The sequence below is a fragment of the Ammospiza caudacuta genome, chromosome 10 (assembly GCF_027887145.1).
Source record: "Ammospiza caudacuta isolate bAmmCau1 chromosome 10, bAmmCau1.pri, whole genome shotgun sequence".
In the NCBI taxonomy this organism is placed as follows: Eukaryota; Metazoa; Chordata; class Aves; order Passeriformes; family Passerellidae; genus Ammospiza; species Ammospiza caudacuta.
The window spans coordinates 8,015,869-8,077,785 of NC_080602.1; the positions used below are offsets into that span (position 1 = coordinate 8,015,869).

Sequence of the window (61,917 nt, forward strand, 5' to 3'; positions counted from 1 at the left end):
ACAACATTAATTGCTGATTTCCACCTCTCCCTCACTGTCAACAAGCCACAAAACTTGCTACACTACATTCAATCTTTAGGGCTTAAACAGAAACTACTGGCTTGGCCCTTTGCCTTCCTGAATTAAGTCAACCTTGAACTCTGCAAGATGACTAAATTTATATTGTAGTCAGCAACATTTGTGTTTCTCTACGTCCTCACTTTGTGGCCTGCACACAGCACTTTGACATAAGCTGCTGACTGCTCTTCTTCTTTCTAGTCACTCAAGCCCAATCATGTGTAGAAGTCAAAATAAGAACAGAATGAACTCCATGTGCCAACCAGCTGGAAATCTGCGTCTTGCATCAGGATTGCTTGGCTATTTTACTACTAGCAGGATTACTGCTAACATTCTGAGAAATTAACTTAATCACAACAGCAATAAAACTCTCATCCTAATTTTTCTGTAGTAATTATGCTACCTTTTACTCCAGTTTCTTGCTGCTATCATGATGCCTGTCACAGACAGAAACCTGAACTTGCCTGTTTTGATCCATCTGAAGGGAGTAGACCCAATTCCATACCAACAGCTCTTTATCTCCACCTCCTTGGCCACACAGAGATACATACATACTCTCACTTTTTATGGCTTTGGGATTATTTGTCACATTGAAATTTCTATGCAGGAAGAAAAGAAATAATCACATTACAGTTAAATCATGCTGCCCTTTGTGTTTTACATCATGTGGTTACAATAAAGATGCACACAGATAGACAGTTTACAACTGCTGCTGTAATTATTGTCATCTCACAGCCTTTTAAGTGTTTAGCTGACCAGCTACACTGCATGGTGGCACAATCACAGGAGATTTACCAATACAATGATTTTTCTACAAACCAAACTCTTCATTCACCAAGTGTTAAAACACACTTCAGAATTAGAGGCAAACATGATGTTCTACTCCCTACACCCACTTGCCAGAATACCCTTATGGCAGACAATATATTTTGGTAAGTTTATTTAGTGCATGTGATTTTCTGGCAAGGTATGGTAAATTTAGTCAACCACACCTGGAACTAATACCTTTGATTTTCCAGTTTTCTATGCCATACAGCCATGTACACATGAGCTGGAATGCTCTGTTACCATTTTTAATGAATCTGCATCTTTGCACCAATGTGAAGTGAAATCCCACAGGGCTGGGATGGTGGATGTACAGGAGCTAATTTATTTAAGCCTCTACAAACAAGAAGAGAATTATAGTTGGGTCTGTCTGGATTTATACACATTTAATGTGGAAGTTTTCAAAACTGTTGTTTTTCTTGTAAAAAACAGCTTGTTCTGGCCAACAGTCTTCAAGAGGTCTTTGCCAAGTTATGAACAATGCTTCATCAAAACACAGTATTGTGCAAAGCATGTAAACATTTGCCATAAAGGTTATGCTGTTATTTTTTCCAGCCACTGATTACTCTTGTTTTCATTGAGATGTTGCACGAGGAACATCTAATTCAACTAATGTGATTCTTTTGGTTTTGAAATTACATACATACTTTTCAGAGGCATCACCAAAGTTTAATCTCCAGCATGCTGAAAATAATGCACCACAGTTCCCAGAGTGGAGATTTATATGCAGTTAAATTACATATTCATGGTGAACCCAACAGCAAACAGACATACTGCTGAGAAAGGAAGTCTCAATCAAGTCAAAAACCAAAACAATCTACTTGTTCCAAACAAATACAGAGATAAACTAACCTTCCTACTTGAGGGTAACATGGTATTTTGATTACTAAACTTTAGTCACATGGGTATGAACATGCAATGGTAACAGAAAAAGAGGTGAAAAATCTTTAAAAGAGAAGGAAAACAAAAAATAACAGAATAGAGAGGAGGTGTTATGACTGGCAAAAAGCATTCAGTTTTTCTAGAAGAAAAGAAATATTTTTCAACAGACAGACAATACTAAAGTTAATAGGAACCATGGAAGAAAACTTTGAATGGGAGGTCAACAGGAACGGTGTTGAGACAATTTAGTGAGGAAAAAAAAGATGTGTATATCACATATTTAAATATCATATATTTAAATAAATGAGCTGCATGAGCTATTTGGAGTCTGTTAAATTGATAGGAAATGGCTGACATTGAACTAAAATATAGCAGAGAATTTAATTCCATATAGTATTAAGGAATGTACACAATATTCTTTGTTCTTCAGCTTTTTGGCATCTATAAGCAGCAGCCTGTATTGCAGTAATATCAAGCTCAGAAGTCTCTCTGCCGAACAGAGCTCAGCTCTCATTATGGCCTGGGATCCTGTGGCAGCAGGATTAGAAGTGGTGGTGTGACCCTGCTGTTGTAAGTGAGGCTGTGGAGGTCGGGCTGAAAAAGCCAGCATTTACCAGACTGTTCTTTAGTTTCAGATTGTGCAGTTTTGGATAAGCTAAGCACTGGCTTTGCAGACCGCCTCAGGTCCAGCTGGAAGTCCAGAAAGTTTTGTACTTGATTTAGCAGCCTCCAACTCAGCATCTAAAATAAAAAGTCCAAAAGGACTGGAAAGTTTTGATATACTTGAGATTAAAGGCTTGCCAAAGGCCACACGGGAGATCTGGCATCTTACTGGCTTTACTCAGAAAAACAAACATGGCACATAAGAACTTCACTGGGGCTTTATTATCTCAGTGGCACATTTCCTAGATTCAAGTAACGTAACAGGCAAGATACGTCTATGAACAAACTTATATGCTTTTAAAAATGTTCCTTAAGAAGGAAATAATTTTGACCGTTCTGAAAACAACCCCTGAGACACTGTAAGGTGTTGCTGAATGCAAGAGTTGTTGAAAATTTAATTTGTGCAGGTTTGGACCAAAACAGCCTGTTAGTCTTCCAGTATTAAAGTAATTTATAATGAAAATTGAATATCTAGAATTGGAATGGTTTTCACCCAGTGCAGGACGGTTGGCTGCACTTTCCTGAACTGCACCAAAGCATTAGTGATGGAGCCTGCGGTGAGGATGGGCACAATAACCTCCAGCAGCTACCCCCTGGCACTGGAACACACCCCCATGGAAGCAGCTGGGCAGAACAACTTACACAGAAACCTCTGGCTGTGTTAATGCACTGCTGGGCTAAATAGGCAATGGCTAGGAAGGAATCACTGTTTGCAATACAGGCAACCCCACATCAACATAATTCATACTTGTGCCCCAAAATCCTAAAGAAAAGTTAAATGTCCCTTGGAGCTCTCGTAAACACTTGGAAGACTTTTTTGCCATGAATTCTTATTTCCAGCTCCCAAAGATGAGATATGTCATCCTATGCATGTCATCTATGCATAGCAGAGGTTAAGCCACTAGAGAGCTATCTAGTTGCTAAATTTAAAATAGAATTTAATTGCTTTAAATGCAACTTTTTGTTTCCAGTCTTGTTTCTCCAAAGTCTGAATTAATCTTATTAAATACTTCTCCAGCCTTGTTTGGGACTTGGGACAAAGTGAATCAAGGAGAAACAGAAGGTAACACAAGTTCAAGCAGTTTAGGTAACACAAGTTCATGGGAATCCCCGGGGGATCTGTAGTACAAAATACATTTAAGAGATCCAAGGCTTGAACATTATTTACTTTTCACAGCATAGGGACACTGCACAGACTGATACTCCTGAGGGAAAAGAATTCCCATAACAAGTCCAAACCACTGCATGTCCTATTAGGAAAACATTTCAGAGTTGTGGGTAAACCCTGAATCATAGGCATTAAACTACATATTTTGCTTAGGCATTAATCCAGGCAGAGAGATCAGACAGACACATTATGACACCCTTACTAAGTATTTCTTCATCAGCTCATATTACAACTGCTGACTAACAAATGCATAGTACCTAATCAGGGTTTCTGCATGTCCTGTGCCATGAAACCCTTGGAGGAGTATGTAGATTAACCAATGTAATTTTTTTGTAATACACCATTTCTTTCCCACAAGCTCCATATCCCACAGGCGTTAAATAGTACAGTAACAGAGTTAAAATAGATGCAGGAAAGAACATAAGATTTAAAAATAGATGAGGAATCCAGGAGGCAAAGATACAGGAAGAGGTCTTTGATACAGGCTGCAACAAGCATATGAGGACTTTGAAAAAAAACCACAAAACTTTTTGCCTCATTTAAGTCAGTGTGGGTTTGCCAGTGCTGTTTACTGAGGCAGCACTTCATGCAGAGAGAGAAAACTTGGATTTGATCATGAAGTGAATGAAAAACCACTAGTGTAGTAGGAGACAGTGACAGACACAAACATTTCACTGTTTATGTGGAGTGCAGAGTCTGGTGGCCCTTGAAAGACAGAGATTGGCTTCAAGTCTGCCTTTATGCAAGCAAGTCTGATAGCTTTTACATGAAAGTATTAGAACAAGATATGCTTTTGTTCTGCAGGGACATAACACGCTACCTCATCCAGTCACCCCCCAGCTTTGTGTTTTAAGGAAAAGCAAGGCTGGAAGAAGCCTCACTGAGTTTGAAACTATGAAAGTTATTAATTCACAAATCTTTACCTTTAATGCAACGGTGCAGCAGACTGTTCGGAGTACTAAGTACAGCGCATGCTTAAACAGCAAGACTAAACTACACAGCTGAGTTTGTATACATTTTACAGTGACATTCTTGAGGTTCTTTAACCTACAACATACAAGTCACTGAACTTAAGAATCCAACAGTGTAACCAGTACATATTATCACAGCAGTTCCTCAAACACCTATTAGCATGTGTTGACAGTTCTGAAAGGAAAGTTGTTGAGCAATTATGCCAGGAAATAAGCATTGCCTAACCCTAAAGAGTAACCACAAGAACAGAAAAACAAGTGTTACTGCATCTAGTGTCTGCCTCCCACAGCACTGATCCCTGACTAATGAAATAAAAATACTGAAAGTCACCTCAGGATATAACTGATATTGAAATAACTTTCTTATATCTGTATAGTCTGCAGTTCAAAAGTCTGGTAACCACTTCCACCTCATTACTCTCCACTCCTCCAAAAACTCTGGCTACTAGCAAATACATTGTCTAAAAATACACTGTCTCTCAAAAGTTTTCTACTAGGTGTATTTACAAGTACTATGGGTATGATCTTAGAGTCAAGCAGAAATAACTGCTTATTCTAACGTTTGTATTCACAAGCCTGGTAGACACAAACATGTGGCCCTGTTGTATCTCATTGCAGGGTTCCATACTGTTGTCTCCTTATCACAAAAGTTCCAAACCTTCTTGGTGTTTCTCGTGGGGCAGCTCCTCAGAGCCCTGACTCTTTCCCCTTCACAAAGGAGCCAGCTGACTCCAGTTCCCCTCTCAAGCAGCCACCCCACTCTTTTATAGCATCATCTTCTCATTGGTTCAGCTGTGGCCTGTTAAAGGCAGGCCTGTTGCTAAGCTTTGATAATTGGCCCAGCTGCAACTCCTTAGGGGTAAGATTACTTTCTACACTATCTTTATTTTCTTATATTCTATCCCTCTACATGGCCCAAAATGGACAGCAGCTAGAATCTATTTAGAAAATTCTGACTAAGATCATGGAATTTTGAAACCTTCTCTCAGAGGAAACCATCAAGTCTCAAACTAGTTAGCATCCTTTACCATTAAGATGTTATGCTGGAGGATAAATGGCTTGACTTGAGGGGAATGGAGAGGGCCAGAAATCAACAAAATCTCTTTGCCCTAGTTCTTTTTCAGGGGTTGAGATGAGCTTGTCTTATCACTTTGATATGCTGAATAATCTTGAGAATTATCCTCCTTGGAAAGAGAACACTTAGGTGCGAGGCATCTGGAAAGGAACACATGTGCCATATGTAGATGAAGGATCAGTGAACCACACGTGGTGATATGTACTGGGGCAAATGGGGCAAATGTGCAACATGGCCTCAGAACATTTCTGCTTGATACTCCCAATTAGAAATAAACAGCAAATGTAACAAGGGAGACTCCCAGAAATTCCTTTCTACCTGAGTGTTATGCAAGCTCTTCAGAGGTTAAGATCTGCTTACCTTCAAACCATAGAGTGGGATGGTAAACCTGAGATTCAGCAGCACATCTAGTTCTTGGCAGTAGAAAGAGAAGACATGGCATGGGTTGAACAAGTCTTCTTTCACTTGTGCTTCTATATTTCAGATTGCAGAGAAGGATCACATTCCAAATCCTAGAACAATTTTAATCCCAAGCACCTTCTGACCAAACAAAAGTCTCTGGACATGCAATTGCCCCCAGGCTTTCAAGGGTCAGATTCACTAAATCCACCACTGTATTATAGTGTCTGGAATGGAAGACACACAGAACATAGTGCCCCTCTACTCCCAAAAACAGCACCAGTTCAGCCTTTACTACGAGGGAACAATTTCTCATTGCCCACAGCTCATCCACAGATGAGATGTGAGCACCATGCATGCAACCAACTTGCACACTTCCACCACTCAGTGCACAAAAATTATCCAATTGGTGAGGGTGATCCTCTGTAATTACACCAGCCTGTGGGAGAAAAAGAAATGTGAAATAACCCTGTGATGTACATTCAAATTTCAGCCAAGAGTAAAACTGAAGTAAATGGCAGGAATTACATGTTTGCTATGAGGCATGAAGCCAGAGCTAGAAGAATTGCCTCTATTCACTGTCTCAGCTTTAGAAACCAGGAGTAGATAAACAATTAGACAATGGGTTTGGTGCACAGTTTCACTGCACCGAGTCAGAAGTGGTGGGGATGTATATATTAGTACTTTTGGAGAACCCACACTTGCATGAGGATGAACTGTAGCACCATTAGTGCTGATCCATGAGAAACAAAGAAACCTGACTGAGATTGAAATGCACTCCTTTCCCAAGTCATGGATACCACTTACTTCAAACTACCTGGAATGCCTGCTACAGTTCTCCAACGCCAGCATTAGACTAAACTGCACGGAGTAGTAAACACAGGGAAAACACAATCCACAGCCCTTTGATGGGCTTTGGGGCAGGGGTGGCCAAAGAAGATTTCTGTACTTTAAGGCCTTGGCAAGTACAGTCTTCATCCAGGCTCGACTACAATTGTGACTGCCTACTTTATTCACCAATTTCAGTAGACACTGGCCTTCCTCCAGGTACTGATGGGGATTTTAAGGCAATACCCCTCATATGCCTCCAGCAGCCATCCTGGGCCTCTGCAACCGGGCCACTTGCTACCCTTCCTGTCACAGCACTGCCAGCTGAGGACTCCTGTTTTATCAAAATGCCGAGACTTTGGCCAAAGTTTTTGGCTCCTCCTTAAACAAGCCTTCAGCTTCAGGTATCACACTCTCAGTAGCACATGCTATAAAAGATAACAGTATAAAAGTAACCACCTTAGCTTGTTTGGCGCAATCTGTGACTAGCACTTCTCAAACCCCCTCTTATCTTCCCGCTGTTGAACACCTGCAGCAGAAGCCACAGCATCTCTGGAGTGAGTCCTGCCTGTACCTGGGAGGAATAGGAGATTTCCCCTTAGTAACATAACATTTAATTTCTGGAGTATACTGTGCTTCACTAATAATATCCAGGCAATGCAACAGTTGCTTGTCTAATTTGTAGTGCTCTCTCCAGCATAGTTACTCTGTTTTTAACAGCCTCCTTCTCTATCAGGGGGCAGCTTCGAGTTCTGAATGAGGCTTATGAGTGCTGCGCATGGCAGGTGCTGCCTAATTGTGTGTGTTTGTGCCACAGCTGCCAGTGCTGCTCTGTCCAGCTGAGCACACCAGGGCTCATCTGAGCCATGACTGTGGTCAACAACAGCCCAGAACAAGGGACTGCTTGTTCCACAGTGGTGACAGCAAAACGCCACGGGGTAGGGCTGACTGTTTAACAGTTTTTCATGATTTTGCATAGCATAAGTGCTGAACAAAGCACAGTGGGTGAGGGACATGATGTCATGCATTTTCCAAGAAACCTTGATATTAAAAAATTCATAATAAACGCCTTCAGTGAGTAGGATGCTTTTTGGGGAACCAACTGGGCCTTTCTGATAACAGTGTATTTATTCCATAGTGCAGAATTGCCCTACTGTATCTCAGAATAAGAGAAATAACATCATGATATAATCTCATTCAGTGAGTTTGGACATGTTTGTGTCCTTCTCCCATAACTGTCTCATTTTTCAGGTGTACTATGAAGGCTGAGGCTTGCAATAGAAATCTTGTACAGACAAAATAAGGATGGAGGCTTAATTACTTCTTGAAGTAATTAGTATAATGCCATGACAGCACTTGTTTGTAAATTATAAACATTCATTTAACAAGTAAGGTAAATTTTATTTTCATTCTTTGTGTTTCAATATTGTAACTTGCAATACCTTTCAGAAATAACCCCATACAGACAGTTCAGATTGGAATATGATGATACTTAACAACATATGGAAATGCTTTACTGATTATATAGTGCAAGTATTAAATAATACACTTGATGCCATTGTTTGGGTGAAAAGTGTAATGTGTACATTACAGTGCTGTGAGCCAGAGCACTCACCGTCCAGCTGGAGCTCACAGAACACACAGAAGTGAAGAAGATGCCTGTGTATTTCAAAGTAGCTGCACAAAGAGAGTCTTTACTCTACAGTTCATCTCTAAACAACAGATTTTCTTTGGGCTAGGGGATTGCCCAGGTGAGAAACCTGCAAATGAGGAAGCAACACAATGAGGCAGTTAACAGCAGCTGACCCTTAGTGAAAGGGCAGGTGAGTTGTGGTTTCCTTTGGACAGGAAGGAGTGCACCAGGTGCTCACCTTGATTGGGATTCTGCTTTCCAAGTCTTCTGCCTGCCACCAGGGAGGCCTTTTTACCTCTCAGGTCTGGCTTTTTTCCTTGAAGCTGTGCTCCAGCCAGCGCCCCTGTTTTGGAAAGAGCTGTATTCAGTAAGGGCTGCCTAATTCTGTCCTTAAGGTCCACCAAAATATTTTTCTGAAGCAGGACCTTAGAGTCCTCACCCAGGCAGGGCGTAGAGCTGGTGCTGCTGCACTGCATGGGTGCAGCTCAAATAGAGAGCATCCAGAGAAAAGAAATATTTAATAAGAAAAACTAAGGCAAATAAATTCAAACAAGGAGGAAACAAAGGGGGAGGGGGAGGAGAAGGCTTAGCATGTAAAGGACAATAGCAGCAGCAGAGTCACTTTGAGATACTGAGTCCAAACAGTATTCTACATTTGGAAACCCTCTCTGAATTTCTCAACACTGTCTTCAGGAGATACATCATATATGTTATGGACTATGCACCATCTTTTGTCAAGACTACTGGAAGGACTTTATGTAAGTAGTGAATGACATAATTAAAAACACAAAAAGCATTCTTAATCTAAGTGAACCATGGGGCAAGGATACAGGGTTCCAAGGGGGCCCTTCCCAACCCTGGAGCTCATTGCTTGTAACCCAAAGAATTAGCTGTGCTGTACAAAGTGTCCATTGTATTCTGCACACACACTGTTCCTGCACATTTCTAGGGATGTAATACACTGCAGGAAGTAAATGGCACAATTACAGACAAAGCCTATGGACAATGTCTCAGAGAAGATTTGAGCAATAAAACATCACACTCTTAATTAGTATGTTCCATGTAGTAAATAAAGATGCTCTGATAACCAAGAGAGGGAAGGCTGTGAAAGCTTGACTGTAAATTTTGCTTAAGCAAAGACTGCACTTACCTTGTGGGAATATTTCCTTGTGTGAATGGTTTATGCAGTATTAAGAATAGGAAAGTCCTGCAGTTTTGTATTCAGGAGGGAAACTGCTAGAAGAATCTCATCTCTCTCATTTCCTGCTAGAATAGGCTCATCTTTCTTTAATACTCCAATTTCTTTTTAACACCCCTCTTGCCCTTCTGCCATAACTCAATTTAATTTAGATCTGATTAAGTATTTGCAGAAGTGCATCTTTCCAGCAAGCTGGTGGAAACCAGCTGTGGCTGTGGTTCAGAGACAGAAGAGGAACAATTAGCACAGCGGAGTTTCAGCATTCTGTTGCATCTGTTATATAGATTATCCACAAGTAACCCATCAACTAAGACTACCTGTTTAATTCTCTGATAACAGAGATTTCAGGCTCTTCAGAAAAGTTCTTCAAGGGGTCTTGTCTTCCAGGAAGCCTGGGACTTCTGGTGTTGTGAGCAGTGCAGTGCTGGTAGTAGTTGTCGTCTGGGGGAAAGTCCCATCTGCTACAGATCTTGCCACTAAAAAAAGCAGGAGACTCAGGTGTGTCCCCATTCAGCAGGTGCTAAGTGAGGCTGAGAGACAGACAGTAGAGAAGGCAGTGGAAAACATTTGTCTCCTAAAGACTTGGGTGTGGAACATAGGAAGAAGAGGTTTAGTTTTCCAAGGAGACAAGTGAAGAAGGTTGGTTGTGTAAGTGCTGGAGTGGAATAAGGCTTGCTCCTTTCAGAGCAGGGCTTTTGGCTAAGAGAAAAGGGAGAGCATCTGGTGCTTGGCTTACCTGCAGCGAGAGGAGGAGATGAGTCAAGGGCTTGGAAAGGTGGAACAAATGTCTTTGATTTTTATCAGCCTTCTGCCCATTACTTCATTTAGCTGGTAGCCATCAGTGAGGGGAAAAGGATAATTTCTCAGGGCAGCAGAAGAGGAATCATTTGTTGTTCTGGTTGCCATGACAATCCCCAGAAGTATTTTAGGAAACCAACATTAAAATGCTGAAATTAATAAAGAAGTGAGTGGTGTGGGACAAAACTTGCTATCTTGCTGCATTTCTGTATTATGTGGATTATTGGGTAGTCTTGTGCTGGTTTTGAATATGTTTGCTAGAAACTGACAGCCTTTTGAGTCCTTGCTTCTGTAGTAAGACATATGTGAAGAGTCTTTGAGTCTGTGGTCCTCCATTCATTGACCTTTAGGAAGGCTGGGAGCACAAGGGCTACATAATTTGGCCTTTCTTTCTTTTTTGTATATAGGGTAAAAATTTAAAAACAAAGTAATTATTTACCTTCCCTTTTGACATAATATCTTGGGATTTCCACTGAGATTAAACCCTCAAGTTGTCAGCTATTTTCAGAAATAGCTTATATTCTAGATTAACAGAGGGTTACAGGGAATGATTCTAATTTTTTCACATTCTTTGTAGGATTCATAGACAAAAGAGAAACAAAAACAAGAACTGTGATTTCTGATCAACTTTGTACCTATGGGTTGTGATGCATTTTGTTCCTTGTGCTGCAAGTGAGAGCAGGCAATTCTTAGCAGGTTCTGACAAGTGGCACATCTAGTCAGGAGAGGAGGATAAGACATTATGAGAGGGGCTGCCAGTCAGTACAGCAGCTTTGTGCAATGCATTTCAGGCCACTATTTCATGAGGAGTTGTGCTCTTGTCATCTGTGACAAGGAGCTCCTGCTTCACCAGGAGCAGATGTGACTGGCAGTCAGATGAGTGCAGACAAGCCAGCAGGAGTGCGCTTCAGCAAGGGAAGGAGTAAAAAAGTAAATGAAGACCTGAGAGTACCTGTAACAGAGCAGAGCTCAGAGCTAAGGAGCAGAAAATGGCACTCAAAGTGAAGGATTTGGGAGATTATTGTTTGAGTATTGCAGTATGTAATGGATATATGATCTGTCCTTTTTCCTCCTGTCCCCAGAGCAGGTAGCAGTAAATAGCAAGTACCTAATGAGGGATACAAGACAAGCTAAATAGGTATCACATTCTCAGTTTCAAGTCTATAATTGAATCAGATTTTCAGATGCATGGCTCTGACTGTGTAACACTGAATTAATTGTATAATTAATTATAATATATATATATTAATATATATTATAATTAATTATATTAATTAATTATATATAATTAATATTAATTAATTATATATTATAATTAATTGTATAATTAATTATAATATATAATTAATTTGTATTCTTCTCCCCCATTTCTTATTACCACTCTGTTCTGGTTTAAAAGCAAAACCAGTGAGAGACTCTAGTCTCCTATGGCAGTTATATTCAGAAAATGGAACTACTGCATGAATTGGAAAACTAACCAATAAGACAAAAGGCAAATTTTCAGTCACCTGTCTGCAAACCACCTGCATAGCTAGAATTCCCCAGGACAACGTGTGAACAGTGCTGAACAGCAAACTATGTTTGTGATAAAACCACAGGCAGCTCAAGAATAAGCAAATAGTTCTGCAGGCAGACAAATTTAAGAAAAACTATTTCCTAGGCTAATCAGCATGGGATAACCTATACCCCAAAGGCTGCAGCTTCCCATCACAGATAGGGACCTATCCTCTAGCCACTTACCTCTTTTCAAAGGACATCTACAACATTACTTGTTTTTATGACTTTAACTCACACAACAAGATGAAAATGTGTTAAGTAGAAAACAGACATGGAATTGAGTGAGCCTGGCTTCCATAACAAAAAACCTACAGTAACCAACTAACTAAGTGAAAGTAGGATCATGCAAAGGAGACTCCAGAAATTTGGCTCTGGATTTTTATGTTTTTACTTTAGCAAAAATGATGTGGTGACTGCACTGGTTCCTCTGCAGTCTAATGAGATCCAGATTTTCTATAATTCCAATATATTTGCTTTAATAGCTGATGCTAAGTCTGATGTGTTACAATCCAGGTACCTTTGATTTCAGTCATATAAAATGCAGGATTGTATTCTAAGGACTCTGAAGATTTACAAAAACTACAGTAACAATCTCACCAGTCATTTAAGCAATGAGAGGAACCAGTTTTAGAGCTCACCTTTACTGTACATAGCCATCTGCACCAAGAAGCTATTTGGTAAATCTGACTTTGCAGAAAGATGGCCCATTCTCTTCCTCAAATGTGGGATGATCAGATTGAATGACAAATGCTGGAGATTTAGGGTAACTCCTAGGGAAAACCATTACCATGAAAAACCACTCCTGATCCTGAAAAAGCCTATTTAAGTGAGATAGCTCTCTGAGCTAGTGAGATAATTACTGATATGGTAAGCCTTTCATGAAGTACATTAGATGATTTCAGATGTCTACAGCATGTGGGTCAGTGTACGAGTCATAGAACCACCTAGGCTGGAAAAGACCTTTAAGATCATCCAGTCCAGTCTTTAATCCAGCACTGTCAAGCCCACCATTTAATAATTTCCCTAAGTGTCACATCAGCACATCTTTTAAATTCCTCTAGAGGTGGTGACTTAACTCCCTGGGCAGCCTCTTCCAATGTCTAATAACCCTTTCAGTGAGGAAATTTTTCCTAATATCCAGTCTGAACGTCCCCTACTGTGACTTGAGGCCATTTTCTCTTGTCATTTGGGAGGCTGACACCTGGCTACACTCTCCTTTCAGGGAGTTGTAGAGGGCAGTAAGGTCACCCCAAACCTCTTTCTCCCCACGTGGAAAACTAAACACCCCCAGCTGCTCCTCATCAGACTTGTGCTCCAGACCCTTCCCCAGCTCTGTTGCCATTCTCTGGACTCACTCCAGTACCTCAAGGTTCTTCCTGTAGCAAGGGGCCCAAAAACTGGATACAATATTGGAGGTGCAGCAGGGCAGCCTCACCAGTGCTGAGTGAAGGGCACTGCACATTGAACTCAGGTAATGCTTTCTGGGAAAGACATATTTCTAGAGCTCAAAGGGAATTACATAGCTCAATGGAGCACATAGGCCTGCTTCAGAACAAGTTTTCAGGTAGTAAACTAAACTACTCTTAGCTCAAAAAGAGGAAACCACACCCAGAATTTACAAAATTGATGTCAAAGGTCTCCAAAACCACACTAAAGGAGCCCAGTTTTCAATATGTCTTTGAGCCCAGTACTCTCAGAAATGGAGAGCATTGATATGGCTTTGCAGGGACATACTGGATGATGGGGACACTTGTGGGCCAGCTCCCAGAGCAGCAGCTGGTACAGCTCCTGCTTCTGTGCCAAATGACATGCATAGCTGTCCCTGTTTGCCTGGCTTTCCTGGAAATAACTAAGCTTCTGCACAGCACTTAGTCATGTGTGTGATCATTTCTGTACTTCACTTTGCAAATTGAGCCTTTTTTGTAGTTTGATGACATTTTTCTGCAACTGTCCTCTGCTATAGAGATATGATCTGTCTTCTACATCAGGAAGTGACTCAGGAGAGGAGAACAGTCATGTTAAATGATGTCACTGTCACCTAGTGTTCCTGAAAAAAACCCCAAAAGAACTCACTAAAGTCGGTCTGCATATGACAAATGTCATATCTAAATTGAGTGTCTACCACTTAGTCCATTTATTGGTATAAACTATGCTGGTAAAAAGTATTTGCTTTTAGGGTGTCAGAAAAACTTGTGCCTGGGCATTTCTGAAAATGCAAGGATCAGATTCTCAAAACCCAAAGGTATCCCAGCTCTCATTCTACAAGAAAATTGCTTGGTTGGACTTAAGAGTGCCTTTTTCTAGTTTAGATTACCTTCCCACATGCATTAAGTTTGGGCATCTATGAATTATTATGGGGTAACTCATTCTATCTCCATCAAAGTATCTGGATTTTATGCATCTGTAGGGTCTCCTTAAAAGAAAAAGGTTAAGCAGAGGTTCTTTTATGTATAATTTGTAGCTACTTTGCTAAGCTCTCATCAGCCTCATCACATAATCAACTGCTCTTGAATCTCCATTACACTCTCACATTTATGTCCAGATTCAGATTATAAATAACATTTTGCCATGGAATACAGCCATTTTCTTACTCACATAGGCTCCACTGGGATGCACAGCCACCCAGAAATACACAGAATTTCATCACCTCATAATGCTGTCTGAAAGACTTTCTTTTGTTCTTTGCAGTGGCTCAACTGAGAGGCAGAAGAAAAACTGACAGAACTCTCAATTCCAAATTCAGTTTGCAGTCTCACACAAACATACCAACTACCCAACAGCAAGCATTATTAATCAACTGTACCCAAGCATCCTTTTTGTGATGATTCTGCAAATATAAATTCTGATTTTTGAGCATTGACTACCCCAGTAGGCTTAACATATTACTCATCTGACATTATAATATCTGCCTCAGAAGGCATATTGCAAAAATATCCAGCATTTTTTGCAATATTTTGCAGTGGTGTTTTCACCTGTGAGTCACTGCTGACTTGCAAGCATGAACATGAATGAATGTTATGCAACTTTTACTGAATAAGCTACTGGATCAATTCACTCATCTGAGCACTTCCTGATGACATGCTGGTGTTTTCTGTGCTTTTGAATGAAAAGAAGCTTAGCAGAAGTGACAACACATAATATTCACACATTGCAAAAAGCACAGAGAAGTGAAGAAACAGAAATAATAAATGGGCAAATAATAAAAGACCAAAGCCAACACTGAAACGAATTAAACCGAGCTCAAAGTAATGATTCTGTGGATTAAACTAAGTGGAAGTGACTATGCTCAATCACAGTCACTTCCACTGGATTTAATCCACAGATTAACTGTGGCTTCTAACTTTATCATTTCTGCTTCATAGCTGGCAAAACCTGACAGAAGTCTGGTTACAGAATGAAAACAGAAGTAGTAATTATTTTATGTTTTACCTTCCCATATTTGCTGTACCTTAACTTGAATATTCTTTTCTTTGGTAAGCTTTATTCAACTTGATGTTGCATTTAAAGTAAGTTCTTGTCTTTTTCTGACCATATTCCTCACCACATAACAGACACACAACTTCATGTCATACTTTGAAGTTCTGTGATTTTCTTATGCCAGGAAATTTGCAATTCCCAATATTCTTAAGATTTTACATCAACAGTTAGGTCTTTTACTGGTGCAGTTGCTGATTTATCATTAGATATCTCAGAACCACTGGCCACCAAACATAACTCCTTCACCTGGAAGTTTTTTCACAGTGTGTTACAGACCACTTACCTACAGCTTGGCTCCCAATGAATTGCTCTTCTGTAAGGCAGGATGAACAGCAACCTTATGGAAATTAAAGATAGAAAGGTAAAAAAAGATAAAAAAGGAAATCAACAGCAAAAATCCTGAATGTTTAGCTGTGGGTCACCCCTTCAGAGGTCTCACCACAGCAGGTCTGTATCTGGAAGTGAACCACGAATCTTGTGCCCCAGCTGCAGAGGTCAGGCACACCATGGAGCAGGCCTGTTTGGTGTATTTAGGGATGTTGATCACCGTCAGATTTGATGATGACCAGCTCATTGTTGTTGCAAGAAACAGCACTAGCACCTTGAAGTCCTCTTCTCCTGCTTCCTGGCTGAAAGAAACTAAAGAAATAAACTTTTACAGTCTCATACATGACATTTTTTTGATCATAGCTGTCTCAGAGGTTGTCTGTAAGAAAGAATGCCATGAGCACAGCAATTGCAGGTGTCTACTGTGATCTGCTGAGATCAGTGCAATGTCTGACAGCTGAAGCAGAAACTGAATTTCAGCTACCAAAATTTCAGTTTGCTACTCACAAAGGAGTGCTTGACTTCTGCCTCTGGGCTTTCCAGTATGGAAGGGGTAATGCCCAGAAGCCACAGAACCTTATGAGCATGTAAGGCACCCCACAGTACCCAATGCTGCCACTTAGAAACTCACATGCATTATCTGCACACACAGTGACTTTGATGATTCTGTGGATAATGTCATTGTGTTCTCTCAAAAAATCCATTAAAATTGATTCCGTTTGCATACAATGTCATTGCTGCTCACTTCTAAACTATCATTTCATGCTTCGTGACAGAAAAGGACTAAGCACTGAACAACAAATGCACTTCCTTTTGTTTCTCAGGTTTCAGCATTTTCAACAAAGATAAAACATTACCCAGTGAACACCAATTTCCTCAGACCAGTGGAAGGAAGGGAGCCCAGTTGGGACTCTCCATTTCCCTGTCCCTTGCATTGCCATACTGGTCACTTCAGTCTCCTACTGCAGAAATGAACAGCTAAAAAAAATAAACCTTTCAATCACTGCTCAATGCAAGATTGTATTTACATTTATATTAAACTCACTTTTCCACAGTACACACAATAGCACAAACTACTGTGAACACAATCATAAACAAACCAGAGAACATCATCTCTTTTATGTTCTGAAAGTATAAAAATACATCTTAAATGTGGTATTTTTTTTCTTTCAGAGTTTACTTTCCTAATTATACTATTATCACTGCCATGCCAATACCTTCTCCCATTTTGTGTGCAATCATTACTTATAACATCACAATGGGCAATATTTTGGCATTTTGGATTACTGTCACAGCCAGTCCAGGGAGCTCAGTGACAGAGCACACTGCTTTCACTAGAGCTTACAGTGCTTTCTCAGCCCTCCAAAGCTTCTTGCTGAGTTTCTGAAATGCCAAAGTTGCTGACTTACAGGTAAACATGGCTTCCTGACTTTTTTAATATTTAAGCCTTACCTCCACCTTCTGCAAAAGTACTGCTAAATGTAAGCCACTAGAGCACTTTTATTATTTTACCAAGTCTTTAACAACTGGAGACTTATTAATGTTGATACACTGTGTGATGTAACACAGTGATGTGTCCAAATTCAAATGAGCTAAAGGGATTCTGAAGATGAGGCTAAACATCTGATACTCATTCTTTTACTGAGACAGCAGGATTCCTGGTAAAAACAACTCTGTGCAAGCATTCAGGGGAGAGTGTGGCTCACTTGTGGCAAGAACCTGTTCATTGCCTCCTTCTCTTCCTATCTTCTGCCCTTCTGAATTATTATTAACCTGATACCAACAAAACAGAGTGTTAGGCAAGCTTATCTTTGAGAAAGCTGCAGGCCATAGGCTTTATAATTCCATCCCCTTTTATTCCCTTTTCTTTCCAGAGCCCCCCTAAAACCATGAAACCAGTAAGGAAAGCATCAGTTACAGACTGATAGATTCTGTCAAAGTATAGGATTGTGGCTACAAGTCCTGCAAGAACAAAGGCAGAGATACCTGGTATTTTCCGTTTCCTTTTTTCCTTGTTTCTTCTGCTTCATTGGAAAAAGAACTGTTTACATACACAAAATAAAATGAAACTACGTCTTTTCATCTTACAGATGCTTTGTAGGAACTGAAACAGGGAGAGCAGCTATGTGGCCTTCGCCTTTCCCTGTTCTCAAACAGAGCTTCCTGAGATGATATAAAATAATGTTACTTCCCTGAAGTCCACAGAACTCAGGTAGCTTACACTTCTTGCATCTCATTCACTGAATCTAAAACAGAAGTGTATGAAAAGAGAAAAAATTACTGAGCAAACTCATGCAGGCAAAGTGCTGATAAAATATCTACTACTATAAATAAATAAAGTAAATATAAATATAAATAAACTGCATGTTTAGATCTTACCATGTTCTTCAAAATAGTAAACTAATTTCTCTCAGATAAAATTCCTCATATTTCCCACTCATAAAATTCTTCCTTCAGACGGCCCAATTTTGCATGTTGCAGTCTTTCACTATTATTTGGTTTACAGTAAACTTTTAATTGCAATAACAGTTTTTGCACCAGTTATAAAAAATGTTGCTAGAGCTCAATTATTTCTTTATTTTGGCCATGCCATCAGTCTGGCATTTGTAGAAGGACTTTGTTCTATTCTGTTTAAAGTTCCTGTTAACAGAGTCCGTAAAAGTATTTTCATTTCACAAAGCACTTTAGAGTTCCTTATTCCTGTAAATTAAAACAATAAGCTATTTTGGGAAGGGCAAAACAGGGTGGATTCCATGTAAAATTATTCTGCTGCTATGCACTTGTAGCTAAACAAAACTCTAACTGATGTAATAAGAAAGCAATAAATATTAAAAACCTCTGCCAAAAAACAGGTTGTATTTCTTGAGTGGGTAGAAAAATAGTGCCATAACAGAGGGAAAAATTCTCACCCTAGTCTGTGTTAAGAACACATCAATAATATACTGAAGTAAGAAAATAAAATAAGAAGGTAGGATCTATTTTTATTACTTTTTTTGTAATCTCAGTTTCAAAATTCACCTTCTTTGGTAAGAACAAGTCAGGTGTAAGATGTTCAACACAAGTGAATTCAAGATTTACTGTGTACTTACAGAATACACTTTTCCAGTCAATCAGAAAAAATAACATGCAAAAATTATCCATGAACTAATATATATCATTATAAGAAGGAGTTGATCAATGGCCACAGTATTCTGTCTAGTGATTTTCCACAAATTGTTTTTGTTCTAGGGATCTCATGTAACAACCGAGGTTCCCTGCAAAGCAGACAGACCCCCCTACCCCTGCTACTTACAGGGAGGTTATTTACTACTGTTGGTTCCCACAGCTGCATTTGAGATTTGCAGTCCTGCACTGAAGCCAAAGCTGGTCCCACTGGGCAGCTGGAAATATGTCTAGGTGACAAATACGCTTACTGCACACCCTCCTCTTACACATGCAGCGATAGTGACTGTCACACTAACCGCGTGCAAGACATTACTTTTTTTTTTTTTTTTTTACTTCTAGTGCGCTATAAGAAAGTCAGAAGTGCACTTTTGTTCATAGCTATGATTTAAGAGAGAGCAATATACGAACCCTATCTACTGAATACCATTAACTTTTCTTTTGTATTTCAAAGCTTTTCTATTAAAAGCAACCTTCGTAACACTACTCTTTCCCAAATGAAGAAGGCAGCTCACAGGGCTCACCCAACCAAAGAACGAGTAAGTTCTCACCCAAGCAAACCTCCTCCCCTAAGTCCCCGCCCCGAACGCCGCTGTGCCGCGTTCCCAGCCCGGTACTAACTCCAGCACACACCAGCAGAACAACGGGAGAGGCCACGGACCGTGGGGAACTTGGTACAGCCGCTGGTTTTACTTCAAAGGCACTCACTCCTACACAACAGCAGCTGCTATCAGGACAAGGCCTGAACTCAGCAGATCACCTGAAAAAGACGGCCCACCCCTCTCCCGGCCACCAGCTGTACCAGCCACGGCCCGCTCACAGCCGCCTCTGCCGTCGGGCCTGGCCGTGCACACGACGCTGCGCCGCTCTCCGCTGCCCAGAGCGGGCAGGCACGGGCCGAGCCGGGTTCTGCCCGCCCACGCCACGAACACGAGCCACGAACAGCAGCGGACTGTCTCGCGCAGCGCCCCCGGCCCCACGGACACACCGCCGCCCGCACGGCGCGAGCACCTGGACGAGGGCAGCCTCGCACCTCACAAGGGCCTTCCCCATTGGCCGGCCCGCCCCGAGTAGGCCGGGGCAACCAATCACAGCTCTCGTTTCTGCCGGCGGGCAAGCGGTGAGGGCCGCGCTGAGGGCGTGAACCCCTGAGGGCTGCGAGTTCCCTGCCGCCTGTGGCAGCACTTGTGTCCGGCCGGGGACCGGCCACACCGGCCCTTCCGACCCCGGGAAAGCTACTGCTGCACAGCGGGAAAGATCTCGACCCGAACAGCGCGCGACGGGGTGAGAGAGCGTCGAGGAGAGGCGGTAGGAGAGGGGCCCAGCGGCGCTGAGGAGGTTGTGTGGGTTGAGGGCACAGAGAATAGCAGGGAGCCTCTAGAACCCCCCATCAGAGTCTGCTGGTGCTTGGCAACCAGAATAGTTCAGATCTCCCTTTTACTATCCATTTTCTGATCGATGTCCTTGATCCCAGAGTTAAGACTGAGAACTTGTGCTTAAGTATTGCCCTTTCCTCATTTCCCTGAAAATGGCCCCTGTTTCTTCTCACGCTGAAAGAGCTGCAGGGTTTCTTCTCAGAGTCTACTACTAAAGAACCTCCAGGTAGGTCTGCTTAAGCAATTCTTCTCTCTCAAGAAGGAGGCTGAGCTTAAGCACAAGTAATATTTCTTTTAATGATGTTTTCCACAGAATTCCTTTTTCATCTAACAGGTAAGTCCCAAACTCAGCCTTTTTATTTGGAAATGTATTAACATTTCCTGTAGATCTGCTCAGAACAAATGGTATAGTACGATATGGTTGCATCAAAATGTTCTGTCTCAATTCAGCATTAAACCACATCCTCCTGCACTGGGTGTACCTTATTTCTCTCTTTGCTACAGAGACTGCACCACAGGCTGCCGTGTTCTGAGCAGACATGGGGGCACTGTGGCTGGTTATGCCATGAACCTGGCCCTGAGGGGCAGTGCTGCATGGGGACATAAATTCCATTTTTTCACAAAGCACACTGGTAACATAAGCAGTCTTTACTCCTGAATGTGGTATTCTCACATGTATGAAACCAACTTTTTGCTCAACCTAGCAGCAAAACTGTTTGGGTTTCTGGAACAGATGTTCACTTCCACTCACACTGCCTCAAACTCCACAAAACTTTTCCTCCAGAGAGAAGGACTTCCAAAGCAGCCCTCCTCTGATCATCTCTTGTCTCAGAGAAAAAAAAAAGTCTTTGCTAAAGACATGAATTTTATAGGAATTACTCTGGAGAAACATGGTCCAGCAAAAGGCAATAGGTGTCACAAGTGCTTTCAGATCTCCATTCAGATGCATTTCTTCTTCTCGGTAAATTACACATACAACTCCTTGATTCAGGCATTAATCTCTATAAAACTGGTCAAGCTGTATTTTTTACATGCAGAGCATAATTATGAAACCCAAGTTATTTGCGTTTGTACTTTTAAATAATTCCGAGGCTGCGGAGTGCTAGAGTTGTGACAGGAAGGTGATTCCAAGTGTGTTCCCTGGCAGTTGGTTAAACCTGTCACAACCCATTAAAATCCACACGCGAGCTCCATCTGTGGAGCTGCGGACCAAACCGTGCAGCCTCGCTTCTTCCTGTCACTTGTGCCAGTTCCAACTTCACCACGTTTTCATCTTGTAAAGTTCAGCGCCTGTTAAATTGTCCCTCGCGGCGCCGCTCTAACACGGCTGTTCCCGAATCGCTCGCGTCGGTCAGAGCGCGCGCGGGAGGCGGCCCAAGGCGCGGGAGCTTCCCGGCCGCGCCCGGCGCCGGCGGAGGGGTCCGCGCGCGCCGCCCTGCGCGCTGCGGCCGCGCCGGGGGCGGAGGGTGCCGGCCGCGCGCGCCGCCCAGCCAATCGCGCGCCTGCTCCCGCCGCCGGGCGCTGCCCCCCGCGCGCGCCGCCCACCTGCTGGCGCGGGCTGCGGCCCCGCGCTGACGTCACGCCCAGATGTTCCCCAGGCCACGCCCCGCGGGGTCCGGGCGGCTCCGGGCTGCGATAACGGGGAGCGCCGGGTCCGCTGTCACAGCGCGATGGGAGGGCTGCGAGACCGCATCGCCAGCTCGTTGCCTTCTTGAAAAACGGCACTGATCCATGCTCCGAGCAACAAGCTGCCAGTGCCAGGATCTATCTGCTGTTCTTTTTCTCTTCCATTGGACCGCCAACGCTTTTTCGATTTTGTGACAAGCTGGGTGTGATCGTCACGAACATAGTGTGGGTTTGATGGCTGCGATATCAGCCTTTACTCCTACAAACCGATCCTAAGAAATAAGGGAGGGAAAAGTCTGCTTGTGTAATATTTTTTAAAAGGGGAAGAGCGCTGTTGTGTTGGGTTTGTTTTTTCTTTTTTTGTCTTCATCTGTTTGGATTTCTTTTTAAACTTATGAAAAATGGCAACAGCAGCATATGTGGATCATTTTGCAGCAGAGTGCCTTGTTTCTATGTCAAGTCGTGCTGTTATCCATAGTCCTAAAGGGGAGCCTGATCCCCAACCTGATGCAGCAATATTTCCTTCATCCAATGGAGAAGATAGACGGGAAGTCAGAGAAACTGGGAAAGACAATGGATCATCATTACTTGTGGTAGCTAGCATTTTAGCAGATCTGAACCAGCATGTCCCAAACTCACCTGCTCTAAGGACGGAAAAAACAGAGACGCTTGATGTAACAGAACAAATACACATTTCTATTGCTCCTAAGGAGTTTGGGGAAGAAAGTCTGCCTTCAGCTGGTAAGAGCGGAGGAGAAAGAGCAGCCACACCTACTAGCCTGGCTGCAGTAACTGAACCAAGCCCCAGACAAAAGAACAAACGCATAAGAAGCTGGACTGACCCTGGATCACCCCAGAAAAAGCACAAATGCCACTATGTGGGGTGTGAAAAAGTTTATGGCAAATCTTCCCATCTTAAAGCTCATCTAAGGACCCATACAGGTTAGTTATAATCCAGCCAGAGATTTATTTGTTACAGCTTGGTAATTAAAATGAAAAACAAAACCAAACAAACTTTTATTTGGCCACTGTTATGGTTTCACCTCTCGGAACTCAAGCTCGGGAAAACCAAACAGCAACAACAAAAAAAACCCCTCTGGGAATAAACCCTTACTGGGCATAGATTCAAAGCTAATGTTGCCCTTTTTTGTTAATGTCTTAGGGAACGGCATGCGGGTCACCTGTGTGGATTGTACCAAGCTGTAATTTTTAGCTGCTGGCCTTCTTGTTCTGTGTGTCTTCTACTTCCCTTTCCAGTACTTCTTACCTCCCCATTTTCCCTACTCCCTGGTCCAGTCCCTCTCTTTATACCAGCTTATCACTTCCCATGCAAGTATCAGTACTCTCGATATGTTTAAATTAAATGTTCTAGAGGCACCTACATGGCTGTGTATCTGTTTCTTTTTTCAGCAGACACTTTGTGAAAGCTAGAGTAAGCAGAAGGTAGATGAGAGGCTGAACACGAGTCGCAAGGAGACACCATGAGTGAGGAGAGAGGGGGATATGGGCAGTGTCTAAAACACTTTTGGCAGCTGGGTAGAACCAAATTCGAAAGAAAAAAACATTTGAATGCAGCCAGTAACTTGTACTCATCAGTGTTCAGTGCTTACTTCTTGCTGAAGGCTGAACACTTTTTTTGTTGCTACTGTAATTTATGAGACACACCCACAGAAAAAGTGGAAGTCTTGCAAGCCTTGAGAAAGTTGCACTGAAAGTATTCGGAGGGCCATCTTGAAATAGGCCCCATGACTTGCCACACCTCGTGCCTCTGCCTGGTGCTGGGAAACAGAATGGCTTCCAGTCAGAAAGGGGACACCAAAAATTAAGAAGCCCAGTCTCTGCTGAAGGCACCAATCATAGCACATGTGTGGAGGCACCGCACCGACTAGAGCAGACTTGTGCAAGATGTTCCACTGAGTAATTTCAGATGCTAAATTAGTTTGCTAAGATGTATGGTCAGTTCTCTTTAAAAAGAGCAGTAACAACGAGATCCTCAGAATTAAACATGACATAACTCCTGAGCAGTTTTAGCTCTGAGGTGTCAGCCTCAGCCTCACCCGTGCTGGCCTTACTTTCTGTGTGCCTTCAGCTTTTCCTGTCCTGAGATAAAGTAAGAGCCAGTCTAATTTGATGGTATGCTTTGCTCTCTGTGGGAGAGAATAAAGCCCCATCAAATGTGAGCATATGGATGGACAATTCCCTGTGGCACACAGCCAAAGGAACAGTGTGTTCCTGGCACCCCAGGCAGCCTGTCCTGCTTTGCACTGTGTAACTGCTTTTTGCCGCCTTGGGAGTTACACAGAAAAGGTGTTTCCACTTGGCTTGCAGGGAATTGTCTCCATTAATTTTCAGTTCTTTTGCTTTCTTATTGCTGGCATTTGCCATTGTCCTGAAAGGGGAAGATAAATTTAGCAACGTTTCTGGGTTTCCAAACCAACCAGAGACCAAGAAGGGGAACTCCAGCCCCTGATAAAGAGAAGAGGGCTGGGCATGCCCGCCTTGCCGGGAGAGGAGGGAGGGCAGGGCCGGCAGGGAGTGTCGCTCCAGGCTGCCGGCAGAGTGGAGTCATTCGGGGACGCTGGCTCGCCTCCAAGCTCTCTCTTTTTTTTTCTCTTTTCCCTTTTTTTTTTAACTCTTCATTTCCTGTATTTTTTTCACGACTGTAGGGCTCAATTTGTTATTGCTGTACTAATGGCACTAAGAGAGCACACGTGTGTCTGAGAGCTAAAGGAAAAGCAGGGAAGGGACTGTTTTTGCCCAGGGAGTGGCAGGACCCTCAGGGACTACAGCTTCTTTGTTTTCTTTCGTCTCCAGTGTCTGTGTGGGAAGCTTTAAGCAAAGCTGCCAAGTTTTCCTCCTCACTGGCAACAGGTCTGTCTCTGTTTGGATTGGGTTTTAAACAGGCTTAAATGCCTCTTACTCTCCTTGCAGAATATTTTCTAAGATGTTTGCATTTTTCTTTCTGTCTTTAAAAGAAATTGTTACAGCCTTGAAAAAAGTTTGTAAGACAATAAGAGTTAAGCTAACAGAGAAAGTGATCGCTTCCAGCATTGGTAAATGATTGTTCTTACAAACACGTTGGTGTTTTACTGCTTTAGAACGAGGGCTTTGGGTCTTCTCTGCTTTCTAGTCATCCTGAACTAGTCAAGTAACACATCAGTCTGCCCAGTTGTCAGATAGACAGGGTGATGGCTATCCACCTCACAGAGCAGTGGTGAAAGTGCCCCAGCTACACATGGAAGCTGCTTTAAACACCGATCCAACTAAGTCCCAGCCATGTTTGCTAAGAGTGGTCAAAACTTCTGCTATGGAGCAGAACTTCTTCCATGTGCTGTAAGACTAGGTGAGCTGGTATTTAGGGGTGACCTGAAGGCTGAGGACAGCACTGCAGGCTAGAAGATAACAGATGATCATGCAAGAGATACTTGAAAAAAACAGTTTATGATCTGCTTTAGAAACTTGCTTGTCCTTGTCCGATACTTTGCTGAAAAAGTAAAGGTTTTGGTCTTCATGGTGTGAGGAAGGATAGACCAGATACTTGAGCTTATGTCAAAGAGATAAAGAGCCTTCCAAGTACTATTGTATCAAATCCAGCCCACATTGGACTGAGAGCTGGTACAATTTTCCAGCTGTTTGGTGCTCTGTGTGAAATCCTTCTGATAATTATAGCCAGATATCAGAGCTTATATACATGAAGTAAAAACCATAGTGCAGAGGATGCTAATTCTCCTATTTAAAGCAGAAGAACCAAGATGGAAATGCCAAGAGCATCTGCTTTTTGTTCTTTACTCAGTGTACAGTGTTTTTTAGTACTCCTATTAGGACGAAATGTGCTGGAGCAATCCACAGTTTCTTGTGAGCTTTTTTGTACATTACTGGTTAACCTGTCTCAGCCTTATGAATACTTCAGCTTTATTACACTGGAAACCCTTGAACCAGGCAAAAAAAAAAATCACCAAAATCTTCTCTGTTCTCTCCACCAGCTTTCAAAGTTCCCATCCCCCTATGTTTCTTTTCATGTTTATGTTTTCTACTCTAGTCTCTCACTGAATGTCCTGGAGTTCAATATGATCATCAGCCACAAAGCCCTTGAAGTTTTAATGTTTACCAGAAGGTTATATTTAGTGTCAGTGGGTAGTTTTCAAGTTCAGATACTTTTCTTGTGGATCTCAGAAGCTCTGTTGTGGTCCATAGAGACAGCACCCCCATTTAACCTAAGCTATACTGACTCCACTGATAAAAAAAAGATTTTATTGATGCATGGATTTTAAAAATCCTCTCCACTGAGAAAATTCCTAAACACAAAGGACTTACAAAAAATCAGATAAATAATTCACATGACAGAATTCCCCTTCATGTGAGCAGGTTTTCAGTGCAAAGGTTTTCAGCACATTTTCTGGAGTTACTGGAAACCAGTTAGTCTCTTGGTGCACCAGTGGTAGAAGGGAGACAGTACAGAGCCTAACAGAAGTCTACAGGCTACAATCTTACAGAGTCTTGTCCAGGACCACTGTGTTCTGAGAGACTGTAGAGAGTCCCGGCTTATTGCACTGTATTACACATTTATACATAGAGAAAAAACAATGGCATTTTGAGCAGGAATCACAAGAATCCTGTGCATTGCAGCTCCCCACCAAATTGTTGGGACCTCTCAAGATTTTAGCCATCCTCCATTAGCACACCATCGCCATCAGGAATGCAGAGAAAGCATGAAATAAACCTTAATTTAACTCCTTTAAACTGTCCTTCTAAACTTAACTAGTTCTAAGCACTAAGCAGCACATCATAACACAGAAACAGCCTTTCAGTCAGTCATCAGAATTAAATGAGCCTGCACAAATTAGCAGAAGTTAAGGAGAACTGGGCACCAGTCTCAGCCTGGAGTCTTAGTAATTGGTATTTGAAAACAATCTGAGAATAAAGCAATCAGACCTTGCTGTGTCAAGTATGACAAGAGCATAACAGTTGGGCTGGACAAACAGGAGGAGTATATGGTCTGTGTTCAGGCTGGTAAAGAGGCCTTTATGTAAAGTACAAATTACCCATTTTAAATAGAGGTTTGGATTTCACTTTCAGTTCTAGTAAGTCTGATTTGGTCACACTATGTTAATTCAAAACAGTAAAGCACAGCTTCCCTTAAGTTGTGAATAAAGATGCCATCCCTGTGTGTGGAAACTAATTAACCAATGGAAGAAACAAGTTTTTCTATCATAAAAATAAACTTTATCTTCTGTTTTAGCACCTGCCAATTACCAGAACCATAGCTAGTTAAATAAAAACCCATGGACTAGACCTGGCTGAGGTTTCTTTTAGCTTGTCTCTAGGCACACAGTGACTCTTGAAGGCATATATGTGTAGGTGTGTAGCAGGTTGGCAGTGTTGGTGAAGACCCAAGGCTTTGAAGGAAAAGATTACAAGAGAAGAAACTCAACCTAGGGCCTTCTGTGCTACTCAAGAGCAGTGCAAAGGAGGACTGCAGACAGCTCTTGTCTACAGCAGGATGAAATGAGTGGTGCTGGTGCTTGAATCCTTCCTCCTGAGCTGCCAGTTTGGCTGCTCTGCATACCGGGACTTACGGAGGGCTGCACTCCCTCTGGACAGGATGCCAGAGGAAATTGAAAAGGCCTTTCCCCAGCACAGATTTCCCAAAGGCAAAAAGACAGACTAAACGAATTTGTCCTTCTGCTTGTTGGGCCTCCTGGGTTTGATTTCTTGCGTTAAAAGTTAGAAACAACTTGTCGGCTCTGAATGCTTCCTTCAGTCTCATTAGCATACACCCAGATTATCCAAAAGCTGCAAGGTACCTCTAGGCTGCTGTGTCCCTTAAGTGCCTTCCACTCCTTACTTCGCTGAGTGCATCAAAACATTTTCTATACGTTTTTTGTTGTTTGTTTTTTTCTGAGATGGGCCCAAATGGTGACTTCTGGGCAGATTCAAATATCAGCCTCACAAAACATTTGTCTTTCCAGCCTAAGGCGACAGCCTTCTTTTTCAGTGTTAAGAACTTCAGCAGCCTGCTACTTTATTCCTGAAAACTGATAATCTTAACTCATTTAATAAACCTGTATTTTTAAAAACAATACAGATTTTCAATGCATTGTTTGTGTTTCCTCTGAAAGTACTCTGCAACTGCTTTCTTACTCCCTCTAAGAAAATTTCAACATATAAAAAAAAGTCAGTAGAAAACATAGAACAACTTCCCTCAAAGTCCTGAGTCTTCCCCCTGCAATGCAATTCTCAAGACTAAAATTCTTATTTTAAAGTATTGATTTTAAACCTGGATCAAACAATCTGTGTTCATTGAAGAGAGCAAAAAAATATATATGCTATAAGTTTCTTAATACAAGTCTTTGAAATAAACACAGGGCATAAACTTCTTAAAGAGTAAACAAATTTTAAAACATGTTTCAAAAGGACCTGAAGTCAGAAAGAAAAGTAGAACAATTCCTACTCACTCCTTTTATGTGGCCGCTTCAAGACTAAACAGTAAGATTCAGTTAATTCAGCTGCAAAAGAGTTAGGGCTAAATTAGTTGCATGGAGAACCCAGCTGGATGACATCTGTATTTACCACACACTTGATTAATATTAGCTGTTAGGGGGAACTACCTGTCCTGATGGTTATACAGGTTCCTCTGTGAAAGGCTTCCCTTTATTTCCTTTTCCCCCTCTTTCTCCTCAGTCTTTGTGGAGATATTAATCATGCAGAAGACATAGAAATAAAGTTTCTGGTAACAACAGAATTTAGACATTGTAGGTAAAAAACATTTAAAGTAAAACTGTACTTATTGTTACAGCTATGTGTCTAATGAAAAATCAGAAACATCACAGAGTTCTCTTTTCATAAACCATTTTTGTTTTAGCATGGAAGTGGGACATAGGGCCAGCATAATGAAACCTATTACTATTGGAAGTAGTGAAGAGGGATGACCCTCCAGTTGCTTCCCTCAACCTAGGCACTGGTAGTAGCACTTTCTTTCTCAGTGACAAGACCTAGGTCTTACAAACAGTCGAGAATAAACTGGCAGGCAAGGTTTTTAATGAATGGACAGTTGCAATTGATTGCTGTGTTTGTATTAGAAATTAATCACAGCTCTGTGGACAAGAGTGTTCAAAATGATCTGCAGAAGACTTTCCTGCAGTAGCATTTCTCTGCAAGACACTGGAAAGTTTATCTGACAGAAGTTTTGCATAAACAAACCTTTTGGTAAACTGGAATTCCATATGAAACAAACTCACAATTGGATTCCATCTGAAAAGAAGGCACCTTTAACCATTTAAAACAACTGTTCCATTGTTTTATTGTCTGGCTGAACATGCTTAGGGCACATCCAAAACCAGAAACCTGGAACTTGTTTATATTGGACATGTGGTTTCTAGTTCTGTTTTTTAAGTTAAGCATGTTCCAACTTCCCCCCACCCCCTTCCAATCTTGGATCAGCTGTCTGGAAGTTGGTGCTGACAGAGCCAAAAAAATACTCTGCTGTTCAAATGCAGGACAACTTTTGAAGGGTCCTTTCTGTAGAATTTCTATAGGTATACTTTTTTCCCTTTGTTACCCACTTGGCTTTTATGAGGTAGATTTGCATGGGCAGTGAGATCATTATCTTGCTGTGTTCAGTTTAACAATAGCTAGACAATGTGGGTTATTTAAGTGCAGGCACTGAAGTCAGACACACATATCCTGTATTTTTCAGGTCTTGCAGATTCAGCAGATCTTAGACGGCCTCCGCTTAATATAAAAGGAAAATTTTTAAAGTTCAGATTGCCACCGTTGTGGTTACTTGTAGAAAAACGACCTCAGAAGCTTTTTTGCAGCCTAAACATAAAAAGCATTTACTAACCAAGAACTTGGCACAAGTCAAATGGTATTAAAGTAAGCGTATCCTGAAATGACCTCTAGTGCAAGGAAAAGATTTGCTGTAATCACTTACAGTCCTTTTGTAGTGCTCTCAGGAAATATAGGCAAAATACTGGTGACTGGGTATCTGCTGATGTTACAGTCAATGGACCAATAAGCTATCTTAGATTTATTGCACACTATATTCCTACCAGACCACTCTCTATTATTTGGTTTTAAGTTATATGAGTTTTTGGAATAGAGGACCTTGAAAAAGTCATATGAAAGAACAGTATTGCTGCTGCATGTTTTGCATCTTTCCATCTGCCTTGGTCCTGCAGCTATCTAGAATATCCCTTGACAATGGGCGTGTTAGTTATGACCTTACTATCTTCAACAGTAGCTTTTAAAGCTGGTGAAGGAGAGCAGCAGAAATGCTAACTTTTCTAGAGCAAGATCAGGTGAGGTACAGCAGCCAGAAGTGATGTACTGAGCTTTTTTAAAGTAAACAACCACTACAGGAACTTAGAATGGAGGCAGCTGAGAAAGATTAGTACATTCAGATGTTTCCTGCAAATTTTTGGTGAAATTATGAGCTGTTTGTTGATAGATCAGGGAAATATTTATTTTGCATTTTCAGGGTAAATAAATGAAATTACATTGGTACAAATTTACATACTAGACTGGGACTTTAGAGACTATTTTACATTCTTGCAAACATCCCAGTTGAATATAGTGCTTTCCTACATTTTTAATCTAGTAATTTAGGCCTTATTCTGGTATAACAAATAGAACAGAGATGCTGCTAAAACCTCACAGAACCATGGACTAATTTTTGTTATTTATATGTAGGGACTTACTAAATTTTAATTTGCAATCTCTTTTAATTGCCAGCAGAAGGACTGCAGATGAGCATTAATACATAGGGGCCATGGCAGTTTTTGATTGTTCTGGTGATTGATATATTTTCCAAGCCCTGTGTAAATTGTGTGCAGCTTTCTTATGCTTTCAGAGCACTGAAAGCCCCTCAAAGCCAATGGAAACTTCCATTTGCTGTATATATGTCTATACAAGCAGTGCCAATAGAATGTTTAGCCTGACTGTGTAATAAATTCAGGATGTATTTCTAAATATGTCTTCTGAATTCTCCTAACATGGCCAAAACAAAACTGAATTTCTTAGATACCCCAAAGGATTACTTTCAGACTGGATTCTCATTGATATATATTTTGCCCTTTATGCAAACACCATCTATTTCCTCAGCTTTCATCACTGAAAACTGTGTAATTCTTCTTGCTAGCATTTAAGAATTACTCAGACTGGCAACATTTGGAACCAAATTCTAGCTTAAATAGAAATGTATTAGCAAATATGTGGGCAACCAGAAAAGCAAATACTTTGGAATTTATAGGTACCCATACATAGGTAGGAGGTACCCTACATGTTACTAGCATAAACAGGTCTATAAGAAATGTATCAAAAAAGCTCTTTTTTTTTTTTTCAAATGACAGAGGAGATGTAGAATTTGATCATGAGACAAAGTAATTAAAATTACTGATTACTAATTTTAGTAGATGCTAGGTGTGAATTTAATAGAATCAATTTTACTTCAAGCTGGATGATATGAGGTAAGACTATCTCTAGCTAATCACCTGCCATTTGTCTTAAAAAAAAACAACTCTCAGTGTCCCTAACAAGGAAACACACAGGGGGGGTTTTTAAGCACAGAATCTTGTGTTTCATTGGGAAAGAAACCTCTTCCTAACCCACCACCTGCAAATATAATATGCATATATATCGCATTGCATTAATAATACACATAAAAGTGGGTTTGCACAGTTAAATATAACTTTTAGTGAACCCTGACTCTGATTCTGCTGCTCCTCCATGCGCTGCTGAGACTTTGAAAGGGGAATAGGGCTGTCTCAACTTGGTAGATTAACTCAGCATTGCTCAACTAGTGGAACCTGGAGGGAGAATTCTCCTTGTGCCCAAAACCTCCAGCTCTTACCCACGCTGCAGAATCCCTTGCACTGTTGCAAGGGATTCTACAGCGCAGGTAAGAGCTGGAGGTTTTCAAATGACTGCAGAGTTTGTGGGGGGTCAGAAACAGTAACCTTATGAGGAGCATAACTGAGAGTTGTGGGAACAGTGTTACTCATCATTCCTTTAGGAACTCCACAGCTTTCTTAACGTCTCATCTGCAAATGAGTTCAGATACAACACAAGATCGAGGTAACTACCATGCTGAAAGATTTACACCAGTTTTCCACATTTTCCTTCAGCTTGAGTGAGTTTTGTTGTGTTGGCATCTGCTTTCAATCTGCAGGATAATATCATTAAGGGCACCACCTCACTGACCAAATAAGATATGATTTAAGCCAATATCTGTTGGAGCTTGGAGTGCAAATGGAGCAGTGTAACTTCTGGGGAGTCATTTTAATTAAAAAGTGTCATTGGTCACTTTCAGAGAATGAAGTGGTCAGGCAGATGACAATGTTATCTTTGCTGTGCTCACTGATGTAAGCAACTATTGTACAACAACTGGCACAAACGTTTTACCATGAACCTTGTCCCAGACTTCTATAACTGGGACGTGCAGATGAAATGTGTTTAGGAACATGACTGTCAGATACCTTATACTAAAGTGGTAATTTACAAAGCTCTAACTATATACTGCAGAGACAAAAGTGTAATGAGAAACAGCTTTTAAACACTGCTTGTCAAAGTACAGATGTTCAGCACCAGTATCTTCTAAGAAAAGTTTCAGTCAGTCCCCAAAGGGGTGTTCTTTAAAAAAAAAAAAAGGCAACGAAAAGAACAGAACATTTTGTGATTCTGCTTCTTACCCTACTGCAGTATTTGGAATTGGCTGATGTCTCCAGTAAGCAATGTGGACTAAGCAAATACAGCTTTCCACTCCAAGGATAAATTCTCACCCGACTCATACCAAAAGGGCTTGCATGGTGAAGGGCTACACATTTTAGAGACTTTTTGCTAAACTGCTTACTGGTAAAAAGTCATGTAGAACTCGTCTGTTTTATCTGCATTTCTGAATGTGATTTTTCTGAGCAGTATGGCCTCTGGAGAAAGCAATATCAGTGACCTTATCAAAACAAAATCACCTCTGTGATAATATGCTGTTTTAAACCTATGTCTTTTACTTGATACTTCCTTTTCTCTCCCTTATAATTTCAAATGAGATTATTTAATAGGCTGCTGTTAATTCCTTGAAGGACTCTGTAAAATGAAAAAACCCCTAGCTCTTCTTTTCACCATGTTTGATAGATTCGTAAGGATTTGAGTACTTCCCTCCTCTCAGTCTAACTTCAAACCTCGCAGTGAAAAAAAGAATCCTGACTGGTGTTCTTACAGATTGCTTACAGGAACATAATTTAACTTCTACATGCAAGAAACTAGTTCCCCTTGATTGTACAAATCACTAGATTAAGTTTTGTCTTTAAGGCAAAAATTACTAAAATTTATTTTTTGTCATCAAGAATATAATAAGTTACAAAAACATTCTGAGAGAATGTTATCTGGCTGGTGCTCTGATTTTGTAATGAATTCTTGAAAAAGCAGCTGTACTTTCTGAGGTTATGTCATCAGCTTGTGGTCCTATGGTTAGCATTTGCAGGTGAATTACAGACTAATTAGTTTGGAAAAACATTCCCTACCTCCGCTGAACTTCTGTCCAAATGTTTGCTTAAAGCCTCTTTCCAAGAACTAACTCTGGTCTGTGTGTGGAGTATCCTTGGAAAGATTACAATATACATTGTCACTTGGATATGACCACTGTTGTTTGCAGGAGACTCATACTCATTTGGTATAAGCTATGTCTTTCTGGTGCTGACATGCAAATTGCTTTCTTAGAGGTTTACACAAATTTCTTACAGAAACACAAGGAGCTGATGTGATTGGTGTGCTTGATAGTTTTTCTTCTTTGAATACTCTAGAGGAACTGAGTTCCAGTCCCATTTGCAAAGAAATCCACATTATCACATAACTATTTCCTCAATCAGATAGTTCTAAGGAGGCTGTACCATTCTCATCAGTGCCTTGTAAGGTCTGTGGTATTCCCTTTATGAAAAAGTGACTGTGCTGGTACTTTTTTGATTTGAGTACATATATTGTGGTTTCACAAACTAACACAGTAAGAGCAACAGTAATTTTCACTGCACAGATGTTTCTCACTTGGAAATCAGACCACCTTTGTTTTTTTAATATCTAATTTTTTAATATATAAAAAGAGTCCTAAGTTCCTAGGTCAGTCTTGACCCTTCTAATTATAAAACACACCTTGATGAGCATGCAGACAGCATGGTGTACATAACTTTACAGTGCTGAGGTATTTCTCTTCTGGAAAAAATGCTAAACACATACCTGCTTTTGTGCAGTGTAACGATGAATCATTTTTTTCTAAGATCTAAGTTTTTCTCTTATTTGTCTATTACTCACAAATTCTAAAATTGAGCTCTAAAAACTAATTTTAAAAAGAAAGTAGAATCAAGTTCCAACGAATTGGCTGAAAATCAAGTTCAAAGTACTTTGTGCATCACATCTTTTGGGATGAATAATAAGCTGTCCCATTTGGCACTGTCAAGCTGCAACAGCAATGATTGGATCATCTCAGTCCCTCAAAGCTAAGTCAGGGTAGAACACCACAACTCATGAAGCTGCAATTCCTGTTTTCTTTGGGTTTATTCACAGTCTGTCTGTTGTAACAGAACCTCCCGATTACTCAAGTGTATGAACCTCGCTGTTCTGCATATTGCAGTTCTTGAATCTCAGCCCAAGACCCAAGGTTGCCAGAATTGCGCTCAGCAGGAGCTAGGAATATGGACAGGAAATAAGGTTCAAATAATTTTGTGGTCCTCAGATTTAGGACTTTAGATTTAGATTAAGCAAGAGTCCAAATGGAAGTAAGAACAGCAGGGAATCTGTGATCTTTTTCAAAGTAAAAATTATATCCTGTGCCTAGGATAGCCTGCAGACTTACATGACACTGATGTCTTCAAGAATTCCATAGTAATGGTGCAATTCCTATTATATTTCATAGAAGTCTCCTGTCCCAGGAATCTTCTCCTGAAAAAATTTGGCCACAATGAAATCCTGTATTTTAGAGTACTTCATTAGCCCCTGTGCGTCAGGCGTGTTAAATGTGGTCAACTAATTTCCTGCAAACAGGAAACAGGTGCTCCACCTCAGAAATCCAGAAAGACCAGTGGATTTCCTCTCCTAACCCAGAGGAGCAGGTCTGTTGGGGAATAGATCTGCACACTTAATCAAACAAGTGTAGAAGAGCAGCAATAAATGTGCTGGAGCACTAGGAATTTATATTTTGGGAAGTAATAGGGACCTTTCTACTACATCTTGCTTACATTTACAGCTACTGAATTTTTACCTGAGGTATATGGACCCATAGAATTGAGAATCTCTGCTAAAGAATCATTGATCTCTCACAAGGTGAAATGGTTTACATGTGAATAAGGTTTTTAAATCCTTACAGAGAAAATGGTGGCTGTTGGGCAGCCCTTGTGGCATCATTCATACATATAAACCATATTCTGCAATGACACGTAACTGGGTTTAACAGAGTTTTAACACTTTACAGAGTGCTCTGTAAAGGCAAGCAATGAAGACATGGGTGCAGTAGGCAAGGGAAGACAGAGCTGCTAAAGGGGCCATGGCGTATGTGTGTATATTTTAGAAATTTTAAAATAGTATAGATGTGCCTTTCAATACCACTTTTGAGATGGAAAAGTAGGAAAAGAAGTATTTGCTCAAGAAAAAGGGAATCCAGTTGATTACTCTTTGTGAGTCCGTAGTAAGATAGTTTTTTGGAAACACCTCTCTATTTTTGAAAGGTATGTTATATATACCAAGATGCCCTTGGCAAAGCTGTCTTTGAAATATGTCTGTGTTCTACGTAAGATCTCAGCTTTTCAGTTATGTCTCACATCCAGAGTCATACTCAGACAATTGGCTCGTGACTTGGATCCTCCACAATGCAGCAAACGCTCCATTCATGGAGTTCCAGCCCTGGCCATAGCCTCTGTCCTACGCTGTGACCTGACACGTCAGGCGCAGCTGGTGGGGCCGCCTCCCTCCGAGTCTGCGCCCGCTCTGCTCAAAGCCGACATCAAACGGGCAGGAGGGCGGGGTGCCTATAGCAGCTGAGGCGCACTTTGGCTGTGTCACGCTCTAGGTGTTAACGAGAGAAGTGTTGAAAACCTTCTCGTACTTATTTTCTGATTTGATATGAGAATGAGGCCTGCATGGGTATGTGCTTAAAATATTGGTAGAGACACATAGAAAAGACTGAAAAAAGCTGGGACTGGAAAGGAGCAGGTAACTTGTGCTCTTTTTTCCTTTTCATACAGCTGTGGTTGAAGGGGCTGCAAGGAGGTGCAAAATAAACAAGGAAAGCATTTACAAAATAGAACATGTAAATGAGACTTGCAAGAGTTGGATGTTGAATTGCAAATTGTTTTTTCTAAAAAATTTATCTGTTTTAAAAGTGGGCAGTTTGGAACATTAGAACTGTTACAATATAACCTAATTCCTCTATGGTATACAAAAAAACTGAAGCTTTGTTTAAACAGGGAGGGTGATTTACCAATCTGAGCAGAAGATTTTCGTATGTATGCAATAATTTTATGTATACCTTGAATGGTAGCTGCCTTGTGTCAAGCAACAGATCTAGTGTTTGATTATCAGCCCATAAAACTACTTTCCAGAGCTGCCTGTTCCTTGAAGCTGGATGCTCAATATGGCCATTGGCAGATGCTGCTCATAAACTACTTCAACACCACCTTGCTCTCTGGCAAAGAATCCAGCCAGAATGAGAATAAAATAACAGGAAATCCCACTCCCTCTTTCTTCCATACAGTTGCAATAAACTCTCAATATCAGATTTTTCACTTAGCTTTACAGCTTTAGCTGTGCTTATAAATGCTGAAGCCCCATGTTTCAGGCATGCTGTGTTACTGTGATGTTGTTGATTGAACAGTTCAAAAGTTCACAAGGAGACATTTCCCAATTACAGCCAAAGACAACTTCACTAACTTCTGTTTGCTTGGCTTCTAGCAAAATGAAATCTCATCCTGTCCCCAAATCCTGGGAGCTGCTGTGCACATGAAATGTCATAACTTACCCGCAAGGTCTGTTCGTGCCAAAGTATGTGCGCTTCAGTTGGAGGCAAATGACATTCATGGTCTTCCAGAACTCAGATAAATAAAGTGCAGGTCTCAGATTAGATGAATAATCCTTTAGTCTGTTATTTTGCATAGCAGGACAGCCTTTCATTAATTTGATAAGCTTTGCTTTTACAAGCATTATCCTGTTTTTGATAGAATAGAATAATAAGAAAGTCATTGATATGTCAACAGAGAAAAGACTGATTCATGAGGTCATGTGATTCCTTCTTTGCAGCTATTCATGCAACTGCTGGGCAGAGCTCATGGAGACAAAGTGTCCCAATTTAAGCATGAATTCACTCAGAGTTCACACCAGATTAATATAATTGGTCATTACCTATTTAATTGTTCTCCCACTTAAAATATTTCCATTGTCTAACCACAGATCATGAACATTACTGTGCAAATTTTTTTGAAAGCCGCCGCAACTAAAAATTTGTGAGGGAGACTTTCATTGAAAGCAGTCTAAACCACTGCAGAGGTTGTTCCTGTGGTCATTGTACAGACAGGGATGGTTTATGAAGTTTCAGTTTGATTTCAAACATTCTTGCACTATGAGCATCTTCAGGTTCAAGTTTTTATCCATGGAGGTATTTGCGAAAGAATCTTGTGAAAAAAGTTATGTCATTAAGAAGTCACTGTATGCCATTTTTGGTTCCTGCCATTTGATCTATGAGTACCTTTGGTTAATTCTGTTACATATATAATTTCTCTACGCAATGACCACACCACTGAGAATGAATGGCTTGAGAGCCTGTGAACTCTGTTGGTGCATAATCCTGGGCTTCACAAAGAGAAATTCCCAGATTGGAAAGAGAGGTGCAAGTGTCCTGTAGTGAGACTGTAGTGTTTTTGTCCACTGTAAAGAGTGGGCTGAAGAAGGATGGGGTGCCAAGGAGTGTCATAGTCCAGAGCTCCCATGGAGCTGCTAACAGTCGGATGTCTGATCTGGAGCTGTTCTGGGTTTGCAGAGTGGGCTGGGTAACAGACTGAGCAGTTCTGAGGTAGCACAGGAAGGATCCAGACAGGAGTCGGTAATGGAAAACTTGTGCTTCTGTTGGTACCTTAATTGCACCTTCCCTGTTGATACACTTGGATCTGTTGTTTCCACTACCAGATAGACATTTTTCCCTCCTGGAGAAGAAAGAATCGAGTCTGGGGAGTTTGTTTTCTTGGCTTCAGTTGCTGACTGTATAACATTGCCATTAATCACCTTGTTTGCTCTAACATAGGGTGAGTGGTGCAGCTGAAAAGCTTGTAGCAGACAACAAAACAGCATTGCTGGGGTGCTGCAACAGGAGTAACACGAGACCTCAGGTGACTGAACAAGGCCTCAGTCCAGCATATGTACTCATCAAGGGCCACATTATTACTTTCAACTTTTAACTGGACTTGTTCAATAAAAACAGTGCTTTATTATTACGTGCATTTGGAGAGCCCTGCTGTAGTCCCTTGTCACTTTAAAAGGTTTGAATTGGCTCATCAACAAGACAGAAAAAGAACAAAATCCCACATACCTTCATCAATGTTAGTCTGTTTTAAGAGACCAGAATTTTCTGACCTGTGCTGAAGCCACAATCTTTGTATGAAAGGAATGAAGAAAGTCCCTTAAACAACAAATTTTTGGCTCAAGGCAAGAACTCTAGGCTGAAATTCCTTTGCTGGGGTGATGCAATAGGTCAGATTTGCTGATTAGCACACAGATTTTTTTTATTTTTAGTATTCTTTTCAAGTATATTTATTTAAAAGTTTAATTGACCAATGGAAAAGGAAAAAAAAATCACCATCATTTAGTTTTTTGTCATTCAGTAATACCTAGATGTGTTTTGAGGCTCTTTTACAGATGCTTTTTTATTTTCTAATCACAATAGATGTTTAAATAATCATCTTTCTTTATTACATTGCATAAATTACATAAATATTACATAATTTTAAAATTACTTAAATATTACATAATATTACATATTACATCCTTCTTTATTACATCTCCTACAGCTGAGTAGAAAAAATTAGAAAAATACAGTAATTAAAGGGCTACTATACTACCGAGTTCTCTTCTTTGCTGAGTGTCCTACTTCAGTGTGGTTTGCAAATGATACATAGCTGAGATACATCTTCCTCTCCCCAGAATTCATCACTTCATCATTTCAGCATAACACAATTTAATTATCTGGCATTTAAATGCAAAGTCAGACTGTCAGCTATTGATCTCCATTCTTGGAACAAGCCACAGGAGAGAGAAAATCAAGTGGAAGTTGCTGCTCTTTTAAATTAGTGGATTTCAGCTATTTTACTGAGCACTGGTCTAGGATTTAATGCCTCAGAGATAAGGAGCCCTAGTAAGAGTTTTAGGCTTAGTCAACAGAAATTATATGCAGCGATTGCTGGTGCTTCAGTTTGATAGAAATCCCAACATTTAGTTTGCAATATCTTAGAACATAAACTCTCTGTCACTGAGGCTGTTGCCTTTCATTTTTTAAGTTAGGCTTGTCATTGGTATTCAGTATAAGAGCTTTATTTACCCATATATTCCAGCAAGAAGGTAAAAAAATGCTGCTTTTATAATTGGATGTGGCCAAAGTCCATGTAAACAAAGGCATTGCACTTAATGGAAGCACAATCAATGGGAGTTATTCCTGTGGGGCAGGCAGGGTCCATTCCAGTCTGCACTCTCCTAGATATGGAAGTTGTCCCTGTTAGTTGGGTACATTTCCAGCCTCATGGGTGTCCTAATGGCTCAGATGTCCTAATGGCTCTCCCTTTTTGTAGATGAGAGGTCTCCATTTTGGTCATGTGTCCAAACCTTTAAAAAAGAGAGGGAAATAGTGAACTTTATGTTTCAGTGTTAAAATGGAATCCACAAAGAGCATTAGGTAACAATGATAAATCCATATAGGACTATAAGGAGATCAATACCTTATTTTTGAAATGGTATGCATTGTAAACACCATGTCATACAATTGTCTAAATTACCATTTTTCTGCATGATGGATTCCTACCAGTAGGAGATGGCTAGAGTTTTGATTGCTCCCAACTTTACAGACTAACAGGTATTCCTCTACTGATAGTGAGTGCCCATGCTATCAGTACAGTCACATAGCAAAACTACAGCAAATACAACAGAAAAGGGTCAAGAGAGGTAATATTTATGTAGACTTTGACAAGGCTTCCTGGAAGATACAGCAGTAATGCAGTTGCTCCCACAAAGTTTTAAAAAAGAAGCCCTGAAAAGAAAACTACCTGCCCTGTGACATGTGGGGACCATCCTTCATACTCATACTTCTGTGAGAAGACACATGTGTGCATCTCCTCCTTACCTAACATGACTAACCAGAACACCCAGAGTATCAATGGGCAAGTTTACATCTGAGAGGACCTACTCTTACTATGTTTGTATATGATCAACCCTAAGTGCCCCAGAAACACCTTGCTAAGGATTTGGAGCTGTTTTGCTAAATTTCAGTGCTTTAGATACCAACAAGAAAGCACATTGATTCTTGCCTTCTTTGTTGTGGCTCCTAGCAGTTTTGTGATGGGAAGCAGGGGAGGGGAGCAAAACCAAAGATGCCCTCATCAACTTTTACTAAATGAACTCCCATAATTTTGCTAGTAATTGCAGATTTGTGACCCTTGCCTAAAAGAGTGATGAGGAATCCTTAAGCCATAGGGGTGTTTTAGACATTACATGTCTGTTCCCTCACACCCCCTTTCTGATCCTTCACTTTCAGAGTTGCCTTTCTGCTGGCTTTTCTATTCCACTGCATTCTTCTGATGCATCAAATCAAGTCATCAGATGCACACATTCATACCTAAGTGATGAGTGGATGACCAGGTTAATTAATTATTCAGAAAGTTATGGAGGTGCTGTTGGTTCAATGCATGCAATTATTCAGCTAATTCAGCTTCTTTGCTGAAATAACTTTTAAAACTCCAGTTACTTCTAGAGAGGATGATTTCAAAATTTGTGTCCATATATCTAGGCCCTGCAATAAAAAGAAGTAATCTTGTATGCTAAACTCACCTTAATGATTTTATCTCTGGTTGTGTTTCAAGAGAAAAACTCTGTAACATATTTAACACATCCACATCCCCACCCACCCCAGCTGTGTTTTGATGTAGTGTTATAATTTACTTCAGAGCTTCACAAAGTCCTGGCCTAGTGCAACTGGTTTTTTGTAGTTTCAAAAGCGAAAGGAACACACAAGACTGGGAAGGGTTGTGTAAGGAGGAGATAGAGCATGAACTCTTCTGAAACCAGGAAGTAACAAACTGCACAGGAGAAAGCCAATATTGGCATTTTGTGTCTTAGTACAAGGATGCAGTAAAACAAGTAGCATCTCATTGATCAGGTCTACAGATATGAATTTCAAATTGGAAACCCTTAAGGGCTTTTTCATGATCTTCAGTTGATAGGAAAGGATTGAATTTCTCAATTGCCCAGCAAGATTACCTGTGTTTTGGAGTACTCTCTTGCAGAAAGGAACAGCAGTGTGAGCATAGTTAGAGAGAAGAAAACCAAACAAAATTCACTATATATCTATGGAATTGTACTGTAGCAGTGCAGAGAAGATCATAAAAATACATATTTGGAAAATGTGCTTGTCTTTCTAGCATGAGCTTTGGGTTGGTTGTTTCTTTGTCATGGCAGTGTGTGGCACATCAGCTCTTTAAAGGAAGAACTCAAAACAGACCCAGTGTTTTGAAGACTGCACCACTTTACCACCAGTTTGCAAAATGACTCCAGAGGACAAAAGTAGAAGGAAGTGAAAGCAGCTCAGCGCAACTCCAGAAAATGTTTCTTGTACTTAAAATGCTGTAGAGAATCTCTGAGGCTTTTTGGGTCATACTGCAATGCCACAGGGCATATTCTCAGCCACATTTTCAGCATAGATCTAAAATCTATTCCAAGATTTCTCTGTGAAGGATAAACTTTCATGGTCATTACCCTTGGCTGTCTTTGGAATTCCCTTGTGCTTATAAACACAGGGAGTTTAGTGGAAGTAGAAAGCACAAAGTTGTTCCCTTCAAAGAACCCTACTGAAGTTGTTCCCTTCAAAGATCAGATCTCCAGTTAGTCACTTAATAAAAATGTCTTCATGGATAGAAAGCTGCCAAGAAATGTTAATGAAGAATATTAGAAAGTTTGTATTTCTTTACTAGCAAGAGCTACAGGAACTACATTTTTTGGTGGACAGTTTTTCACTGACAAGTAGTCAGAAAATTGTTTGAACTTTTTTTTTTTTTTTTTTGTTTCAGAAAAGTTGTGTGTTAGTGTATTTTATTAATTCATTTCAGATTAACATCCTCACTGTCTTGAAAACTGTCCCCAGAGCTAAAGGAATTTAAATAGTGTTACAAAATCCATACTGAAAGAAGTAAAACATTTTGGTCAACTAAAAATAAAATTACTATGGGTTTCTTTGTTTGCAAAATTCTGCAATTCAATGGGTTTTTTTGATTTTTCAATTGAGCAGGCAAAATGTTACTCACATAGTTTTAGCCTTTATTTCCCTTTCCTATTCAAAATCTTAGATAAGAATATAGCAGTATTTCCTTTTATTAGATTTGTGGCCATTTAATTTTAAAGCAAATTTGCTGTAAGAATTATTTTCCAGATCCTGAAACATAGCTTCTAACTACTTGCTGCTTGTGTGAAATGGTCTGGAACTAGGTTTCAGCTGGGAGTGGAACGCAGAACTTAATTTACTGTACACACAGTGGTGTGCAGCAGAGATGAAGCAAGAACTAAACAGGAGTCAATCAGGAGTTAAAATGGCAGGCAGAAAATGACTTGGTAAAGCAGGATCAAATTTCAGATTTTTAATTCACTGTGCAAAAATACAGGATAAAAAACATGGTTATTTTAAAAATGGTAAGCTATATATACTTGGAGCAGTTCAACTTGGGCTTGAAAAAAGATTCAGTAAATATGATGGGATGCATATTTTAGACAATAGAAAGATTATGTGATGGAGGATCCTGAGGGGGGAAAAAAAAGATGGAATAGGCTTGAATGATTCTGCTTTGACAAAAGAGAAGCAAATGTGGCTGATAAAAATCCAGTTAAGTAGTTAAAATTATTATAAATGGTGTTTTTAAGACATTATCAAACAAGTTTGAAATTAAAGCTGAGAATATAACTGATAGAATGCAATCTGCTTTAAAAAAATTGTTTCCATTTTGGTGCAAGTGAGTGTTAATTTTTTTTTAAGAGGACCAGATATCTTCATGAAACACACCAAATGAGTTATATTGGTTCTCAGACAGATTTGTCTGTGGTTAAGGCTAGGGCAGGAATTTTTCACTACTTATATTTCTCTGGCGTTGTAGCTGTTATCATTATAGTCTCTGACCATGTGTGCTCGTCATTTGCTATTTGAGTTGTTCTAGTTACTGTGGCTGTAACAGGGTGTAATCTGTGCTCCCAGATGGAGTAACACAAACACTTCCACAGCAAATGGGAACACACATGGACTTCAAATATAAACTTGCCACTTGGAAATTCCCCTTTCAATAAACATTCATGTCTAAATAACTTAATGAAAATGTCGAGGTACAGAAAATGACCAAGGATTTCAATCATGGATGTTATGGTAGCTGTTGCAGTCCTGCTCAGTAGTAGTTTCCTAGGCACACAGGAGACATAAGATCCAGTAATTTATAAATGTAGTGACTGGATTTGTTAAGGTCAAAATAAAGACGTGCACATTTTAAAGTGAATGAACTTTGTAGATGCCTGGGTTTGTGCCTGCAGGAATTCTGAGAACTCCAGTCCCTGAAAAAAAGGTCACATGACAGATAATGGAATTAGCAGGACTTTGCATGTTTGTGTCTGCAGGTCCTAATGCAACCTAGCTGCGGTTGCTGTGTGTCCTATGTGCCAGTGTTCAGTAAGATGGGAACTCTAACAGGAGCTTTTCTTGGATTTGGGCATTCACATCACACTTCCACACTAGGTTTCCGGTGTCTAGTGACAGTCTAATTCACCCTATAACTCCTCTTTTCACTGAGAACATTGCTAAAACATGCTCATTTCCCTGGAACTAGTGAAGCTTAATATTGCTGAATCTGCTACCTCTGTTAGATGTGTGTGAAGGTGGCCGAGATACTCCAAAGCTGTTGGACAGACACAAAGAGCAGATGTAAAAAAACCCAATTGCATTTGGCTTATTTAGTTATGAAATATCACCCCTTAAGTCATTAATTTAAAACTAAGTGGTTTCATCTTATAGGAATCTGAAAATCTGAGGCTTTGGAAATTTTTGATCTCTTTTTAAATACTTGATAAAGAAACCACCATTTGCCTAACATCAAAGCCTTATTCTCTCTTGCACTGAGATTATGGCTTTTTTTTTGACCATGCAAAAGAACTTTTTTATAAACAAGAGAATATCAGAAATTAAAATAGCCATAAATACATGTCAGTACTATTGAAGAATGATCTTTCCTCATTTTTTGGAGGGTTTTTTGTTTGGTTTTTTCCAAGTAATAGCCCCATCTCAAGGAGCATAGTCTGCTTGGCTAAATGTTTTTCCCAAGATAGCATTTCCTTTCCTGGAGGAAAACCTCTTTAGTCACATCTCTTAACTGTCTGCCCCTCGTCCTCCCCACCCAGCCTGCTGATCTGTGTTTCTAAATATACTCCTAATTATGTATATGAAAATGTAGAAATATAAGAATAGCATCCAGTGGCATGTTCAAGCTTCTAGTCTGTTTTTATAACAACATTCAACCCTGTTCTGGAAAGCAGCAGAACAGATTAAAGATCACAGAAAATTGTTTCTGGTTTACTGTTTCTGGTTTTGCAGACACTCATTGAATTCCCCGGATACAAATTTCTTTGTTACTGCATGGCCTTGACATGTGCTTGAACATGCTAACATAATGTGCAGAGCTATTACATGAGGTAAATTGAAAAAAATAGCCCCCAGTATGTGGTTTGACTTGATAATCTGTCCTACTGTAATCTGTAGGACAGTGGATAGCACACTTCAAATTCTTCACATACAATTGTCTAATCTTTGCATTATAAGTTGGAAAATGGTTAGGTTCATAATTGTCTCAAACTGTTTGGGCATTTCAGTCAATATTAGGTTATTTTTAAAGTATGCTTAGGCAGTACTTGCTGTCTTTTTAAATTGATATTCAGATGCTGGATATCAGACAGATGAATTGCTGAAGCAGAAAACAGATTACTCCAGGGTCTGTGCAGGAGGCTGTCTATATAGGAAAAGAGTCCTTAAAACTATATGTGCACTAAAAGGATTGTACAAATCAAGCTCAGTAGACATCAGATCTGGTGCCACCATCTCTTTAGATTTTGTTTCCCATAACTACGTACAGTTGCCTCACTATACAATGGTTGAAAAATACAGAATAATACAAAGGACCTTTATGTAATATCATAAGAACAGGCTGGCTCTAGTTACTTCCGAATCCTTTCCAGCAAGAGAGGATAGAGGTGCATTTTTTTAATGCCGTTTCTATAGCCCAGGCAACTCTGGGTTTCCTTTGGCAGGCTGCTCTGCCAGACAATGAGCAGCAAGGCCTGTGCCCCTGAAAGGAATTCAGAACTCTGTGCACCTGCAGAGCTCATGTACTTTCACTTGGTGAGCACTGCAAGTTTCTTAATGTGCCTTTACACTACCTGCTTTTTTTTTTTACTGGATGAAGGTCAGGAAAAAGCCAAAAATGTTCTTGCTTGTGTAATTTTCAGTTGAGATCAGCAGAATCTAATTCTCCAATGTGATGTTTTTCCATCAGTTTGTGTAACTTAAACACAAGTTAGATGCCATGTGCCCTGGCAAAGGAGCTAGGAGGGTTACCATTTAGCAAAATTTGGAACATGAATATTCAAACCTATTTTAAATGGTAAAAAAAGATTGCAGTATTCCTTATCTTTGAAATGCATCTTTTGCCTGCGTCTCCAAAGATAAAGAAGGCAGAGCTGCATTTTGATTAATTTATTTTCAAGCACCTTTATCTTTTGGAAACTTACAACTCTTGGAGACCTGTTCGTAAGGCTTATAATGCACAAAGATACTGCTGCTGCCAAGGCACAGCATTAAGACTCTCAGTATACATATTCACATGCTTGATGTGTTCCTGCCATATCTAAGATACTTGAAAACACTTCTACAATTATCTATAAGATCAAATTCTTCACTGAGTGTATAAAGGTAAAATTCTGACTTCAACATTGCCTGAAATGGAGTTGAAAGAATTCTTATTGTGTCATGTTACAGCCATTTTAATGGTGAAAGCTCTCTGTTGAGTACAACATGTCCATGAGTTATTGCTTATGTAAGAACGTTGTACTGTGGCTGCATGTTCCCTAATGAGATTAAGCAATCAATTCATATAATCTCTCATTCTGTTGATTGCTTTACTGCTGGTAAAAGGACATTTAGGTAACTTACCTGCACAGAAAACCACATCCCTTCTGCTTGAGAGATGAGAATGATGACAGACTGTGAATTTCCATGTGTGGTTTTGGAGCAGCAGCTGGGTCTTGCCTTAATTAATACCCCCCAGCAACTTTGTTCCAGACTGTGTACTAATTTTTTATGAACAATAAAAATGACTCTTATATCTTCACACAAGGCACCCAGCATTTCCTCACAATACACTTTTTCTTTGAAGAGAAATTGCTAAACCTCAACAAAGCTGGGAAGTACTCTAAAGAACTGTTAGCACTACTAGAGTGATGCCAGCTGTCAGTGGAAAATCACTTGGCCAAGAAACTTAAAACCAAGTACCAAAAAGATATAAAATGAAAACTAGAGAGGACTGAGGGGGAAAATAGTCCCTAGGAAGGAGAAGTACAGGATTTGTGGAAATATAGTGGAAGAAATACCACATTTTTTGGCTCAGCACCCAAATCCTCACCACCGTCAACATCAAATCAGACAGATGAGTGGGAACCTGAATGTTCTCACCAGACCTGATGTGCAGTGAAGAGAAGGGGAGATGAGTTGTGCAATGCCTTCATCACCTGCTAGTGCTGGATAACACTGAGCTTACACAATCCTGCTTCAGAAGCATGTCCCTCTTTAGGAACTGGAATGTTGTGCCTACTGGTGGCTCCCAAATGCTAGAATCATGGACAGGACCAGCTGGTGCCATTAAACTGATCAGAACAGAAGGTGCCATTTTCCCTCTGCCTCATGGTGGTGTCAACAGCAATGCAAAACATTGCATGAAAACTTTTGCTTTCCTTGTCTGAAAGCACTCTCTTCATGGGACAGTTCTTCAAGTGAAGAACATTTGATGATACCATTTGTAATGAAAATAAACAGAAATGTTAACTCAGACAATAGAAAGCTCCAAAGACGATTGTCTTAGCAAAAACTGATGCCATAGCTCAGGGATGAGGAACTCTGATTCTGCAGGCCACATCTACCCAAGACCATGCCTCACTGCCCTTCTTCCCAGGAGTTTAAAGCCCTCTTAGATGTATATCTCTACTATGACCAAAACATAGGGACAAGACCAGTGAATGTGGTCACACAACAGGGCTGTCACACCCCAGGCATGTCCCACCACAGGGAGGAACATATCTAAGAACACAACTGGATATATGACAAACAGCCAGAATACTTTTGTTTTCTGTTTCTAGCAGAGATGGAGAGTTCAGTCCCTGACAGTTTGCAGCCAGAATAAGGCTAAGGAAGACACTGAATGGATTTGCATGGGTTATTTTATGCAACAAGATTATATCCTTTAAATCCAGTTGGTTGTTGTTTTATTCTTAAATTCATTTGTGTAACCCTGAGATTTTTAGGCTCTACGTCTGTTCATCTTTGGTGCCTTATGCAGTCCCTAGGCAGGGTGGTCACAGTTCTCCATACAACATCTGTGTGTACTGCACAGATGCAACCACTGCATTATGCATTGTGGTTGTAGGTGTAATGAAATCCACCACATGTGCTTAAGAGCAATTTGTTTTAATGAGCTATGGTCTTTTTCCTAAATAATCAAGGAAACATTGGGGAAACTTGTTTTCTCCAGATTATTGAACAAAATCCTATTTTAAAAGGACTTGCTTGTCTGTTCATTGAGACACTGAGATTTGTCTGAAGTATCTTGGAGGCCTCATGAACAGAGAGAAAAGGAACCTACAGAACAATTTTTCTGAGCAGGAGCCTCCTGAGCAGATTCTGGAGATAAATGTTATTGCCAAATCTGTGAATTTTAAGCAGATTATTGGCTGCTTAGACTGAAGATTTGCTGGGGTCAATTTTTATCTCAGACAGTTTTAATTAAGGTGTATTGAGTTTCTCCAGGAGGCGATTTTCTTTCTTTATTTCCTATTCAGTGTACTGTGGAGAGAACTTCTATTTCTTAGCTTTGTCTAGAATTTATGTGGCTCTCTGGGACTCTGGAACAGGCTATTCAGAATTAGAAACATTAGGATTAGTGCAAGTGGGAAGTTACTAAAATTACAACTACCAAAAATGCTAAGTCTATGTATTTAGGTATTCACAAAAGAATAAGATGTTCTCAATTAATAACAATTAAAGAACACATGATGTTCAGATGCAGTGACAGTAAGAACCAAACCAATAAGCAGAAGTAGTAGACAGCAAATTTCATGATTCAACGTTTTCATTTTTATGAAATCAAGAAATTAAGGATGGAAGCATGAGGTTCTTCCTCATATGCAGCACATCAGTGATGAAGCTGGGAATAGATTCCAGATACCCATCTACCCAACAACAATGCTAATTCTCTCTGCAGCTTCTGCAGAGCTTCCTAGACTGCACATCTACCACAGTGCATGGCCCTAAAGCAGCGCCAGGCCTCTGTCCCACGGCTGAGATCTGTTCAGAGCTGCACCAGGTCACCAGATGGCTCCTTCTGTGAGCTCACTGCTCTTTGCTCCACGCTTAAGTGCCACAGCTTATGAGGTTTATGTTAGCTATTCAAAAAAGGCTGGTACCCTCAAGGTGACACCTGTCCCCTACTGGAATACAGCACCCCCACCTCACTTGAGTGAGACCCAAGGCAGTGAACAAGGGAAACTGCAGTACTTTGTAGCAAATGCAGAAACCACAGGCACAGCTGTGGAGAATACATCACATCCACTGCCTCAAAATTGCCATTTTGCATTTTTACTATAACTTTTAAAATAGCTGGAGAAGACCTCATCATGCCTTCTTAACTTCAGCACTTGGTCAGACACATAGGGACAGCTTGGAGGAATAAGTGAATATACTATAAAGCTCAGTACAGCTATTATTAAGTCATAAAGTTCAACAGACACAAGAGATATGAGATATCCATGAAAGGATCAGGAGCCCAGCATCCCTGAAGACCCAGTTATCAAACAAGGTTTATGACTGGTCTGACAGCATTTTTAAGTGGGCTGGAATACCACAGCAGCCTGCTCTGGCAGAGGATAACACCTCCATCCACTTAGTGCCAAATGACATTCACCCTGCTTCCAACCTTTTTATTCTATATTCTGCATACAAAAAAATAGCCCATGGAAGACACTGCTCTCCCGTCTAACCGTGCCGTGTTTGCTCTCTGCAGGTGAGCGGCCTTTTGAATGCAGCTGGCAGGGCTGTAACAAGAAGTTCGCTCGCTCGGATGAGCTGGCCCGGCACTACCGCACTCACACCGGGGAGAAGAAGTTCAGCTGCCCGCTGTGTGAGAAACGCTTCATGCGCAGCGACCACCTGACCAAGCACGCCCGGCGTCACGCCAACTTCCACCCCAGCATGCTGAAGAGGCGGAGCGGCAGCGGCTCCAGGACAGGCTCTGTCAGTGACTACAGCCGCTCGGACGCCTCCAGCCCCACGATCAGCCCCGCCAGCTCCCCATAGCCTACCTGCACTGGATGTCAGCACTTTGCCTCTAATACCTAACGTGGAGTTTTGTTGGTGTTGCACACATTTAAAAAATTCTGTTGCTTCCCCTCCTTCAGTTCCTGCCCTCTCTTTTTTAAAAATCAGTAAATAGCTGCCTCCCACTGCAATTTTTAGTCAGATTTTCTTTACCCGACCATACAAGTGGCTATTCTAACCTCATGGACAGACAAACTTACATGTTACACATAGCGACTCCTGCTGTCTCCATATTTCATATATTTTGCAACCATATATGGATCCTCTTCATTATTCTTTATAAGAAAATGAAAAAAATCTAAAAAAAAGGAAAAAATCTGCTTAATTCACCTCAGGTGTTGAAGTAGTTTGTAAAACTGGATTGCACAATATGAGCATACATACACTTAAAAATCAACTGTGTTGGATTTATGTCCCCCTTCTCCTTTCTCAGGGATGGATATTTATGTTACACAATAATTACAATGAAGACATACCCTAACCACAGCCTTACTCTGTAAATATAATTGCACTCAGAAGCTTTTTGTTAGGTTCTTTCACACACTGGGGAAAAAATAAAAAACAAACAAACAATACAGAAACCAGCCTAATACTGGAATGTAGTACTGGACTCTTCCATTGCTCATTTTCCTGATTATATGCCTGTGTTGGGGAACCTCCAGACAGGAATCTTGTCTTTCTTCAAGCTGCCCTCTGCCTATGGTAGCAAGTTGTCTTCTCACTTCTGCTGAAGATGCTCCAAAGCCAACTTCCAATTGCAAAAATCTCTGTGACGTTGATAAACTTGTTTGTTGGTTTATTTCATGATAGATAAAATTCTGAGAAAAATTTCTCAACAAGATGCCTTAAATGAGTAACCTAAATCACAAAGAAACAAATTTACACTGGGTAACGTTTTATGGCAAGGTGGCTGGAATCTTGGAGGCATTCTATTGTCAACTCTCTCCAAGCTGTTAAGCTGTGTGCACTGCCTGTTCAGTATGGGACCAACAGAATATTCAATCGAACCACACTGACTTGAACAATTTTCTTTATTTCTTCTTCCTTTGTTTTGTTTTGTTTATTAATTAACTACGGAAATAGCATTACTGAACCAATGCCCACCAAAACTGTTATCAAGGTACTTACCTACTGTACAGCTGTATCTTAGAAGGAAAAATAGGCCAAGACATAGTTTCTGTATTCTGTTGCATCAAAATTGTGGTTGTTAATAGAAGGAAGTGAAAATCATAAGGTATCTTCTGACTGGAATAATAAAATATGCATTTTTAAGTTTAAAATAAAATTACATTATAGCTCAGCACTACTTCAAGTTTCTCAAAAATACACATACCAGCATAAAGCAAGGTGCTCTTATTTCTGCTTAATAACAGAAAGAAAATATTGGCTAGTTTGCAATAACTTTCAAATATCTAACACTAGATAGAGCACAAGGATTTTCATGTTTTATATGGTAGAAAATATAGTAACAGACCAGAAACATAGTGATGTACTGAAAACCTCACTGGCAGCAAATACACATTCCTTGGTTTGTCTGGGTCTGATGGTGCATATTATCAATTCAGGTCCTTTTGATTCTGGAATTTGGGAATTTTTGCTGTTTGGTTTTTGGTTTGTTTTTTTTTTTTTCTGTAGGGTATAAATGCAGTTAAGTGTAGCATGGTGAAAAGAAACTCTCTATGCCAAACCAGTTGTTTGATATTAAGTGAATGCCTCCAGATTCCCCTTGAACCTGTATCTTACTTGCTGCTTTGCATTGATCCAGTTTTGCAAGGTTTTATTGTACTGTATGTTAACTGTGAGAAGCTAATATAGATTTCCAAGTAGTTTCATAGGTACTTCCATAATATACATTATTCCTAATACTACACCTTCTATTATTTGTACAAATAAATACTCTTGAGTATTTATCAATACAAATACAACTATAAATCTAAACAAATGCAGATGTTTCAGTATTTTTTTCACGTTCATTTGCTCCAGATTTCACCTCTGTTAATTTCCCCCTTTGAATTGGAAGTTGTGACAGGCACAATTCTACTGTTTCATTTCACAGAAAATGAAAGAACACAATAAGGGTTTTTTGCAAGATGACAAATAGAGTTAATGTGGTGAGTTGCCCAAGCTCTGGAGTTAGGGGAAAACCAGATCTGTTGGCCTCAAAAGATTTCCTATTTTCTTTTTTTTTTTTAATGTCATGTGCTGAGATACACAATTTTAACAACTTGATAGAATTCAGGTAACAGGAATTCATATTCCAATAATTTCTGTCACTCCTAGAAGTGCTCTTGTGCTGCAGTTAGTGGAGAGACATTTCAGACATCTAGCTCACGGAATTCTACAGGTCAGCTCTGTCTTGTGCACATACTTCAAAACAAGTCAAACTCATTTCTCATTATCATTATACCTTAAGAGAGGTATATGGAGAAGCGGGGGAACAAGAAAATCAAAAGGAGCACTCAGTATTGGCAAACATTATAGGCTTCATGTTCCCAGTTCATTTTGCTGTAAAATCACCTGTTCAAACAAGAGCATCATTTAATCTTCAGGAAAGGAGGAACCACTCAATTTCATTTATTTAGGACTTAATAATTCCTATGAATCAGTTTATGCATAACAAACAAGTTGTTTTACTAGCCTGAAGAAGGAATATTTGCACCAGGTTTTATCACTACTGAGATTGTAGGATATAAAGATTTTGGAACAACCTAATCTGAGGGACAGAGAACTATGTAATCTCTAACTCAAACAGTTAAGTAATATTTTACTCATATACTTCATAGATTTTGCTAATAATTTTTCAAGTTTAAGCAGGAGAAAATAAATTTTGAGTTAAGTCAGTTCTTTTAATGAGAACACCATGGGCCTGTATATAGCCAACATAAGAACAATTTCAGAAAATACTCTGAAATTGGTCATTAAAACTGTTTTGTTTTTACATCTCAGCTGTAAATACCTCAGGATGTATTAGGCTGACAGTCAAGTTACTGTGTTTTAAAATCCCAGATAGAGTTTCAAATATTTCCATTAGAGGTTTAAAACTTTATAGTTTTAGGATAAAATTATAAATTCCAAACCACTAGTATTTTCCAAAACTGAATGTAAACAAAAACTTCTCTTAATATTTTCATATGAGAAAAGAATGGGCCTTTCTAGCATCTGCTAGAAATGTCTGATGATCAGCAAGGTCATTGGACTCCATTCTCGTGATGGTTCCTCCTGAGTTTTGCAGACATGAGAAGTCAGAATAGCTCAAATTATGTTTTGAAATCTGTTTGCTGATCCAAACTAACCTCAGATTCTTACCTTTCTGTTGTTTCACCCAGCAGTGTAATCTAAATTGATCCTCTGGCACAGCAACAAGCATGTCACACTCAGGAAATAGTGCTCTGGCAAAGTGCAGGTTTCTCCATCTGGGGCAGTGTGCATCTCTCCTGCCTCCTCCTTTCCCCGTGCAATCTGTTGAGGTGTTCTCACGAAATACATTGCTGTGATTTTTTTTTCCATTTCAGATTATAGCAACAGCTTTATTATTATTATTAAGAAAGCCCTGGAAAGTTTGTTTTTCTCCAGCCATGATTCTAATTTCTCTAAGTGTTGAGTTGGACTGCCTTTCTACAGGAAATAGGTGCAAGTGAAAATCATCACCTCGCTACCAGGTGAAACTGAAGATGCTCTTAGAAACTCATTCACCCCTTCCATTAACCTCTCCCTATGCAAAGGCCTAATGGCAACATGAATTCAGTTTCCATCCTGCTTCTTAGAAAGCAGTCTTGGTAAATTCCTGGCAGCTAGATTTTGTGAGAATTTTTTGTATCTGCAAATTAATTATTCCTTGCTTTTACAATACATACCTAGTACCTGTTTACATAACTGCAAAGGTATATATTTATGACAAGTCATCAGAAGCCTCTGTTTGATGGTAATGCCTAATTCCTGTCTGTATCCCACCCTCTTTACTGCATTAACCCTTGCGAGAAGTTGTAACTATGAAAGCCTCTGCATACCTTTAAACCTCATCACCCTCTACCCAGACATTCAGCACTCTCCTTGTCTCACACAGCCAGGCAGTAAAGGCTGTGTGAGGTGCATACCTGTTTCACAACTGCTCGTCTCCAGTGTTTTGTCATGAGTTACAGGATTTGTACTTTGTGAAGTGCAGTGTTGTTTTTGCCTTTTCATTGCCATTAGATTTACTAATTTCATCAGGTCATGCCTACAAACTAACTTTCAGGTGCTCTTTTACTCCATCACACCATCTGTTTGTGCATTAGGTGCTAACATCTAGTCTATGTCAGTGAATGGTATGATGAACATTGGTATTTGTAACTCTCGGGGATAAGAGCTATAGCCTTAGGCAGAATAAAATACCCAAATTATTCTTGTTTATCCCATAAGCCAGAATATAGAATGCAAAAGCCCATCCACTGGTATAGGTTTTTATAAATATATATTTATTTATATATATGGATTTATATAAGCATATGCACATATATATATAAAAATAGATATATATGTGTATATTGTATAGTGTATGTGTGTATACATAAATACCCAGCAGTGTGTTTATACTACACACTGACCAATGAAGGGATGTCCACAGAGCAAAAATAGGTATCCATTTCATTATAACTAGTGATGGGCCTGAACCAAATTCCTAGATCCACATGCCATTGCATTTGGACTTTTTGAACCTGTTGGAGATTTGTGGTTGAGTTTCATCTCTGGTTACAGGTGCATGTACTTGTGTACATTGTACATGTGGGGGACATGTGTGTGTGCACATGTGCTTTTCCAGCAGCACATGCCCGAGTGGGGGAGCGTGCACGTGTTCACAGCTAAACTTTCAGTTGCAGTGAGCTGTAAAGCTGCCAGTGTCACCCTCACTTGTACAGGCTTGTCAGCAGCACATGAAAGCTTCTGTGGCTCACTTTTCAACTCTTTAAATCACTACATTGAAGTATTACAGTTGTACAGTTATATGTTCATCTATTCTTGCTCTGCTGTAACTTTTTATGTATTTTGTATTGCATAGTTATATATTGTGATAATGTCCTATGCAACTATAAAAGGAAAAAAATTAAAAAAGGAAGAAAATTAAGAACTGTAAAATATTGTCTTAACTTGTATGCATGGTTAGTGAGGTTTACATTTTCGAAAATAAAACTTATAACTATGAAATATTGGTTTTCTATTAATTTCCTTCTCTATTTATCACCTAAAAAGCATCAATTATTAATATTTCTGCTGTTCATTTGAGACTTGATATCTTGTTTGGTGTCTTTATTTAAATTTCACCCACTGCTATTGTTTAAAATGGGATTTCTTTTAATGTTTGAAAGTTTTTGTGATGTTTGCTTTGTATTCTGTGCTTTAGCTGGTATTTTGTAGTTGCATAGTGAAATTCCTTTCTCAAAGGTGGTATATATTGCAATTTTTACAAGATGGTTATGGGATTGATATGTGTGACCTAAAGTTGAGAGAGTCAGCCATCCTTTCTTTCAAAGCTCAGTTCTTTGCAAATTTCTGATATCATCTCTGCAAGTGGCAATACCATGTCAAAACAGTAATGTAACCTCACAGTATCCTGAAATGTTCTTTCCTAATTTTAAAGATAAGAAAATTGAAACACAAATTTGAGCAACTTTCTCAAAAACATAAGGCATTGGCAGATGTGAAGGAAGGAATCTGAAGTTTCTAGAGAACAGAGGTTACACAAGGCTTCTAGGCACTGTTTGTTACAACAGGCCCTAAACAGTGGCATTCCCAAAGTCTTCCTACAATGAAAGATCCACCTCGTGCTTGATAACAGAAGTGCAGTCAGAGATTGTTTCCTGAACTTGCTAGAAGGAAGAAAAGGGAAACAATTCCCTCCAAAGGACGATGCCTGTACATAGTCTGGAGTTGCTGCCTTGATACTGTAATGTGCCTCCCTGCCCAGGTACCCTTGGTCTGAAATGTGCATTAACACATTCTGTCCTCTCCAGGTTCCTAAATGCAAGGAGTGTGCATCTCTCCTGCCTCCTTTATTTGTCTTGCAAGGGTTTCTGTCTTGCCTGTGACTCAGTGTTTGCCATGAAATGTTCATAGACTTGGCAGGAGTCCAGCATTTCAGAAGAGAAGCAAGAATAGTGCTAGAATTAGGGTGGGATTTTCCTATTTCCATTTGCCTGTGTATAATTTCTGTCTTCAAAGTAATCCACCTTAAGATTCACTGTGCTGGCTTTTCAAGGAACCACACCCATGGCATGATTTGCTAGTTGACTGTAAGAGATTAAAGTGACATAAATATAAATACACAGTCAATAGAAAGAGATAAAAATGTGAGAGAAGATGAAGACTGAAATAAAAATGAGGTGAAGACAATGAGACAAGTGTTTGTAGCAGCTGACTTGAGAGGCTTGTACAGCACCAGAATCCATGTGGGGCTTTCTGCAGAATTTCAGAGTAAGCAAGCAAGGCAGCACCTTTGGAGATGAGCAGAAACTGGAGCATGTTTTCCAAGAGCAGCAGAGAAGGGAGCTAAGCAAGAGTTGAAGCAGGCAAGCATATGTGTTTAGCCAGCTACACTGCACTGCTGGCACAGCTAAGAGGATAAAGAGAAAGGGAGGAATTTTCTGAATAGGTTTCTCAATGCATGCAACAGAAAAAGGATGGAGTCTGGATGCCCGTATATGTGAGCAGCAAGGAGGAAGAGAGAAGCATGAGTGAACACAGGCTATGGGGCAGATCTGTGCTTTGGGCAACTCAGAGAACAAGATTATTTAAACAAGTCATTAAAAAAAAAAAAAAATAAAAGAGAGACACAAGAGAACTTGATGGTGGTTATAGGCAAGAGCAGGCCCCAAAGGTGTGCTAACAAAACCAAACCACTGAGCTTAGTAATAGCTCTACCTCACCAAGAGAAAAGAGCCCGAGAGTATAATTGCTACCTCATCATAATTGTAAATAAAGGATCAACTTGTCCCACCTGGTTGGCACTGGCAGAAGTTAGATTTAATCTTTGGCTCCTGCTGGCTGAAACAACTATTCAGTCAAAAAGGAGGGGTTGGCACCAGGGGCTGGGACTAAGGGAGGCTCCAGGATGCTGTTGCTTACCAGGTTTCTTCACTGCATCACTGGATGATAATGCTTGGCCGAGCACAGCATAGCAGGTCTGGGCCTGCAGCACTAGGACCTACAGGGAATACTCCAAAGGATCCCAAAGGTTCATAGAGCCCAGGCTGGCTTGTTCAGAGGCATACCAGGTGGGACTGGGACATCTCCCAGAGGGAAGGTGTGGTACTGCCAAGTTGGTGGATATGAGGACACCATTGAGAAAAAAGGCCCAGCTGAAGGGCATAGGAGATGGTGCTGGTGGAGGCTTTCATGTGCACAGGAGCATGGAAAGAGGGATGAGATGAACCTATGTGAGGAACAGATGAGAGGTACAATAAATGGGGAAGGTAAGTTAAAGAGGGAGAAAATAAGTATAGAAAAATAAGGAGTAGAGGGTAGGGGAGTTTGATGTAATTTTCTAGAGACAAAAGGAAAGGCATAAGGTGCAAAATCCTGATAGGGTTCTAAAGAAAGGAGAAAAGTAGCTCATGTGGTAGCAATTCCAGCAGTCAGAAAGTGAGGCTTGTCAGTGTGTGATAAACAGGGCTGTGTGTCTTTAAGAGACTAATGTTTGTGTTTTCCCATGCTCTCCTATTGTGGAAATAACTTTCTGAGTCACTTCTCTGATCCTGGAGACAAACTGAACAGACACAAAACATAACAAAACACAATAGCAACGGGAAGAGAGAAATTCCTCCCCCCCCCCTTCCACCACACACACATTTTATGTCCGTGATCTGAATGCACTCAGTCTCACAGTGGAAGAGAAGGAAGGCAGAGACTGACAGTGTTTTTTGGTACACACTCTTTGAATCAAGCTCACCTTCTCCACCACTGCATAAACAGGTAAAACATTAAACCCACACTTCCCCAGTCTGTTCCTTTTAAACGTTATCCAGCCTCTTTGGTCAAAAGTCTTAGCTTCCAGATTTTCCACAGACAGTGAACTGCAGCAGGAATTTGCTAGCTTTTTTTTAACTTCAAAGCCTTGCACTTCAAAGGCCCTGCATTTTTTTTCTCAAGCCTCATGCCTCACCCTTTGCAAAAAAGATGTCAGTTTGGGACTCTCAAAATGCCACACTTGGAAGCTAACATACATCTAAGAATCAACATCACAGCTACCATCTGCCCAGAGGGGAGTAGTGAGATGGGCACACCCACAAGTGGCTGGCCCCAAACCCAGGCTGTATCAAGACTTCCTGCACCAAAAGACAGAATCACCACTCCTCAGAGCTGAGTTTGAGAACCAACTCAAACCCCCTGAAATGATCCATGAAGTTGCAAGGCCTTGCAGGTTTGGTTTAACTTCCAAGCGTTTTGTTGACTTTGGAAGTCTTGTAACAAATCCCAAGGTTTCCCTCTCTGGGGTTGCTGTACAAATGGTGTTTGCAGCCTGCTGGGAGGAACAGGATGACTGGACAGAAGAAGAAAGAAGAAAGTTTCATTCAGGAATGCTGTCCCTCCTCTGCTGCCAGCTTACAGGGCCAGCCAAGGGAGACACCCATGCTCCCAGGCACAGCAGCTTGGCAGGTTCCCCAAAGGAAATGACCTACATGCACCTTCCTCCCTGCACGAGAGGAGCCTCTCTCAGGGGCAGAAGGTTTGAAGGCAGCCACACTCCCCAGAAGACTGCGTAGGGGATGGCTTCCACTTCACATGTGCTTGCAGGCAGCTGTGCTGATTAACCGGGTGAGCAAATAAGAGTCAAGCCTGGAAACAGGAACCTAGTGCAGGGTGGGTCTGCAAAAACAACAAGACTGGGTGAATAAATCAGGTCTGGCTGTTGGCTTCCCTGCAAGAAACCTTTCATTAAGGCTCCACTGGATATTTTTGGACCACACCTGTCTATTTTTAGGAGGGATAATTAATGCTGAAGGAAATAAGGAAAAAACTCAAGTTTTAAATCTAGGAATGGGAAATTTGTTATTCTCCACAAAATCACTGTGATTAAGGAGATCTAAAATGGAAGGGCTGTACTTCAGAAGTAAAAATATGCTCCCAGTCACTGTAAAAATTGCGTGTTATGTGGTGTTTGCTAAGAGAGGGGAAGCTTTTCAAGGAGACAGCACTTCACCACTTTACTATTAAATAGAAGTAAAGGCACAGCTGAATGGCCAGCCTTAAATCACAGCTGTGCTGTGGCTGTGTTTTTGGCTAAGTCTGTACTGTGCTTAGGCTCCCTCTTTGGGTGTTGTGATCTGGCTTTGGGAGGGCCAGCTGGGACCTGAGAACATGCCCAGGCCTGTACATAAAGTTACACAGTGAAAAAAAAATCACAGCTAAGCTATGCAGCACTCTCACCAGGTCCTTCAAATAACCTGCTTGAAGAACAGAACAATTATAAGGCCAGAAAAGCGGTTTTGTGGCCTGAGATAGGAGATTCTTAGGAAAAACATCAGTATTTTCCTCCATAGCTACATTCTGCTCCACAGAAAGGATCTGGATGCTGTAGCAGAAACAGCAGATGAGCACAGCCCTGCTTAAAAACCATCTTCCTTCTTGGATGTGTCCTGTTCTCTCAACCCTGCAAATTCTTTACGCTAATGGCAAATGTATAACACACTTGGTAACACAGTAGCCAGCCTTGTGGAAAGTGTTTGTTACTGTATTCAAACCCAGCTAGCACACAGAAATTCTGGAAAATTATCAGAACAAGGTATGTGTCACCTTGGTTTTTTACCTTCTAATTGAAATGTATTAATAGCGGGGTCCTTCACTAGCCACTGCCACTTTTTTTTTTTTTTTTTTGTCTTAGATTCACAGCACTTTGTGAGTTTTGATTAGCTGTTCAGTAGTTCTGTAAACCATTATTATCAGGTGCTAGTGTAGCCCTCTAAGTCCTTGAAGCAGCCTTCATCATCCCTCCTCAGAGGCACATGTCTGGCACGTCAACCACAGCCTCTACTTCCATTTCAGGTTCCTTTTGCTGCTTTAAATTGTTCACTCAAGCTACCCTTGGTCTTTTTCTTTTTCCTTCATTTATTTCCCTCAAGGGGCAGCCCCTGTAATGCCTTCTTCATTTCCAGTGTGTCCCTGACCTGAGTAACTGTGGCACAGACGTTTTTCAATGGTGCAATTCCATTGTCACCATTTCTGATGTACACTTGTCATCGTATTGCAAAAGCTCCAGACCTTCTCAGTGATTTCTCATGGTCAGCTCCTCAGAGCACTGACTCCTTCCTCACAGCACAGCAACAAACTCGAGTTCCCTTCTCACCCAGCTACCCCACTCTTGTACAGCACTCATCCTTATTGGACACAGCTGTGCCTGTTAAGGGCAGGCCTGTTCCTAATCTTTGGTGATTAGTACAGCTGCACCTCCTCAGGCTGAGATTATCTTCTGCACTGTCTTTATTTTCTTACATTCTATCCCCCCACATACACTGAAATTAGATAAGAGAGAATTAGCCCCTACAACAGGTAAGAGAAATGAAATCTTAGCCACAGGACTTGTACTTGCTCCTGATCTGGGGTTTATAGCAATGTTAGGCTGCTTGAACTACTTTAATTTTGTTTCCTCTGAGGTAACAGAATTAACAGCTTGATTTCAGCAAGGTATCCAGGCTAGATGGAGTTTCGGGGAAGGGACTCAATTTGTTATTTAAATGCACTTTATGGCAGCAGCACACAAGGTTGTGCTGAGCCAATTGCCCTCACAAATTGCAGCAGCCCCTTACCCTTGTCCCTGCTTCTTCCCTGGGTCTGTCCAGCATCACCCTGAGAGAGCACAGAGAAAGCACAAACAAGAATTCAAGCAAACAGGTACTTTAGAAATAAGTTAATTTTATTGAATAGGCATCATAGCTTCTCTCAGATTCAAATAATGGAGAAGCCAATTCACACAGATTACAGAGCTATCAGTTACTTTGAGTAATCTTTCATAAAAGAAAGAAATTAAATACAGTTCTGCTATAAAAAGTGCAACAGTTATAACTGGAAGTTTTTCAAAACAAAAGCAAGTTTTACTACCTATTGCAAAAATTGGTTTAGTGCTTTAATACTTTACAAAGTAACAATCCAACTGCTAAAAACAGCTCTTACACATCATCTTTGTCAAAGTATGGATCAGATTAAAAATGACATTTAACTTGAATGAAAACTGTATGTAGAAAAGGTTCTCAAGAACTCACATTTTTCACAAGAAGAAATATTTCTTATTCTTGAATGTTAATTAATGCTCCTGTTTCTTTTTAACAGTGGATTCAAACAATATGGCAGTCAGCTTAAAAATTATCAACTGTTTTCTTTTGCAGAGAAAGGTGACTGCAACTAAGTGTGTTTTGAAATTATAAATACGGAGGGGAAATGGGAAAAGAAAAATTCATTCATTTTTGCATGAAAATGATCAAACAAAAAACCTGAAGAGTAATTTCAGCTATAAATAAATTTCTGTAATTTCTATTACATAGTTTATTGAAAGCCTAAGTCAATATTTGCTAAAAGAGTATAAACTTATAGAAGGCAACAAGAAACTCAGACTCTGAAAAATGAGAAGAGTGGTAAGACTATGAAGAAGTTGAATTCTCAGCCAACCAAAATCAGAGAGACTTACTTTATTCTTTATTAACATTTTCTTAAGCCCCAGTGAGAGCCAACTACTTTCTTTGAAATAGACTTCAAATACAAATACACTTATTGTACATTTCTATGGGTTAAAAACGCTGAGTTGGTCAGGTTATTAGATAGAGTCACATTACCAGTCCTGACACTTTAAACTTTATATAATTAGCTTTGGTTATAATTGAACAGAGACTCTCAGTTAATGAGTAAAAAAACTTTTTTAAGCCAAGGGTGCAACATCTGTTACCTTAATTCTTGTTTGGGAGACAAGCCACTCTATGTGCAACCTGAACTGCAAAACCAAATCTTTACTGGAAAATCTATCACAGGCTTTAAGGACCAAGAGCT

The 61,917-nt window shown here is 40.3% G+C and overlaps 1 protein-coding gene across 1 annotated transcript; it reads left to right on the forward strand.

The window, feature by feature from the left end:
- Positions 1 to 22,061: 22,061 nt before the first annotated feature.
- Positions 22,062 to 55,092, forward strand: KLF13 (KLF transcription factor 13). The gene is made up of 2 exons (XM_058811359.1): positions 22,062 to 22,964; positions 49,598 to 55,092. The coding sequence occupies exons 1-2, from the start codon at positions 22,424 to 22,426 to the stop codon at positions 49,888 to 49,890; spliced, it is 834 nt and encodes a 277-aa protein (XP_058667342.1). The 5' UTR covers positions 22,062 to 22,423; the 3' UTR covers positions 49,891 to 55,092.
- The last annotated feature ends 6,825 nt before the right edge of the window (positions 55,093 to 61,917 follow it).

What these genes read in the sequence shown, in the direction of transcription:
- KLF13 (XM_058811359.1), top strand. Translation starts at nt 22,424, where the DNA reads ATGGCAACAGCAGCATATGTGGATCATTTTGCAGCAGAGTGCCTTGTT. An exon ending in TCATCTAAGGACCCATACAG is followed by an intron (nt 22,965 to 49,597) that starts GTTAGTTATAAT and finishes TGCTCTCTGCAG; the next exon opens with GTGAGCGGCCTTTTGAATGC.